The sequence below is a fragment of the Cydia splendana genome, chromosome 17 (genome assembly GCF_910591565.1).
Source record: "Cydia splendana chromosome 17, ilCydSple1.2, whole genome shotgun sequence".
Lineage (NCBI taxonomy): Eukaryota > Metazoa > Arthropoda > Insecta > Lepidoptera > Tortricidae > Cydia > Cydia splendana.
In genome coordinates this window covers 14,959,388-15,026,490 of record NC_085976.1, presented here as the reverse complement: position 1 = coordinate 15,026,490, position 67,103 = coordinate 14,959,388, and the positions used below count along the sequence as shown (strand labels likewise).

The following is a 67,103-nucleotide window of genomic DNA, read 5'->3' as shown; positions in this document are numbered from 1 at the left end:
CGGGCCTCATTAGAGTCCCCTTTTGAGTACGAAGTTCTACAACTCGTATTACGTTATCATTGCCCGGTAGTAACTTAGTTATTCGTCCGCGTCTCCATTGCAAGGGAGGATAGTTATCTTCCTTAATAAGGACTAGGTCTCCGATTTTAACCGAATCTGTCGAATCCGTCCATTTATGCCTTAACTGAAGGGTGTGTAGGTACTCGCTACGCCAGCGTGACCAGAAGTGTTGCGAGAGGCGTTGTAACAATTGAAAACGATTAAGTCGACCGATATTTGTCTCCTCAAAGTCATACTCAGGTAAGGCCGTCAAAGGTTCAGTTATTAAAAAATGTCCGGGGGTAAGGATTTCAAAATCATTCGGATCCGAACTTAAGGGCGTCAAAGGTCTAGAATTCATAACTGCTTCTGCACGGGTGAAAAAAGTACTAAGCTGTTCGAAAGTCAGATTTTGTTCGCCGAGAACTCTACGCATAAGCGTTTTAGCTGTTTTTACTGCTGACTCAAATAGACCTCCCATATTAGGGCTACTCGGAGGGTTGAATAACCATGTTATTTCAGATTTAGCAAGTTCCCGACTAATCTCTGTATTATGATTCCGCAGGTACACATAAACGTCCTTCAAATATTTATCAGTTCCAGTGTAGTTTGTGCCACAATCGGATCTAACGAGAGATGGTAATCCGCGTCTCGAAACAAAGCGTGTAAAGCAGTCTACAAAAGCTTCTATGGAAAGTCCAGAAACTACTTCTAAGTGTACAGCTTTTGTAACCAAGCAGACAAATATGCAAAGATAACATTTTTCTACTCGAGCATTTCTTAAAGTGCTGGTCTTAATGTTAAAAGGTCCTGCAAAGTCCGTGCCTACACCTTGAAATGGACGCAAAGACCTAACACGATCTGGTGGTAAATCGGCCATGAGTGGTTGAGTAAAGCGTGGACGAACTCGGAAACACTGAACGCATTTAAACGTTACACTTCGAGTTATTCGTCTGACTGCCAGAATCCAGTATTTACGTGATAATATTGACTCAAGCGTATTAGCTCCAATATGACAAAATGTGATGTGATAATCTTCAACTAGACGTTTAACAAACGAGCTGTTACCCGGGAGCAATATTGGATGCTTGGCATCATATGGCAAAGTTGAATGTTGGAGGCGACCACCGACCCTGACAATACCTAAACTGTCCAAAAAGAGATTTAGCTTTTTTAAGGGTGATTTTATCCTACTTTTTAAGTTGAGTGAATTTATTTCATCGCTAAACGCATCTCTTTGAACTAGAATAATAAGTTTTCTAATAGCATTTCTACGTTCGTTAACTGTAAGGTAAGTCTTTGAAATTCGCGAATTAGGGTTACGTATATTATGGAGAAAACGCAGTATAAATCCCGTAACACTTACAATTTTTTTAAAGGAGCTATATCGCTCAATAATATCAATTTTGTCGTCTATATTAGTTGCAACATTTGTGACGAATTTAGATTTCAAGCCGGGAAGTAATATTTCAGGAAATTCAGGTCCTTTACTTGGCCAAGTGCTGGGTTTACCGGTTAACCATGTCGGGTTCCACCATAACGAATGGTTCAACAAGCTAGCAGCAGATGTACCACGTGATGCCACGTCTGCACAGTTTTGTTCAGTTGGAACATGTCTCCAGGTAATTTTCACTTCAGATGTTATAATTTTTGATACACGATTCCCTTCGTAAACCTGCAATTTGTGAGGTTGTGTTCGTATCCAAGAAAGTACAATGGTGCTATCGCACCAGCCAATAACGTCATTGATCTCTATAGACAATTCGTTAACCAGAGTGTTATATACATGGTTGATAAGGTTAGTCAAAAGCAAAGTACCGTTCAATTCCGATTGAGGAATAGTCATTCTTTTCCGTAGAGGAGAAACTCGTGATTTTGCTAATAAAAGTCTAATAGTAACTTCACCACTTCCGCTAACTGTGCGCAAGTAAACTACAGCACCATAACCTACAGCAGATCCATCACTGAATCCGTGCAGTGAGTAGGTATTGTTTTTACTATCCGGTAATTTTAAACATCGAGGTATTGAAAGCCTCGTTATGTTAGGTAGATCCGAGAGGAGCTCACGCCATTTTTGTACAAGTTCTTCAGGGGCGGAAGAATCCCAATCGACGGCCTTATTGCCATCTCCATTACTGAGTAGCTCTTGTAATAGCAGTTTAGCCCGAAATATTACTGGACTGATCCACCCGAGTGGGTCGAATAATTTTGCAGTAGATGATAGTATAGTGCGCCGAGTTACTTGTTGTTTTTCATCGGGCACATTGACCTTATACGTAAAACAATCAGTTTTTGGATCCCACTGTATGCCTAAAACTTTGATACATCCGTATTGATCATCTTTATCGAAGTTGTTGGGCATGTCACAATGGTCGCGAGGAAAGTCTTGTATTAACCGAGCATCGTTAGCTGCCCATTTGCGCAGCTTGTAACCCGCAGTGTTCATCAAGGCAATAAGCTCGTCACGCACGCTTAAAGCCTCCTCTAAAGAATCACCTCCACCGTTCAAATCGTCAACAAAACTATTGTAACGTAGAATTTTAGTCGCTCGGGGAAAATCTGCTTCTCCGTCATTTGCTAATTGTTGCAAACAGCGGTTCGAGACATACGGGCTTGACTTCAAGCCGTATGTATTAGTGGTAAGCTCGTATACTGTCAAAGGTAACGAACTATTTTCTCTCCATAATATTAGTTGATATTTTCGATCAACGGGGTGTATCCATGTTTGCCTAAACATCATTTTTACGTCCGTGGTGAACACGAATTTATGGTATCTAAAGTTCAAAATTATATCAACTATATCGTTCTGCAGTTTTTCACCAGCGTATAAACAGTCATTTAGAGAAACACCGTTCGACGTTTTTCCACTTCCATCAAATACCACACGAATTTTTGATTTGTCACCAGATTTAAAAACTCCATGATGAGCTAGGAAATAGTGTTCATCCGTATAGTCACAAAAGTCTGACTTATTCATATGTCCCATTTGTATATATTCCGTCATAAATTCCACATATTTGTCCCGGAATACAGGCTGAACTTTAAACCGACGTTCTAAAGCTTGAAATCTCCGATAAGCCATTTGTCTAGAATCGCCTAATCGAGGATGTGTAGGTATAAGTGGCAGACGTACCGTGTATTTTCCATCAGACCCCCGATTTGTCGTTTCAATAAATAGATTCTCACATTCAATATTCATGGGGTCCTTAATTTTCATCATAGGTGGTTCTTCCGAAGACCAAAACCTTTCAACCGCTTCGACAAGTGCGCTTCCCGAAAACAACATATTATCAGCATCCGTATTATTATTTACAACCGTATTGTACTTATGAATCGAATTTAAACCGAATAAAACCGAATTGTCATTAACAGACGTATTCACTGAGACCGAATCAAATAAAGCCGAATTATCACTAACCGAATCAGAACCGACTAAAACTAAATTTTCTTTAACCGAGTTAAACATATTAACCGAAGCCGAACCGAATGAAACCGAATTTTCATGAACCATGTTATGCGAAACCAGGTTCTGAGCCGAAATACCACTATTTAATGGACCGAAAACCGCATAGTCGAAAATCGTATTTAACGCATATGGCCCACCTGGCCCTAACGTTACAATTTCGCCGGTTAAAATCTCGCCTAAAATATCACATCCGATAATAATATCGATCCTTGATAGATGTAATAAATCCGTGTCTGAAATCGGAACCTTATTTATGGATTTTATTATATTCGCCAACCTGCACACATAGGCTGTAGGAATATTCATAACAATGGCCGTACAAGATAAAACCTTATTATCATTACCTTTAGGTTTCAAATTCAATACTACCATTTGATCATTAAGCCTACCTTTTCCGCCGACACCGTAAACAGAAGTATGACAGTTATGTCGCTTTAATAAAAGTAAATTACTAAATGCGCTTCTAATTATAGTTAATTGCGAGCCAATATCTAACAAGGCGCGTGTAGGTACAAAGTTACCGTAAGCCGATTGTGCATAAACTATTACAGTAGGTAGTAATATGTTATCCGGTAATTTAGGAACGGATGAAGCGACATGACTGTCAATTAATTGCTATGCGTTTCTATTCTGCCCAACAGTGGGCGAAGTCGAGAAATGAATATCGTTATTCTCGCGTACATCTTGTATCGCCGGCGCCGGTGCCGTCAAACGATTGTCATTTGAGTCAAAACGGCACGAGTACTCACGATTCGTCTCAAATCGCCCATAAGCCGAATGCGGGGCGTTATTCTCAAATCTGTCGACCGACCGATTGTCGAAGTGATCGTAATCGTCATTACAATCAGTATTGCGTTCACCATTGTAATCGAACATACCTACGGCTACGTGACGCGTGTTTTTGTTTATTTTGTTATTTTTATTGAACTTGTCGTTTTGGGTCAAGCAAATCAATTTATGATGGCCAACGTTGCCGCAAAAGGAACATGCTACATTACGCGTGCATGAAATAGCCGAATGTCCACCGAAACATCTAAAACAGTATCCCTTTGTCTTAACCCACGTACGCCGTTCATCCGGGGTTGAGCCTAGAAATTTAAAACAATCGAATACCTTGTGGTTCGTATTATTACAGAATAGGCACCCGACGGGTTGTTTACGTTGCTCATAAGTATTTAACTTTCGAGTCCGTTCATCAGATTTTGCTGTAACCGAATTATAATCCGTAGCAGTGTCAATGAAATGACATTCATTTTGAATAAACGTTATAAAAATTTTAAACTCCGGTAATCCATTATTTAACCCACCGTGTTTTTGTTCAAATCTAGTTCTTAACTCTGTGGGTAACTTCCCAAGCATCATAAACACAAGCATGTAATCTTCGATAGATAATCCTAAATTTTTTAGGGACCTGGTACATTCTAATAGGGGATTAAGTAACCCTACGCGAAGATTTCGCGGATTCGTCAAGACGGGCAAATTAATCAAGCGTCCTAGATATCGGTCAATCATCATCCTTTTATTATCATATCTACTCTTTAAAATTTCTAGGGCGGTATCTAGTGAGTCGTCCGTCATAGTCAGGTGTTGTATAAGCGTCCGGGGCTCGTCATAAACATGACTAAACAAATAGTGATATTTTTGCGTCTTGGAGAGATCGTTTCTGGACAATATTAGAGAGTTGAACAAACTAATAAATCCGAACCATTCGAATGGTTCTCCGTGATAGTTCTGTAGATCTATATTAGGCAGACGGCCATGCACTGAACTTTCCGTCGTCATGTGTGAACCATCAGAATTCGGTAATTTTACAGAAAATGCTTCAAGTTCATTGTAACAGAGATTAGCCTTCTTAAATTGCTCATCATATACTGATACGCGTGCCTTGTCTGTTTCCTCATCTAATTTTGTTAACAAATTCTCATAAGAGTCCGATAGATTCTTATAATGGTCTTCGAGTTTACGAATTCGAGCCGACAATACCCCTGATGAGTGATCCTTTGATTTAATCATAGCGACCGTGTCCGTAAACCACTCGCATTCAATTTTAAATTTTACTTCGTAACTTTTAAGCGCCATCTTGAATCATAAAACTTTTCACAACACAACAGACACGCCGCAATAACAATACCAACACCTATAAATTAAGTACGCACCGAAAGGAAAGCTATGTACTTATATATTACCTACGTAATAACAATCTTAAATAATTACCTACAAAAAACCGAATTCACCGCCGATAAATAATGAATATGTACTTAGTACCTTAAATCAAAACGTTCGCCATGTTTGCGCAAGACGCGTCTTCTAGTACCAAAGTTGATTTATAATCCGCGCTCTTAGGACCAATTTTATGTTTGCAACTTATTATAGAAACTTAAACATTACCCCATGTTCAGGCAAAGTACATCTCATCAACTACATAAACAAATAACACAGTAAATAGTTACCTGTTGCTAACCGCTTCGTGATATTATGGAAGCCGGCTCCAATTGTGGTCAGGGGCAGAGCCCCCGCTCTTGTAGTTTCTTCAATTTAATGTTCCGAGGTTCCTGACACCTTATACACACACACAGAACCTTCACATTAAGTATTTTCACAATAAAACAAATTTTACTGCACCGCCATAGCAAAAACGTGCCGTTCGTCCTTTGTTTTCCGTAGCGAATAGTTTCCCTTTCCTGCCACGGAGGGAACTGACCGGCGAGTGGCGTGGCGGTCGCGCGGTTGTCGGAAGCACGGCGATTTCCCGCGCTATTTGAATTATGTAGCCGATAGACATGTTTTTATTATGCCTGAACACAATTATCCATTCAGTTCACGCTTAAGGCGTTTTTCACTTTTGTAGCTGTTTGTGGTTTTTATTAGCAAAAACGCTTCTAAGTTTAGAGTCGGTTTGAAGCAAATAACAGAAAAACGCCTCTTAAAAGTGTTAAAAAAGTAAAAAAGGCGGGATCTCAAAATACTTACTGAATTGGATAGTGTAAATTGTGTTTGACTAAAAAATACAAGAAACACGTATCTACGCTCGCTATAAAAATGAGTTCTTCTAGTGAAGAAAATTATATTCTTACGCTGACGCCTACCGAAATTCAAGAGACAGCACAGGCAGTGGCTAGTAATTTGCTACCAGAGAAATCGCGGGCTAGTACTTATAGTTATGCAAATGTTTTCTTATTTCCTCGCAGTAGTCGTGAAAAGCACTATGTAATGCCTCGGCCGTAAACGCTAAAGATGGACTCGTATTAAATAATACCGACACGTTAGTGGAGGCCCTCAAACGACTCGTCCATCTTTTAGTGGTTTTCCGTCCTCTCCTACAATGTACTATTCCACATCTACCCGGATGGTAGGGCGAATATAGACTAACATAACCCACCCAACCTAACACAATGTAAGGTTAGCGGACTGGAACATAGGAAAAGCTGTATCCAACATAATATCTTATAATATGTCTTATTTACGAAATAAAACCGGTCAAGTGCAAGTCGGACTCGCGTTCCAAGGGCACCGTACATTACCCAATTTTTAACAACGTATTTTTTATGTGGAACGTGAATGAAATGTCTATAAAACCCGTAGGGGTCGGATCAAAAACTAAGTACTTAATTAAGTCCGACTTACGCTTGACTGCATATTTCTAATAGGTTTTCCTGTCATCTATAGGTAAATCACTATTTTAAAAAGGACTAAAACTAAACCTAACTTAAAAATAATATAAATCGTATCACAAAAATAAAAAACTTTTGCCGGCCTCCCCACGGCCCAAATCCTTCTCTCTTTTACGCATGACTTACCATCACAGACTCGTGCTAGATCGGAAATAAAAAAGATTTTCTCAAATTTTGCAACATCTTTAGACTTCACTAACTCATTGTCAGTGAAGTGTAAACCCGAGTGTAACCCTGCTAATAAGATAACGTAATCTAATTACATAATTATTTTTCTAATTTCCTTTACGTACAAAATGAAAGCAAACATTCGTCTCAAAGGAATTGCTAGTCGATTTTTTGCAGGCGTCTTATTTTTTCTCTTTGAACTAGTGAGAAGGCAGCTAAGGCAAGTGCTATGAACTAATTGCTGAAACAACTTTGATAATGAAAAGAAAGTCCGAGTTGCTCGCAGAATTTGCCTTCAAATCACGGCAATTACTTACCTACAAAAAAAGTTGGCATATCTCAACGAGGGTGCGGAGTGTTAGGTCGGCGACGCGCATGTAACAATTCTGGAGTTGCCTGTTGCATGCGTCCATAGGCTCCGAAGACTACTTACCATTAGGCAGACCGTATGCATTGATAAAATACACGATTGACAATACAAGAACAATAAAATATTAGATTCTGAACGTTAAAGCAACTAAGCACTTTGCACGTCACAGTCAAGATCAGTCAATAGATTTAGGCATGTTTACGGAAGCGGTCAGAACAGTTATAGACAGGTAAATCTTATATTATATGCGTTTCAGTAAAGCAAAGTCGTCTGTCAAAATAAAACCCATTTTTAAGGCCGCCATTACCTCCTGTGCTTTGGATATCTATCAATATCCCTAAGAATCCTAAAATGATTGTTACGACTCGTAACTCACTCTCAATGATATCGACTTAGACTCAGGCTCGTAACTTACGAGCCTGAGTCTAAGTCGATATCATTGTGATATTGTGTTGCAGAAATTCATTAACCACCCCGAATGTTTGAACTCAATTGGAGACCGAAAAGTAGATCAAACTTAACATAGTACCAGATATACATGAATTATTCTGCCCTGCTAAGCCAAAGAGCGCTATCTCAAAAGAAAATTCATTGCTAACTTATACTTTAGTTTCTATTACTGAGAATTCCGTTTTCAAGATCATTTGTTTTTGAGATAGCGCTTTTCGGCTTAGGAAGGCAGTATTATAGATATCAAAAGATCTTCTCTTCTTCGTCGTCACACTCTTGTCAGAGTGGTCGTGGTCGTCATGTCAGGGCCGGTGGCAAGCTTCACAATCCGTCGCCATTCCTCCCGTACTGTAGCCCTTCTTGTACATTCATGGAGTGGTTCATTGAATGCACTTTTGACTAGGTCTGACCAACGCATTGGTGACCTACCGCGCCTTGTGCCTTCGACTTTTCCCTGCACTACAAGTCGTTCCACAGATGTATCATCTCGACGCGTAATATGTCAAAAGATAGTTGGCCTTTATACCTCTACCCATACCCATATATACCTACCAATATTATAAATGTACCTATAGTAAAAAGTAGCTAAATTTTGCGACTAAAACTGGTTTGTATTACATTAACTTTTTTAACTAACGTAACATACCTAGATAATACAAATAAGCTTCATACACCCTAGTTAAACAGTGGCCATAAACAATCAGAGATCAGCGTAAAATAAAAACATTTTCCATCCATCAGCAATGTTAATCACAATCTCTAAAGCCACTCCATTTTGACCTTTTCGAGATTCAAATCCTAGCTCGTAATCTCTTACTGTTACCAAATCGGGTACAAACCGACCTAGCCTAACAAAAATAACAGCACTTATAAGTAGGCCTATACATATACATACCCACTTTAAAAATAGAATAGTAGATAACAGTGGCCAATCAAATGCGCGATATCTTTCAAACAGTATTTCAAACTATCGCTGAGGCGAAGGATCGCAAGTGTCAATCAATTATTGGTTACATGCACAACAAATACACTCGGGTGCAAAGAAATCGGACCACCCCAGCATTTTTATCATTTTTTCAATTTCTGTAAAAACTGTATGTGCTACTGTGACATATTATATACCTAATGAAAGGTTGGCTTTTCCTCTATAAATTGATGTGCTTTTCACAGGTTTACTTCCAATATTTTCAGGCTTTCAGGGGTAAGAACTTTGTCACCCTAAAAATGCATACTGGAGTGAAACTTATGCATAATGGGAAAACTGCGATTCTAAAGATATCAAGTAAAAATTAAAACAATTTTCAGCATTTTAATACCGTATATTGCCTCCTCTAGCCCTACGACATGCAGTCATTCGGTTTTTCATTGATCTTATGAATTTTTTTACAGTGTCTTGAGGGATGCCCGCCCATTCTTCTTCGATCGCAGTCTTTAGCTCCAGTAAGGATTCAGGGGCGGGATTTCTGGCCCGGATTCTTCTTTTCAGCTCGTCCCAAATGTGCTCGATCGGGTTTAGGTCAGGACTGCGGGCTGGCCACTCCATGACTCTGATGCCGACCTCCTCCAAGTACTCCTTAGTGATCCGGGCTGTATGCGGCCGAGCGTTATCTTGCATGAGGATGAACTCATCGCCGATATAACCCGCAAATGGGACCACATGATCAGCCAGGATTTCCTCCACGTACCGACGTGCAGTCAAACCGCCTGAATTCGGTCTGGTACCTGGCCCTGTGATGAACACAATGTCCGTCTTCGCTTCCAAAGAAATACCAGCCCAGACCATGATTGACCCCCCACCATAAGCAACACGTTCCTCGATGCAGCATTGAGAGAACCGCTCCCCAGGTCTTCGGTAGACTCGTACCCGTCCGTCATTGCCAGACAAAGTTATCCTGCACTCGTCGGAAAAAAGTACGGAACTCCATTGCTGAAGGGTCCATTCTTCATGTTCGCGAGCGAAGACGCGTCGTTGTCCACGATGTATTGGGGTGAGTTTTGGGCCATTTGCAGCTCTGTGAGCTGTCAATTCCTTCTCCTTCAGTCGTCTTCTAACTGTCCATCGGCTGATAGACACATTCCTGGTCTCTAGGAGCTTCTGCTGAAGCTGAACGGCATTCAGTCGACGATTTCGTAGCGAGGTAAGAACGATGAAACGGTCATCTCTCTCAGAAGTGATGCGAGTTCTGCCAGTTCCGGGTCTTCTGGATAACGTCTGATCTACGCGGAATCTCTGGAAGACACGTTGAACCGATGACTTCGATAGGTTGAGTTGTCGAGCCACTGCACGTTGACTAAGCCCTCCCTGCAATAGGGCAACTGCTTGGCCGGCTTCAGTCGAGGTAGTATCCATTTTTCTCCAGTTTTTCCAGGTTCAGGCGATGAGAGTAGTATTCAGGAAGACGTACCAATCACGAATGATGCATAAACAATGATAATGACTGTTTTTATACCTAATGATAAGTGGTCAATTAGTGCATGCGCTAATGAGGCAGTTGGAGGGGGGTGATTTCCAGGCCCATATTTTGCACAATATCCATCCCCACTCCTGAATATTGATGTCATTTGATAGGGCAGAAAATTATCTACCACGTGGTATTTAAATTATCATGATCGAGGTTACAGTTTTTACACAAATTGAAAAAATTTTGAAAATGCTGGGGTGGTCCGATTTCTTTGCACCCGAGTGTATATAGTAGCAAGGAAGCAAACACAACTTATCAAAGTAAGAACAAAGAAAACTATACTCATTTCTTTTGGGTACAAAGACAGTAGGTATGATTCTCTCTGTCTATGTTTGAAATGAAATCAATTTCAAATTCATTATGAAACAATGCTGGGCCAAACCATATTACGCGAAAGTGCCTTTTCTTAACCCACTGGCAACACTAACCTCTATGATTGTCAGTGGATATAAAAAAGGAGTTTTCACTGGAAAATGAATTGTCACAACACGAAAAGGACGATTCAGTTGAGGTGAGTTTTCTGCAATTTCCCTTCTGTAATGTAATTACTGGTACCTACCTGAAAATATGAAGCCTATCACTCAACGCGAAGGTTATACAGTAAAAATAAGGCAAACACATTCATCTGGGCAGCGGCTTGTCTACCTATGTGGCGCGACTGAGGTAGATATGTGGGATTTGGGCTTCCTGTTAAAACTATTATTTTCTCGTTTTTTTTTTATAACGTTTGACAACTTTGATTGAAGGTAAGTACTTCTCGTTAGTAATTTTCTCGTTCAGACATTGGGAAGTTAGATTTTTTTAAATTAAGGCACCTATCCAACCAACCAACCAACCACTATCCAACCGGGGCACGTTTCCGGGTTTTAACCTACACATATATTATTTTCAATGTGTACAGTTAGCGCAGACCCGACTAAAGAACAAATGTTGTCGGTAAACACAACAGACAGCCGGACCAATCAATCACACACGCCAGCAGCCGGATAAAAACACGGAACGTCCGGATTTGCATGCCGATGAGTACAGATGTGAAGTTGCGGAAATTTACCAAAAAACTGGAAAAGTTCTGGAAAATTTAACACAAAATAAAATCAAAATTTTCGATTCCCATACAAAAATATGAGAAGTTTCCGAAATTATTCCATGCGAAAATATCGCAATTTTGGTAACTTTCCCTCGGCATATTATTGACCGCGCGTTAGCGAAGGTCTACATTACAGTTTGGGCAAAAATGCTTTTGTATGTCGTCGAAATTTTGTGAGCAGGGTCGAAATTTTATTGTCGATTAATTTTTTGGAATTTTTCAAAATGGCGGAGCTATACATTTCTTTTTTAGGGTTCTGTATCTCAAAAGGAAAAAACGGAACCCTTATAGGATCACTCGTGCGTCTGTCTGTCTGTCCGCCCATTCCCCCCCCTTTATTTCTGAAACTACTGGGCCTAAAATTTTGTAAAAAATACACAAAATAGTACTTTACGTATAGATGACAGGAAAACCTATTAGAAATGTGCAGTCAAGCGGGAGTCGGACTTATGTACGGAACCCTTGGAACGCGAGTCCGACTCGCACTTGACCGGTTTTTTTGTTTTACACACACGCGAGGTTTACAGCTCACAGAGCCACTGGTTATTTTAATATGAGTATTTTATTTAGGCGAAGTTGGGTACTAACGGTAAAATTAGGGTTCCTTACGGTAGATAGTTTTGCCAACCCTTATTTTAAATAAACTGCAACATTAATAGCGGGGTTTGGTACCACCATAGACTAGGAATCCTCTAGACGGAGTTTAGAGCAATTAAGTATTTCATGAAACCGATGCTGCCAAAAATACGGGGGTGCGGGGGACGAGGTGAGCGAGATCCCGTGCCGTGATTGGTCCGTTCAAAGACACGGACGTCACACAAAGACACTTTCGACTCGAAAATGGAGTAAAACTACCCTATGCGTGGCAGAGGGGGTAGAGCTACTATGCTCATTCTGGAGGATGTCTTGTCTGTGGGTACCACCATCGGCCACACTGTTAACTGACAGTTCGTAAACCTTATTACAAAAGGCATAAGGTCCACCGTTGGACAGTGAAGAGTATTGCTGTTTGTATGTACAGTCACCACACGGGAATGTTTTAAATCATTTAGGGCCACTTGCACCATCCCACTAACCCGGGGTTAAGCGGTTAAACCGTTAACCCAGTGTCAAATTGTACTGATGGTAACCATGGTGTCTCCAGGTTTAATCGGTTAACCCCGGGTTAGTGAATGGTGCAAGTGGCCCTTAGGGTTATAGCTAAATTGGATATTCCATAGCGTAAGTATTGAACAACCAATTTAGCTAGGGCCCTAGATGGCATAACAATCGCGGAGCGTGATGGTACCTACAGACGGGCCGATTGCTAAACTTGATAAAAACTTCTAGACCTGATATTATGTTTGTACAGATTATGTGTGCACTTTTGTAATAAAGAATATTGCCTGATAAACTTTTTATTATCTGACAGTGTCTGTTTTATGACAATGTAGATTATTATGGAAGGTAAGCCTATGTACCTTCAATAATAATCTAAAGTTAAACTGTAAACAGATAGACGACATAGGTAATTAGGTATCCATAAACTTATATGGGTAGGATATAAACGTATTATTGTTGGATATATGTACTACCTATTTATCTTACATCTATACTTGATGAACTCATAAGAAATTTTTTTAGAACTTTGAATACATAGTCCAGAAATGAGACTTTACTTAGGGAGCACTACATTTACAAAAACTTTTCCAGTCTTTTGGTACCTATTTTTCCATATCTTGAACGTTTGTAGAGTAAGTTTAGTACAGAGTAAACAATATATATGGTACATCAACATCATATGCATTTCATGTTTCTGAACTGGCTCCAATTTCACCACGGTGACAGGTGCGACAATTGTAAAACATCACTGTTGCTGACGTCACAGGCATCCATGGGCTACGGTTACCGCTTACCATCGGGCGGGCCGTATTCCTGTTTGCCACCATCATTGTATTATTAAAAAAAACTTTATTATATCGGAAAAAAAACAGATATTTCTCTTGCTAAGTTTATGACAATTGTCACAAGAAACACTACAATTGTCACGAAATTCCGACATATAACTCATTACCTGTCAAGAATTACCTACAATTCTTCTAAATCTAGACAATTGTCAGAAACTTTGCAAAAGAAATATCTGTTTTTTTTCGATATAATACAGTTTTTTTTAAATAATACAATGATGGTGGCAAACAGGAATACGGCCCGCCCGATGGTAAGTGGTAACCGTAGCCCATGGATGCCTGTGACGTCAGCAACAGTGATTTTACAATTGTCTGGACCTGGGGCCTGGAGGCCTAGACAATCGTACAGCGAAAAACGCCAAACGAAAAGTAAAAATATAAAATGTATGCTACGAAACACAAATGATAAAATTATGTGCACAAGTGTGCGTAGTGCGAGGGCGACGATACACTAATATAGAAAACAAATTGGTATAATATTTTACGTATCTTATACGACTCTATGAACTCCGTTACATCCGCGCTAGACGAGATAGTTTGACATACATTCAGACTGACTCATAAATCCAGTGCATTATGAAACATTAATGATACTAACCTTATCTTCGCCTGTATCTCATACTGTACGGGTCGAATTCTGATAAGGTGCATGGCACACTGCGTCCGATTCGCACGTCGCTTCGACGTGCGAGCGGGACGTCGCTATAATACGCGTTGTCTCGCTCAAACTTCGGAGCGACGTGCGAATCGGACGCAGTGTGCCATACCCCTAAGACGGAGGCGTATTCTAATCATAATAGCAGGTTATGGATATGATCTTCCAGTGTCTAAAGTGACGTTCCTGGTTGAAGTAATGTCAGTTGAAGATACTGACATATCATATCTATTAAAAATTCGTAACAGATTAAGTATAACAATCAGAATACCTCAGAGTTTAATTTTTTTTAATACTTAGGTACATATATGTTATTGAATTATTGACCGAAAAAAATAGATGCATTGACATTGACCTCGTGAAACGAATGTCATTCGTAGGTCATATTTAATTAGGTAATCGATTAAAAGATAACGATATTTAAGCGCTATCATAAATTTTGTATGAAGGCAAATGTAATAAATTAATGAAAAACGTCAGATTTTAGGTTCATTTATAATGTAGTTGCAAGGAAATCGTATTAAACATGATTGTATTAAGGATGATCGACTCACGCTAGTACGGGCGATGCCCTTGCCCGGGCCGTGCCCGGGCCAAAAAGAATAGATAGTATAGAGGGGTCCTGTCATTGTAAATTTTGTAGTCACTGTAAATTTACTGCCATCTATCGACACACGACTAAAACTCAAAATGAAAACGTATAGAGTTATCAAAAAATATATATGGATAAATGATTTTATTATTTTTATATCATTTTGATCCATGTTCATTCACTGATATCTATGTGTTAAAATTGTTAAATATGAAACGGTGTCGTCACGCCATCTAGCTGAGGATAGGCTAAAGGTGTGTGCGCCATCTATTCGAGAATGACTTTTACTTGAATTCCGAGGCACGTTTTTTCCTTAGACTTTATTCGTCTTATACGAAGTTACATATGTCTTTGCCCGGGCCGAGGCGTCCGACATGTCATTTTCTATGACGGCTGATCGGTGATCACGTGCTTTCCATAGAAAAAGAAGCGCCTGAAGCTCCGGCCCGGCCCCGGCCCGGTCTAGCGTGAGTCATCCTTCATCCTTTAAGCTGTCTCTACAATTTCCTTTTTAAGGTATGTTTGACAATAAAACAATAAGTGTCACGTGTTTATTTTTTATAATCTCGTCACCACGGTTATCGCTATCGCTATTGCCATCGATGCAATGCCATCGATCCAATGGTCAATGATCGATAAAATCTAGAGGACACAACAACGCTGCCCGACTGCACAGGGAGCCTAGCCAATGTGTCAATCGTTTACGCTCCGTAGCATACGAAACGCATCTGTCGCACTAATATGGAAGAGTGATAGAAAGAGATTACTACGCTACGCTACGGAGCGTAAACGATTGACACGTTGGCTAGGTACCCAGGGGGCCTAACCAATATGACAATCGTTCGCAGAAAAACGAAACGCTATCTGTCTCTATCGCACTAATTTAGAAGAGTGATAGAGAGACAAAGCCGGCAATGCATTTACAAACCCTCTGGTGTTGTGGGTGTCTATGACCGACGGTAATCGCTTACCATCAGGTGATTCGTCTGCTCGTTTGCCACCTATATCACAAAAAAGGCAATTCATCAAAAATAGCAATAATAATAATTACATACCTGTTTTTTTTATCCCATAGCTCAGTACTAAGTCCATCGCTTTCACCCAATAAGCTAGTTCATTTTAGATCCCATTAACTCTCAATAGTCCTTACACCCTGGCGGGTGCTGCCTCTGTGTGCGTCCCATGACACGGGCAAGAGCAGCATCCGCTCGGTGTACCTCTTACATTTCATTAAAGTGTCAAAAGGGCCTCTACGTGTTGGCTTCGGCTTCGCGCACGACTCCCAAAGGTCTGGAACGCCATTGTCCCGCGATGGAAAAGAATTACACACCTGTAAGAAAAAATCCCATGTAAATAATTTGCGATTTTCAAAATTATCTGTTTGTTAACCCATGGGTTTATTGCAATAAACTATATAAACATTATTATTATTATGTACACTGCAGAGACATGCATGTTAAATAATTATGCAGCTGTCGTCACAACCAAAACGGCAAAAACGTAGTTACCGTGTGAACCTCATTATTATTACTCGGTCTCCTTCATTAGAAAATGTGGTAATTAAGTCAGTGCGAACCTAAGTTACACTGAGAGGTTCCGTATTATAATAATACGTACATACTGATACTGATACCTGATGCTGATACTTACTGATACTTGGGGTAGCTCCAGCCTGCAGATCCTGCAGCAAGGGCTAGGAAGAAGTGACTAAAGCGAGTCGGTGTCACTGTCAGCTATGTCAGCGTCACATCACACCGTCCGTATTACTAGCAAAAAGCAGAGCTTTGTAAGGGCTCGCGGAATTTTTCTACCTAATATATAGTTATAATTACTAAGGTAGTTTTTAATAAGAGATTCATCTCAAAAAACCGGACAAGTGCGAGTCGGACTCGCCCGCCGAGGGTCCCGTACAAATTTAACGTATTTATTAATTTATTTACAAAAAAAAATATTTTTCAAATATTTTCCCAGTACTTGTAGTGACGATATTACTTGCCAAATTTCATAGTTCTAGAAATTCTAGATCAACGGGAATTACCATACTAAAGGGGACCCACAGAATTACCAGTTCGCCGGACGATATCAACCTGTCAGTTGTTCGCGGAGCTGTCAAATTTTGCGTTTTACTGATCGGCTGATATCGTCCGGCGAAGTCCGTCAGTGGGCCCCTTTATAGGTACATTTTGATTCCTTTGAGAGTTTCGAAATATATTTTTTTTGCGGCATAAACGGCCGTATCTTTTTTTCCGATCACTTACAACTCTTAGAAGTTTAAATTTTTCACAGCTTTTAGGACCTAAGTTATGCTTTTAATTTCAACTCGATACATCCATGCGTTCCCGAGATAAAAGGTCTTAGTAGACAGACGGACGGACAACAAAAGTGATCCTATAATGGTTCCGTATTTTTCCTTTTGAGGTACGGAACTCTAAAAATGATATGATATGATATAAGGGCTTCTATAAATAATTAATACCCCAAATCATTTTGTATTATATTATATCAAGAGTGTTTGTATTATATTATATCAATAGGTACTTATATTTAATAGTTTAACTCCGAGCAAGCCTTACAAATGTCCGGAGCACCTATAGCTTCTTGACCGGTAGACATGAATATGGGCGTAGCGATGTGACAACCCCATCGCGTGCTGATGGACCAGTACAATCAGTCAACGCAGGGCAGCTTGTGGAGAGCTGTTGGGAAGAAACGTTCCCACGGCTCCTGGGAAGTGGGAAGTTCTGCCACCCGACAGAAGGGTGGATAAAAAGGGCCCTCTGCCTCTGTCTTGCTTTAGCCGGTCGTCCAGAGTGGAAAGCGACATCGATTTTGACATTTGAAACGATAAGGCAGTAATATCGCGCTGCAATACTGCTGCCGACTGCGATATTAGTGCCGACTATATTACTGCAAATGTCAATAATACTGGCAGCGACATCAATTTTGACATTTGCAACAGTAAGGTAGTAATGTCGCGCTGCAATACTGCTGCCGATTGCAATATTACTGCAGACTGCATTACTACCGCAAATGTCAAAAACCCTGGCAGCGACATCGATTTTGGCATTTGAAACAGTAAGGCAGTACTATCGCCCTGCAATACTGCTGCCAACAGCGATATTACTGCCGACTGCATTACTACCGCAAATATCAAAAATCCTGGCAGCGCCTGTCATTTGCGCACTGCAATACTGCTACCGACTGCAATATTACTGCAGACTACATTACTGTCGCAAATGTCATAAACCCTGGCAGTGACATTGATTTTGTCTTTTGAAACAGTAAGGCAGTAATATCGCGCTGCAATACTGCTGCCGACTGCGACATTACTGCCGACTGCATTACTACCGCAAATGTCAAAAACCCTGGCAGCGACATCGATTTTGGCATTTGAAACAGTAAGGCAGTACTATCGCCCTGCAATACTGCTGTCAACAGCGATATTACTGCCGACTGCATTACTACCGCAAATATCAAAAATCCTGGCAGCGATATTGATTTCGACATTTGCGCGCTACAATACTGCTGCTGACTGCAATATTACTGCCGACTATATTATTGCCTCGAATGTCAAAAACCCTGGCAGCGAAATCGATTTTGGCATTTGAAACAGTAAGACAGTAATATCGCGCTGCAATACTGCTGCCGACTGCATTACTACCGCAAATGTCAAAAACCCTGGCAGCGACATCAATTTTGGCATTTGAAACATTATATAAGGCAGTACTATCGCGCTGCAATACTGCTGCCAACAGCAATATAACTGCCGACTGCATTACTACCGCAAATATCAAAAATCCTGGCAGCGCCTGTCATTTGCGCACTGCAATACTGCTACCGACTGCAATATTACTGCAGACTACATTACTGTCGCAAATGTCATAAACCCTGGCAGTGACATTGATTTTGTCTTTTGAAACAGTAAGGCAGTAATATCGCGCTGCAATACTGCTGCCGACTGCGACATTACTGCCGACTGCATTACTACCGCAAATGTCAAAAACCCTGGCAGCGACATCGATTTTGGCATTTGAAACAGTAAGGCAGTACTATCGCCCTGCAATACTGCTGTCAACAGCGATATTACTGCCGACTGCATTACTACCGCAAATATCAAAAATCCTGGCAGCGATATTGATTTCGACATTTGCGCGCTACAATACTGCTGCTGACTGCAATATTACTGCCGACTACATTATTGCCTCGAATGTCAAAAACCCTGGCAGCGAAATCGATTTTGGCATTTGAAACAGTAAGACAGTAATATCGCGCTGCAATACTGCTGCCGACTGCATTACTACCGCAAATGTCAAAAACCCTGGCAGCGACATCAATTTTGGCATTTGAAACATTATATAAGGCAGTACTATCGCGCTGCAATACTGCTGCCAACAGCAATATAACTGCCGACTGCATTACTACCGCAAATATCAAAAATCTTGGAAGCGATATCGATTTCGACATCTGCGCGCTACAATACTGCTGCTGACTGCAATATTACTGCCGACTACATTATTGCCTCGAATGTCAAAAACCCTGGCAGCGAAATCGATTTTGGCATTTGAAACAGTAAGACAGTAATATCGCGCTGCAATACTGCTGCCGACTGCGATATTACTGCCAACTGCATTACTGCCGCAATTTCGAAATCAATCACGTGTGATTTTAACCGCTATAGTAGTAAAAACGATTATCGATTCAATCAAAAAATATATAGTCACGTATTAAATTTCACCCATAAGGGGTCATCCATTAATTACGTCACACGTTTAGGGGGAGGGAGGGGGTCAAGAAAATGTGACATATTGTGACATGGGGGAGGGGGGAGACACAAACTTTGTGACGTCACTTTAACTTCATCAGTAACCGAAATTTTTTTTTAATTATTTTATTCGCTGTACATTTAAATAACAAGTTTTTAAAACGATAATCGTTTTTATTCTTTTAATTTTCTTTCCTAAGCAGTTTTGGGTTATAAAATTACTAATATTTAAATTATTAATAATACTTAGGTACTTACTTAATTCGATTTGGCGATTTCGTAGAAAAAATGTGACGTCACACTAGGGGGGAGGGGTTTGCCAAATGTGACCAAATGTGACAAGGGGGGGGAGGGGTCAAAAAACCTAGAAATTCGTGTGACGTAATTAATGGATGACCCCTAATTAATTATGATTACCTACTAATAGGGTATTTGACTGTAATACTTAAGATAAATTATTTTACACCATGCAAGAAATAAAGCACCAGAAGATTAATAGAGAAAGGTAGATAGCAGTTATTTTTAGTCACAATTTCTATTTTAAAACCCGATAACAACTATAAAGAGTAGGTAATTTGCTTGTGACGTCACATGCTAGTGTTTCATGTAAATTCCATAGCAGCAAATCGTTTTGACAGTTCGAAAAAAGAAACTCATTTGACTAGTATAGGTAGTCAAATACCCAATTATATTGAGCTGCAAAAACCCAGCGCATTTTAACGGAACAACCTTTAACCTTGTCACTACTAACGCCATCTGTTAGAAAAAGAAATAACTAACATTAGTCCAACAGATGGCGTTAGTAGTAATACACATTATTTACCCTTTTATTTATTTTTTATGTTTATATAATGATATTTTTATGCTTGATAACACATCTAGACATGAATAAAAATTACTATGTTAAATCTCAAACCTAACAGTGCGATGGTTTTTCCGTAAAGTGTACCACAAGAATGCATAGATTGTCGAATAGTGATAGGGCTCGCTTCGCTCGCCCTAATAATAATATGTACAGTAAAGTAACCGAGGTGATTGTTGAGCTATTTAGGGTTTTAACTTTCCATAGCGTAGGTAAGTATTAAGTATCGAACAGCCAATTTAGCTTGGACCCAATGGCTCAACAATCACGAAGCGTGACCGTACATACATATTTAACATACAATTAGTTAATTTATGTTTTATCCCTTATTTATTACAGATAGATTAAAACAAACTATTGATGCTTGTAGTTAGCAGGTTTATGGATAACGCAAATATTATATTATAGTTAGAAATTAAGAATAAACCGGTAAATAACACAATAACTACATAAGTTAGTAGTACCTATAACGTAGAGGAAATACCTAAGCTTCATTATGATATTTTGCGAAAAAATGCAACATAATAAAGTAGATATTTTTTTTAATTTTCAGATAAGCCATAACTGAATACAGAACCCTAAAAAGGGCTTATCAACGCACTTGTTAAGTTTGAAGACCATGTGCTGCATTCCTTTTTCAATCGCAAACTATGCACCGTCCACTGCTGCCTGCGCACAGACGCAAAGAATCCCAGCGTCTGAACAGTAGCATTGTAACGCGAGTAAAGCATAACCTCAATACGTTTGGAAAGCGTGCGCCGGTGGCGTGATAAATATGACATTTCACTGTTTGCATTATTCCAAGTCAAACGCATAGAGGAACCAGTATAAGCGCTTTGCGATTACGCTCTGATCTTTATGAAATAACGGTTGGAGATACGCTGGTACGTCAAATCCGTAAAATCACCCGCGCTCGGTGCGCAAATAGAGTCGCTTGCGCGCCGGCTGGCTTCCATAGCCAATGCGCTGCGCGCGCCGCGGTTATGCCACAGCGCCACACGCAAACGAAGCAGACGCCGGCCGGTCGTGCGCATAAAAACTATTAAATTCGAAATTCAAATTTGCCAAACGCTCCCGAATTCTTGAACAGTGTTTAACAGAAACATCACATACTAACAGTTTGTGAATACGTGTTTAAACTATATTTGTGAAAATCTATGCTACTCTAGTGATTCTGTTCCTAGTTCTCTAGTGTTCTGGGTCACGGAATATTGATGAATTAGTGAAGCATTGTACTGTAAGTATTGTTTTGCTTTTAGTGTTGTATTATTTGCCTTTTACGCTTCATTATTAAATTGGAGATATTTGAGGTTAACTGCTTTATTTAGAATGCCATTATAATTTTGTCCCGAGGAGGAAGACGGTTGAAATCAGTTCAAGTGTGGTTTTTGCTCGAACTCGCACGCAGGTAAAGCAATTCGGGTTGTAAGTCTTCCGTTAAGTCAATTATCTTTCATTTTCATCTTTGTTGCAACATACCTACAGCACATTTCAATTGCAGACTTTAATGATATTCTGCCGATACAGACTCAATGCTAATGAAATAAAAATTATAATTTATTGCGGATGACTTATGATTATGACATTAAAACGTCACATAAGACTGTATAACTGCGAATAGAGCGACAAACTGTTTCGCACAAGGATTTTTTAGAGATCTAATGGATTTTTAGAGAAGTTTGCCATTTATCGATGAGGTGTCAGCTGTTTGTGTCATGTTTGTTTAAAGCTGATCGATCGATCCCTCAAAATATGGCTGAAGTCTCCCGCCATCTCTATAAGACAGCGTTATATTTAATCTGTATTAAAATCGCCTCTTTTGCTAATATGATTGATAAAATTAGAGAATCCACTGCAACTCTACACTAGGTTAATAGACTTAGACTAGCGTTTAACAACTTTGACACGTTATTATGTATATTATCACTTATTTTTGCAATAAGGCATGATAGTCTGGGGCATTCACCTTGAGTCGGCCCTCGATGTTTATAAATCCCCGGTCGCATGTTTCACTTCACTTGACTCTATGTTTGTCAAATACTGCATTATTTTTTAAACCTTCTTTGAAAAAATGGTAAGTCAATCATTGCGTTGGTATGTTTATAATTCACCAAAACTACTCTCCATTTCTGATGCCCATTTTTTGCTTTTTAGAGCACGGGTATTATGGAAAACTGACCTAATGGATCAATAAATACAAATTCTATAATATCAGCTTCAGTAGATGGCGCTGACAATGCCTGACATTTTAGTTGTTGTTAGATTATCAACCCAACGGTTTGAAAGCACAAAATCATATGACGCACGAATTCTTGTCCGACTTTTGATAACTATTATTTCATTTGTCTGTGCAATTATATGACTCACTCCGTCCAACGTTTTACTAATTAAGTACCTAATGACGTTTAATCCAATTAACAGCCTTGTAAAGCTCCCCAAACGGCATATTTGGGATATACGCCGGTGTGGGTTTAGTGGGTAGGCTCCTCCCCGTCATTTCACCTCCCGGCTCTTTTCAATTGGGCGGGGTCAGTACTTGGATGGGTGACCGTTTTTTTTGCCGTTTCTTGCATTATGGTACGGAACCCTTCGTGCGCGAGTCCGACTCGCACTTGCCCGGTTTTCAATTGAAAAGAGCCGGGAGGTGAGAGTCCCACATACCCTCCCTTAATGGGCCCACCTCAAGGGGGACGATGCGTAACAGCATTCCCATATCGAAAAAACAGGGTGTCTAGTGCAAAAATAAAAGCAAATTCATTTAATTGGACATTGCCTTTGACCTCTTACACTTGCCATGCGCCATAGATGCTAAAAACCTGGCAGTCGTATATGTATAATGTCAACTATGTACATCCAAATCCTGCAGGAGCATTGATCACGAAATGAACGTCACGAAAAAATGACAAAATCGGGTACAACCCGACATCACAAATAGTACTTAAGCAATATACCTACTAATAATTGATCGTGACGACCTTATTTAGACATGTATGGTATGTATGAGTCATGTAGGTATTTAAATTTTAAAAAGACCTCTGTTAGGTACTGGCTTATCTTCATATGGCTCGACAAGACAAGACGTCTTATTGTGCAAATAATTGTTTTTTAGGGTTCCGTACCCAAAGGGTAAAACGGGACCCTATTACTAAGACTTCGCTGTCCGTCCGTCCGTCCGTCTGTCACCAGGCTGTATCTCACGAACCGTGATAGCTAGACAGTTGAAATTTTCACAGATGATGTATTTCTGTTGCCGCTATAACAACAAATACTAAAAACAGAATAAAATAAAGATTTAAATGGTGCTCCCATACAACAAACGTGATTTTTGACCAAAGTTAAGCAACGTCGGGAGTGGTCAGTATTTGGATGGGTGACCGTTTTTTTTTTGCTTTTTTTTTTGTTTTTTTTTTGCATTATGGCACGGAACCCTTCGTGCGCGAGTCCGACTCGCACTTGCCCGGTTTTTTAGCATACTTGCACAGATATTTTATTTCGATACTTAGCGCCACTTGCACCATCCCACTAACCCGGGGTTAACCGCGTAAATCGTTAAGCCAGTAACTGTTTAGTATTAACCATATTTTTATTGGGTTCTTATCTTATCTTATTGTTTTCGGGGGCCCGGGGGGGGGGGGGGGATACACTTGGACCCATAGGGATCTTTTGTGCAATTACCTCCTAGTGAAGATCCGTCAACTACTCAAGAGCTTTTCCCGCCATATCCATGAATTTTTATTGGGTTAATAATGTTTTGATATAAGTAGGTAATGCAATAATTCACGTGTGAATTTTGTCCAGGTCATTACACTCTTCTTTCACACGGATCCGATGTTTTTGCAAATTCCTGCATTCGTTTTATTGTAGTTAACAATAGCCATCGTCTATTATTAGACAACGCCTAAAATAACAATGGGATTGTATCCCTTTGTGTCAACATTGCGTAATTCGTATACCGTTTACAAAGCTAGAAAAAAAAATAGTCGGTTATGAGCAGCTGCAGTATTACAGTGGTCACTATAATCATCTTACATTATTATTTCAGCACATAATCAGATATTAGAAGGCTAAATTTACCAGTCAGTAAAATCATCTTTTTGTATTCTTTTCTGATGCAGAATTTTGAGGATTAATCCTCAAAATTCTAATATATATGAAGTGGCAATGAAGCTTGAGTTTAATTTGGTTCATTAAAGAGATAAAAAAATCAGGTACACATACAGTCATGTTATTGCAAAATTACTAGCGGTACCTATTATGTATAACTTCAGAAACTGCAATAAAGTTTCTAACGAAAAACTCTACTTACATTGATGGAGTGCAGTAATTGCCAAATGGCGACAACTGTGACAAAATACACAAAAAGATCGTTTTAGATGGTACGGAAATATAGGTAGGGGAGCTGGGGGCTTAATGTAACAGGGGTAAGTAGTAACGCTCAATTTTGACGGGGAATTACAACATTTTTTTTTTTACTGAATGACTTTATTATAACCCGTGGAATAACGTAAACACCACCATTGCCCCGCCAGACATCGAAGCGAGTGGATGTGCACACGAGCTCTGTTTCGACTAGGTATTATTTAAAACTTACTTACGAAAAGGTTGATTTTGACAATTGAAAATAAATTAATTGTTCATCGTGTTTTCATTGCTACAATGTTCATTTAATTTGTTTCCATTTGCTTTTTTTTAAATATTTCTATAGCTTATAGTTTTTGACATATTTAATTTAATAGACATAATGGGCCCATGGGACAAGTAGTAACACAAAGCAAGGGCACGTTGTAACATGTTAGTGTGCGTGTATATTTTTTTTCTCTCTAATAATAGTGCATGTATTTGTATATATAATATTATTATGACTCGTTGTATAGTGCATTACAAATTACTTGCGGTTAATTGTGCATTTTTTTATTCTTTTTAGGGTTCCGTACCCAAAGGGTAAAACGGGACCCTATTACTAAGACTCCGCTGTCCGTCCGTCCGTCTGTCACCAGGCTGTATCTCACGAACCGTGATAGCTGGACCGTTGAAATTTTCACAGATGATGTATTTCTGTTGCCGCTATAACAACAAATACTAAAAACAGAATAAAATAAATATTTAAGTCCCATACAACAAACGTGATTTTTGACCGAAGTTAAGCAACGTCGGGCGGGGTCAGTACTTGGACGGGTGACCGTTTCTTTTTTGCCGTTTTTTGCATTATGGTACGGAACCCTTCGTGCGCGAGTCCGACTCGCCTTGCCCGGTTTTTTACTCTAGCATTGCCCAAGCGCTGCTGCTTGCTGAAGCGCTGGTGGCCTGGCGGTAAGAGCGTGCGACTTTCAATCCGGAGGTCGCGGGTTCAAACTCCGGCTCGTACCAATGAGTTTTTCGGAACTTATGTATGAAATATCAGTTGATATTTAGCAATCGCTATTCGGTGAAGGAAAACATCGTGAGGAAACCGGGCTAATCCCAATAAGGCCTAGTTTCCCCTCTGGGTTGGAAGGTCAGATGGCAGTCGCTTCCGTAAAAACTAGATGCCTACGTCAATTCTTGGGATTAGTTGTCAAGCGGACCCCAGGCTCCCAAGAGCCGTGTCAAAATGCCGGGATAACGTGAGGAAGAAGAAGACTCTAGCATTGCCCAGAAAAATATGCTAAGTTATTGTATTGTATTTTTTTAAAGAATGAGAGACTACAAGAAAAAAAAAATACTAAGGATTAAAAACTCAAGATGTATATGAGTCGCCAGCAAATGAAGTTCTAGAAAAAAAAGTCAGCATACGAAACGCAGCCAAAACATTCGACTTGTCGTTTCGAGGACGGCGTTGTCCCCGTGGTCTCGGAGAAGACTGGCTCAAGTTGACATCAACATCATGGTATAATAATATACTCCGCCTGGTACTCTATTCCGAGATTCGCGTATGACCTAACTGACACGGGCCTACGTCATCATGCTGTTTACAGGTTCTCAAACTTTAAAATGTGGGAGAATATAACACTTTAAACTCTCGCGTTTTGTACACATATTTAATTACACAAACGGGTCTACCGCGATATAATTTCATTGTTTTTACCTTTAATTCCGACGTTTCAGCTGAGTTGCACCAGCTGTGGTCACGGAAAGACTGACGTCCCAACAAATGTCAACGGAGATATTAATAAAACACCACTAAACTACCCGAAATTAAAGGTAAAAACAATGAAATTATATCGCGGTAGACCCGTTTGTGTAATTAAATATGTGGGAGAATTTTAACCAACGGTGAAAATTATTTTAACGGCATTCATTTTAAGTTATTCATGTAGAAACATAGTAAAATAAAACAAATCTAATGTATTAAATTAAACTTTGTTTATCTATACAAGACAAACGTTTCAAAAACTAATTCACAGTTACACATTAATTACCAAGCTTACGGCGTGAAAAGTTTGGAAAACACTGCGACTGCTGACACTGAGCGAGAAGGAAATAACAATTAACACGCGTTCGACAAGGATGACGGTCAGGGCATGAAGTTATCTAGATCCGAATTGTCAAATGTGACAGCGCTATCCTGTGTTGTCAGTAGTGTAAACAGAATTACCCGAACGTCTGAAATTTCTGTCGTGAATCGGAAGATATTGCTAACGAATAATTAAAAATGACGTGTTATTGTAAAATTTAAGATAAAATACATATAAATGAAAATTATAAAATTATAAAGAAATATTTTAACTTATTAACCATAGGTATAATGTACCCATGTAACATGTTATGTTGAAATAAAGTGGCAATGTTATTGTGACGTAGGCCCGTGTCACTCTGGGAATAGAAGACCATGTTTTATTAGACCATGATCAACATCTTCTAGCCGCGCGAGTTTTTCGAACTGCCCGCACTTGGTCTTGTTTATCAGTTAGAACGTTTTGCGCACTAGGGATGTTACTCTGTCGACACACAACACTAACGATATTCGATTTATCGACTGTAGATATTCGTTTCCGCTTACATTTACTAATGACTGAACTAAGCGGACGATAGCAGAAAGAGTTAAGGAACATATCGCAGCTGTCAAAAAGTAGGTTCATGATTAGGGTCAATTTTGGTGTAGAGCTTATACTATCTAAATAAGGAATAGATCAATTTACCATAATGAAAAACAACAATTATCTTTCTTATTGTCCCTGTGTCGCGCCTCATCGACCTCATAGTCACGTTTTTCCCTTCAACCAGGACAGACAAGGTCTCAGTGTATAAAATCCACAATAAAGCTTCTAACTTTGAAACTAAACTGAGTCATTGAAGTTCTATTTTTAACTAAAGGTGAATAACCCGTCAGCCTTGATACAGATTTGATGGCTTCTACACTTACAGATCCTTTCACAAAGCAGTTTTACTCGACTTTGAAACCTTTATAATTTTCCCCCTATATTCATAAAGTCTATCCGTAAACTGGGAGCAGAATTTACTGGTTCGTTTCTGGCGAAGTAATAAAAAACCAGTATAAAATGATCGCCGGTTATAATATATATGATACACAGGCCAAGGTCAAGTAATACTAGATAATAATGTTTCGTGAATCAAGCTACTAGTAAGGTTATTGTCGTCGAGATAACTGTAACTGAGCATTATAAATATTATAATTGCTAATTAAGTTGCCGCTATGAATTAAACTTTTACTAAACATAATTAATAGTGACTTGAAACAGGCGGTGTTTATGACATAATTAATTATGTTTGTATTCAACAACAATGTATACAACAAAACAATAGACTTAATACGTACTACTCTTAACTTTGTTATAAATAGTTACTTTACTATGTAATCTTAATCATGATTAACAATGAGCTAAATGAGTAATTATTACGCGCTTTAAGAATTAAATCGATTTTTCTTGCATTTTACATTTGCAATGTGGCGTGATAAATTAGAAGTTACGTAATTGCTAGGTTTATATAAAGTACGACAATGGTAATTAATTACTATCGAACAAATCTTTAAAACCGTTAAATTATGATTTGGGACGACTGATATGTAGTATTTCATTTATTTTGACACTGACAAAGTTATAACAACTCTCAAAGCCACTGTCGTAGAGTAGTTTAGTTTGTCGTGAACTCAAATTGGGTTTCTTTTTTTGGTGAATAGATGTGATGTGATGCCTTATATGGCTTATATTATTATAAGTACGTATGTATAGAATTATGGTCAATCATGGTTATTTTACTGGAAATAATTCACAAATGGAACTAATTTAAAAGTAGGTATCTTCTTGTTAAACTCTTTATACCTAAGTATTTTTTTTATTTACCGTCAAACCAGTAATTATGTACAAACAAAGCATGATGAGTTTTTATGCAACGTCTTAAGTTTTTTGTCAAAGTCACCTTCATGGCTTGTTTGTATCAATTGAGCGGGTGTCTCTACACGACCTATGATTTGAAGCTCTAACAATTGCTATTATTTTTAGTTCATTAAAAATATAATAGAAAAAGTTATAGGGTACTGGAGGCAAATACGTCTGTAAAAATTACTTCATCGAGTATGTGTATTTGATATAAAATAAGCCCCTTTAAAAAAATAAAGGTCCCTATTTATGTTTTGATATCTTTATTGAAATAAGTATTTTGTTTCGCCACTGTCACAACGATTAGCCACTATCTGGCCACTATGGAATATAAAAAAAAAACAGAATAAAATAATCAGTAACGTAACCGTCAAGTTAACTCTCTATAGTTAGTTACACATATTCAATTGATTAAATAGACATTGTCGATAATATTGAAACAGTGATAAGTAAGTTTCCTTTGCACACCGTCTAGGTATCTTATTTATTTCTTACATTTACCATCCGAAATTGTTTTTAATACCCTAGGCACAGTAAACCACCAACTAAGTTACTTCCTTTGCCTCGTCAATACCACTATTTGTATGTCCATTGAGAATATCACTTCAAAGAAGAACGTACAAAAAACGTCCCGTGAGAAAATGTCATCTTAGACGAACATCAGAACGAATATATATTCCAAATACCGAACGAGGAGACAGGAGATACGAGCGTTTAGACAACTACTTAAATAGGTACCTACATTTAAACATAAATACATATCATCTAAATGTTTTGTACAATCGAACACACAAAACATTTGGCTGTTATTTTCTTTTTCAGATCGTTTTGACGGGTGCGTAACGGTCCATATAACAACTTTTGATATATTTTTAGTCGATATAACGATTGAGGGACATAATGCACTTTTGCTATAACAATACATGGTATATTCTTAGAGAGTCTAACTATCGTCAAGTATAATGAACTTGTAATATAACAACTTCTAATCTAACATTAACAGCGTATAACGTATATGTGATATAATTATGTTCGATATAACGCTCAGTTGGCATAATGGTATAATTTGTATTATTTACTACTATTAAAACAACCTACGTATTCGAACTTAAGGCAGGTCTCAGTTAGGTACGACGACGAGCGAAGCGAGGAGGAGTGTTAGGTAGAACTGCGACCCTATACAGCGCCAGAACCGACTTTTTTATTATAACCTCAACTTATTTTTATACATTTGAATACATTATACCATAAATACTTATAACAAATATTCATTATATCCAGTAAACGTTATATCGAATAGCTTTTATATCGATTAATTAAACATTATACCCCATGAAAATAGTTATTTTGTTGTTATATCAAAAGTTCATTATACCGCTTAAGTGATTATACGCCATGAAATTATATCAAAAGTTGCTATATCTTTTGAAAATATATCAAAAATTGTTATACGGATCATTACACACCCCGTTTTGACAGTTCGAAAAAAGAAACTGATTTGACTAGTAGTATTCGACTCACTGTGTTTAGCAAGCGATTGAAATAGCGAACGAACAAAGCTTTGTCTCTAAATGCGTGAACTGGATACTTACGTCACTCAAATTTACCTAAATACGAATAAAAAAACCCGAGTTACTTCAGTGCGAGCATTGCCCCTTGTCGTTATTATTTTTATACTAACATAATTATTTTTACATTGTATCGCGACATGTAGTTTGATGGTGACAGTCGGGTAGCAACTGCAATTAGAAGGTTCAATCCGTCACTAATTTTATCAAGGAAAATGACAGTAACAGCGCCGACGTTAACGCCGCAGCAGTAATCATCAATAATGCAGCTGCAGTTGCCATTTATCAACAACATTCGGATAACAACCCCATGAACCGCAGCAGTGTACACCAGTAGACGCAAACCAAACTGACGACCGCATATCACTATCTCTGTTACCCTACCTACGACTACGTGAGCGTGAATGAGAAGTTTTACGACCCCGGTCGTCACCATAGGCTGCGGTGTTACTGTTGCAACGCTACTGCTGCTTGATGACTTGATTTATGTCTTTGCCGCATTGCCGTCGCGATTCTAACGTTCAATCTGTTGCTTATTTCGTCAAGGAGTTTAACGGTGACTTCGCTTCTTCGCGTCTACAGTCGCAATCCATTGCAAAACTTTTCCAAGAAATAAAATAATTAGACAAATTTTATGGCATATTGTGACATGTACAATTGTACACCCAGCCTCGAATTGCATGGTCACTTTATGAGTGAATATCCATACAATTTTGCAGCTCGCTGTATCTACTCATGTATTAAGTATATATTTGTAAGAAAAGTAGCGATTATTCCAGTGATCGAGGCCTTAGAAACATTGTAGCCGTATTGTTATCATTAAATCAATAATAAATCTACAATATATAAGTACGAACTGCTATCTTCCGGTTCAGAATGTTATCTTGGCCTCAGGTCATCGATAAAATCATTGAACTATTGACTTTACTCGCATAATACAGAGTAAGTAGACGGATGAAAGTGCCAATAATTATGTAAACAAGAGCGTAATAATTTAGAACTATTTGTAACTAAGTTCGTTATACGTGGTTATACCCATTATACTTCTACCGTAAAAGATTTTCACAAAATTATATAACAACAGTCATTTACCTACATGTTCGTTGCGAGCAGTGGCGTAGCGTGAACTAATCTAGCCGTAGGCTAAGTCGTATCTGCGAGGCCCTTTTCTTTTAATGTGTATGACTGTATTCCCGAGTTATTAAAAACCGGGCAAGTGCGAGCCGGACTCGCGCACGAAGGGTTCCGTACCATAATGCAAAAAACGGCAAAAAAAAAACGGTCACCCATCCAAGTACTGACCCCGCCCCACGTTGCTTAACTTCGGTCAAAAATCACGTTTGTTGTATGGGAGCCCCACTTAAATCTTTATTTTATTCTGTTTTTAGTATTTGTTGTTATAGCGGCAACAGAAATACATCATCTGTGAAAATTTCAACTGTCCAGCTATCACGGTTCGTGAGATACAGCCTGGTGACAGACGGACGGACGGACGGACGGACAGCGGAGTCTTAGTAATAGGGTCCCGTTTTGCCCTTTGGGTACGGAACCCTAAAAAGGGTTGGCTTCTGCGAGGTCCCCTTAAGTGCGAGGCCGCTTCGCCCACGCCTAGCTGCGCTGTGCCACTAAGTTGCGAGTTAATAAAGCGCAAAAACATGGCTTTCTGTTTTTTCTGTTATTTTCTTAAGTTCATTCCATGACCGCTTTTATACAATTTAATTTATCTAATGGAAACAACCCCAGCCATTATTTAGTCGTAATCTATTTCCACTACATTGTATATCTTATAATGTGCGTTTATTTCCATTAGTACAAGGATGCTTGTCCTCTTTATTGATAAGAACTTTGGATTGAACTTACAACAGTCATTTTATTACCTTCATTAGTTTCTATCATAATTAATATTTATGTGAGTATTTATCTGTTATTTCTTTCACTTTATATAGATGGTAGAACAACAATTTTGAATTATATAGAAGTCGATTCCCAACTGCTTACTTAATTTAAATGGATTCAGCGCCTTATCCTACAGATGTCTTTAGAAGAAATAATGTAATATAGCAAATTAACTTTTCTGACAATACAAATTGTAATTTCGCTAGTAGACGTTTATCTCTGCTTAGTACAATAATAACTCGTTCACATTAATTTGTACGTAATATAATAACCATATACGGTAGATACTATTGGTAGGTAATATTATGTAATATGGGTTTTTCCAAACTGCCAAAATTGCGGAAAATTAGTTGAATCTCAGGATAAATAATTTTATAGTACCTAGGTATTTGATCTGGACTGTTAATCCTATTGTAATATTTTGGTTGAAGTAGAAAGAACACATGAACACTGGGACTGAGTTCCTATTAGTAATATATTTTATTACTCGAAGTGCTCCTCCCTCGCACCAATAGGTACGTAGAAACGAAATTACGAGTGATACCAAAACGCGATCATATTGACATCGATTTGTTAGTTTGCATCGGTCTCCTGCTTGTCATCGCTATAGTATGTTAGTTATTTCGATTTTGTAAACTTTCATTTCACCAAATCGTAACCACCAAGGACGAATGGCATATTCGATAAGTCCATTAGTAAAATTCACATCGATGATGAAACGGCCTTGACTCTGATCAGGCAAGACAAGTATAGTCGTGATCAATTCATTTGATCATTTAAAGTCTGTCATATGAAGTATAGGACTGGATATCATTCGATACCTCTCTATTAATAGAGAGGTATGGGAGGCCGTGCCCGCCTTTCGGCTGCGACGGCTGTGGCGGGTCGCTCCCCACCGCGTGGGGACTGGGGAGGTCAGTGGACGTCAATTTGAGGACGTCAGTGCTGCTGGTGTAGGCCAGCTTTTTCGCCACCGATCGTTTATCCAACCCCGCGACCCCTAGCCCGGTGATACCGTTTGAGCGGGGCCGGGCATCGGGGACGCAGGGAAGGCGACCGGCAGCTTAGGCTGGCGTGTGTGGCGTGGTGCATCCGATGAAAGTTGGGACTTGGCTTGGCTCCGCTACTGGTGTAGCAGGGCTCGGGGCAAGTCCCGGGCCCACCGTTCCGGTGGTCTGGTGGGGTGGTGTGGCGCGATGTTCTTGAGGTGCTCGTGCCCGCTGTTGTCCGCGCGGTCGTACATGGACCGCGCGAGACGCTCGATGAACTCCTCCAGGCCGCGCCACAAAGTATAGGTACCTAGGTAGGTTAGGACCAGTCATGTTTCAAATTAAGAACACGTGCGCTATGTAATTAATACAGTGGACTCCATGACAAACCAATCAACCTACATACCTACAATACCTACATCTACAAATGTTTGGTTGCATTGAGCTATAGGTACGAACCGCCCAAAAACACGTTAACAAAATGTCAGCGAACGGTCTTTTAGCGAAGAGTCTCGACCAACACCTAGAGAGACTCGCTGGATGGTTGGATCAAGGGTCAGATGCAGAAGGCGGTAATTTTGGACACGGCGCGTATAGTACGTCGGTTCCTCACTCTGTGGCCCTGACCACCGGCAGCTTGGGCCCTGCCTCGCTGCTGGCGGCACCCTAGGTTTAGGTTTTTTATAATGTGTATATGTAGTTTTTATTGTTTTTTTGTACATATTTTCATTTTATATTCATGTTATAAACAACCTAACTTAAGAAGAAAAATAAATAAAGAAAAAAATAGGATTTTTTTTCTTACTTAAGTACCTACATGTATTTTACAAATAGAATACCGGTGTCTTTGAGAAAGTAACTAAATTTTAGCTCAGGAAGGCACCCATGAAATTAAAGGAGTTTAAAAAAACGCGGTATATAAAACTACCTAGTAGTTATTTACTTGAAAATTATTTTTAAGAGTTTTCTAACATGCGGTTAAGTTTGGAAACTAGCTATCTCTACAACGGTTTACAATGGCCATGTTACTAGGTATGTTTGAGGCAGCACGCTTCACGGAACACACGGAATAAACTTCAGGTCGCAAATTTTAAATAGCCTTTTTCTGGGGAGGTCAGTATGCCAAGCACATGATTGACGCGACAGTATCTCGCCGCGAGATAGACTACCCGTCTTTTTCTAGCTGTATTATTTAAAGAGGACGGGTAGCCTATCTCGCGGCGAGATACTGCCGCGCCAATCATGTGCTAGCCCGGCAGGTTCTCAGTAGTTAGGAAGCTCCCTAACTAACTGGTATCTGCCAAAATAATTATATATGTTCCTAACTGTCACTAACGTAAACTAATCACTAGGTACGTCGTAATTCACAATGGCAGCTGTGGTTCTCGCGGGACAAACAACGCATTGTCTACGAGATGCTCGGACAATAATTCTCTCGACACCTCTTGTTACCATGTGACGTGAGACGTGACACAAGGTGACGTGAGACGTGACACAAGGTGACGTTCGGATTCATACTGCAACTGCAGTATTGCAGCACAGCATAAAAAAAACAGGAGTAATATCACGCTGCAATAACTGCAGCAGTAATACTGGTGCATAATAAACTATCAAGTTTATAATTGTTTTAAATATCATCAATGATATGTTATGTGATAAGTGATAAGTTGTAGATGCAACTGTTTTGCTATTTTATACTCTGCATCGAATGAGTAGAAACAATGATCTAAATCAGCGCAAGCGGGCCGCGAACCTCTCACTTGCAGCCCGCGAGCCTCCTGGCTATTTTGTATGTAATATTGACAAATGACAATGTCAAAGTCATAAATATTAACAAAGTGCGTTCCGCGTCCACTTCGTTAACTGCTATGTGGCCCTTGGCTGCTAAAAGGTTGCAGACCGCTGATCTAAATCAAATTAAATCATTGAACTTTATCAACAGTCGACGAATTTAACAACAAGGATATTTATATAAGAGCAGATGATAAATAGGTAAATGCTCATAGCAAGTTTCTTGTAAGTTAAGAATGTAGTTTTAAAATGAGAGCGTTTTACAAAATATGTTATACTCGTATGCACTTTTATTGATTACATATTAGCGATTTTCAAATCTACCACGGACTCTTAAGTCAAAACGAATGATATAAACAGCACATACCATTCGTAGGCACAGCAGACAGTAACTCAGGACATTGTGCTGGGGCGGCGATGCGTACTTCCGAGATACGGGCCGAAGGTCGGCTCGGGTGTCAGCGATTGATTTCAATGTGGATTGCGGACGGTGTATGGATTAAGTTAACAAGTTATGAGTATAAAGCCAGCTCCCTAGTAATATCTCATCTTGGAGGATAATAATATAAACAAACGGAGTAGCCATTAACAGGCGTTCCCCTCTATCGAAACTGTATGACCAATGGTGATATACATTGGAGGACTGGCGTTTATCTGGCATGGCTATTTTTACGTTACGTATACATTTGACGTGCCCCTCCCCCGCAAAAATCGGCAGACGGTTTTGTACATAGAAAATTACAGACAAGGGGCCCGATTCGGATTTCGAAATAGACATCTATTAGACATCTTTTTGACATCACCAAGATACGGTAACGATATGTTTAAGATCTAACCTGACAAATTTGACATTTGCGCGATTCGGGAGATACTGTTGAACGATTTCCACAGGATATGACTTAGAGATCCAATTCACATCTAATAGATATCTTACTCTATCTAACGTAAAAGTGACATTGGTTGCCCGAATTGCGTTGCAAAAGAGAACTAGTTGATATCTAAACTATAACGTATCTAGAATGGATCTAGTACGTGTCGTCTCTTGTGAATATCTTGAAGTTCGAATACGGCAGCAAGTATATCCAATACAGTACAGGATGTTAAAGTATAACCCGCTTATTCGTAAAAAATAGCAACCTTACAAACCTGTGTTAAAATTATCTTTCTTACAAACAGAAATGTCAAAATGACGGATAGGGACAAACGGTTTGTTAGATTTGACAAAAGTTTATGAATAACGCCAAGAGCTAAGAGTAACAACAAATTCCATGCTTACAAATTTTTAAAACTTAAACCCCCTCTAAGCATTTGGTCTGAGATCCTCCATGAAAAAAAATTGGGTCCCTACATAATCCATATACTTATAATTTTAACTTCTAGAGAAAGATTATCAAAAACACCCAGATTGATTTAGGTAGGTTTATGAATAGGTAAATACCCCAATGAATTTTGTTTTTCAAACTGCTGTCAATTTAAGGATGACTCACGCTAGAAAGATCACGTGATCACCGATCAGGCGTCATAGAAAATGACAAGTCGGACGCCACGGCCCGGGCTCGGCCCGGTCTAGCGTGAGTTAAGGAATACGAAGCGCCGGAAGCTCCGGCCCGGACCCGGCCCGGTTTAACGTGAGTCATCCTTTATCTCATCAACAAAAACACCCAGATTGATTTAAGTAGGTTGTTGAATAAGTAAATACCCCTGAATCAATTTTGTTTTTCAAACTGCTGTCAATTTAAGAATGACTCACGTTAGAACGATCCGGATTATGGATATCAGTTCAAGTGGTTATGGCATCAAACTAAAGACAATTATTTATATTGTCAATATGACGCAATGGCATACGAGTACTACCAGTCTAGTTACAGTCAGCGTCATATAGTGGGCAGCATCCAAAGTATTCAAATAGTTCGGTACACCATATAATTTGTATAGCGTACCGAACTATTTGAATACTTTGGATGCTACCTACTATGACGCTGACCGTACCACCTACGTGCCTACTGCTGCCAACTTACCAAGTATAGATCGTGTCATTCACGAAGACGCGTGCCTTGACTCGTATTGTCATGTCATTAAAGGTTAGATTTGTCAAATCTGCGCGTCATCGTGATGACACGAACTACGAGTAGGTATAATCAATTGTTTGTCAATTAATTTCGCTCCAACTGCACTATGCATGGACGAAGCGGATTATTTACACATGTTTGTGTTAGTAACCTTTTGACACACATTTCAAGCTTACTTGACAAACATGGATGACGTGATCAAACAATCACGGACACATAAGTGTGTTCACAAATAGCCTCATAGACGGTCGCATTAATGCATTAATCCTTTTTAGGGTTCCGTACCCACTGGGTAAAAACAGGACCCTATTACTAAAGGGGCCCACTGATTAACAGTCCGCCGGATGGTATCTGCCTGTCAGTTGTTCGGAACTGTCAACTTTTTGCTCTAACTGACAGGCCGATTCCGTCCGGCGGACTGTTAATCAGTGGGCCCCGTTTAGTAATAGGGTCCCGTTTTTACCCTTTGGGTACGGAACCCTAAAAAATTAGGTCTGTCATGTTCTCATCAACGGCGTGAACCTCATACATAAGTATAGTCTAAGAAAACCTTATCTCCATGCAATAAAGTTCACGATCGGTCAATGGTCTATACGATGATTCAAAACTACAGCACGGTCATTGAGTAGTCAAAACAGTGAATAAGTAGGTACTACCTTAGACTAGTGGCTCTGTGAGCTGTAGACCTCGCGAGCAGAGCTTGAAATAACATGGTGCTAAGAGCTTTAAATACACCGTGTTTTTTTCATTTCCGTTAATTTCAAGGGTGCATTCCTGAGCTTAAATCAAGTAACTTTCTCAAAGACACCGATGTTCTAATTAAGTCCATTTCGGAGATAATCCATAATTTATTTTTTTACTATAAGGCCTCTACAAGCGTGTACACTTGCCTTAGGGCCGGCTTACATATTGATTAGTGTTTAGAATGAGTTCATACATTTGCTACTAAACTTAAGTACAATCTCGGTCGATTGATGTACGAAATGACATTGATATGTCACAGATTTCAATTGTTTGGTTGAGTTAAATGTAATGCCCGTGTTACAACAACGCTATATGCTACATTTAATTACTTTTTAAACAAAAAACAAAACAAAAAAAAAATTTTTTTTTGAAAATTAACTATGCCATTTAGTTCTTATAAACGTACTTAACTATACCCCGAAGTTAACGGAATTCAATAAAAACACGGCGTATAGTAAATTAAAGAAAAACAATACGAAATTTATGTGTAAAAAAATACAAAAAGTTATAATATCCCAGCATACAATTACTGGGGATCGAACCCAGACCCTCTGTGCAAACAGAAAAAGCGAACGTTTACAAACTGAGCCAAATAGTTCTTAGATGGGTTGACGAAATTTAGCTACTCCTTCTCAAATTAAAATTAGTTAAAATTAAATATCTAAATACCGCCTAAACCAGCGATAATTTTTTTCTGCATTTTTTGCTATTAACTCTGTAAACATGTCTCAAAAAGAAAAAAGTCTTATGATATCGATACGACTATTTGTTTAGGCGCCAGATATCACGACTCCGCCTTTTTAAAAATTTCCAAAAACCGGATTGACAAAAAAAATTTATTTAGTCATAAAATTCGGTCACAAAATTTCACGAGAATCGGTTAAGAATTGCGACCTGTAGAGGAGAACATCCGGACATACGAAAGCAAAATGCCCGAGTCAAAACGTAGACCTTCGCTTCGCTTCGGTCAATTAAGGGGTCAATTAACAAACTGGCAGTCAGTTTATCATCCTATTATGGCCAATTAAACGGATTTTCCTCCTTTAGCAAACGCTCATTATTAAGTACCTGGTGAATTTGTTTTTAGAGATTCTTATAATAAGTACGTAATCTGAGAGACCGAGCTTTGCTCGGAAAACATATAAAAACTCATAAATGCGCATTTTCCCAGAAATAAGACCTAGCTAGATCGATTTTTGCTCCCTAAAACCCCCATATAGCAAATTTCATCGAAATCGTTAGAGGCGTTTCCGAGATCCCCGAAATATATAAATAAATAAATATATACAAGAATTGCTTGTTTAACGGTATTAGATTATATTAGTACAACTTTTATTTTATTATAAGTACATAATATTTGGGTCATCAACATTCAACAGCAATCAAAAGCAAAGATGTAAATATAAGTACACAAAATAAATCTATTAACATATACAATATCCAGATGAAAATTAACTCACAAATCTTACATTAACTATGTATATGGAAATAATTATGTACTTAAATAAAAATAAAAAACACTTTATACAAAAAATACATTATTTTTATTTATCCACTTTATAGGAGGACTATGATAACTAAAGATTACCTTCTTCGTTTCTTCAAGATCATTAAGATATCTAGTTTTCAATTTCAAGTGCATCTTAGGATTTAGACTTGACAGACTTTAGGATTGACAAATAGAAACATACATCTGGGCATTTCCATTTAAAGTTGTACCCTCGAGTTTTTCGCATGTCCCCTTACATTTTTTGCGTTTTACTCTTAAGACGAATTTTTTAACTAGGCAAATGATTTTTTTTTTATTGAAATATATTATATAGACACATCATTTATTAAGTTTAATGCACAATAAGTCACTTTTTTCTTACTTAAAATCAGGTTTTTAGATATGATAAAATCACTCCGTAGTACTGTCCCCTTCACCGACTTCAATTTTTGATGGACTTTTACACATATTTTGTCTATGAAGGCAACACCAAGTAATGCATTCCTGGCATAGTTTAATGTTGAAAAATGTGTTATTGATGAAAAAGAGCTTTAAAAACATCAATAATAGGGTTTAATTTCAATAAAAACGTTGTCCCCGCGAAATCGTGAAACGGACATAGTCCAGGTTGGTTACGCAGTTTTCGCTACTTAGCGAAATACTTTTTACCAACATTTTAGGTTTTTTTTCATCCTGGCAACCCTGTGACCATAGATAAACCTTGTTTAAACGTCAAATTTGATTTAAAACAGTCAATTCGCAACCTCAAAGGTGTGCTGGTGTGTGACCGGTAATTTTACTCAATGTTTTGTCCGTTTTGTTCAACTGTTTATGCAGCTTGAACCTTAAGTAACTAAAACACTGTTAATATTAAATAAAACCATGTTTCATATAGTTATTTATCAAGCACATAAGTTGAACATTGCTGTTAGTTTTGTATTATTTTGAATAGATTTAATTCTGGATCAGACAAATCGTTACGTCCTTTTGGTTACAATTTGAAGCGTAACATATAGCCGGACTAGAAAAATGTAACCAAACGGACACGGTAAAGACGCACGCACATTGAGTATGTATAGTTTTTACCGTGACTTTGTCTATACTTATTTAATTCATGTGCAATTAATAAGTCATATTTTATTAAGTATTATTGAGTTTCTTATGTTTAAAACTCTATCTACTGATTTTGGTACATATTTTGTAGTCCTTTTTTTATTCACTGAGTATTTGTGTAAATTTTTGATGCTTGTGATCTCGTCTTTACTTTGTCAATTAAGTTACATGGGTGTCCATTTGGAAATGTCCCCTTGATTTCAAAAGTATTTATTATTGTTTATTCAAAGTTTATAAGCTAAACTATTTAATTTTTTTGACAATAATCACATGTTTTGTTAATTCTAATGATTGTTACTCGTCACATGGCAGTAATGCCAATAACTATTTAATAAACCTAAAAATATCGTACGATTTGGGGCCACCTCGTAACCAAACCACCTAAAATTCCCTTTTATGAAAAATCTTTGTTCTAAATTGGTCAATGATGATTGTTTTTAGGTTGTTTATTAACATTATTATGCTTTAAACATAAAAACATTTGCTTCAAGTATGTCTTTTATTGACTATTTCAAAAACCATTTGTAACCAAACGGACCGCAAAAAACCTCCCTCATCCTATTAAATATTAATTTTAACTGCTTTATGCTAAAAATATGACGATTCTCTTTTGTGTTTCGTAAACTAGAATATATTTACTCATAGAATCACATAAAAAGTACCAAATAATCCAAATTATATTTTCAACTCGTCAAGTGAGTCATGGTACAACTTTAAATGGAAATGCCCATCTGACTGTCCGCACACACATTACGAAATATAAAGCCACGTATTCACTATAAACAATTGTGTTTATAAACAGTGTTCGTAAACAAAATTTCCCAGAAAATGGTAAATCGTGGACGTTAGCCCACGATGTAGAAATGGCCGTGCAGGAAATGTCAGGATTTTTAGAATTATGTCCAGACTTTTGTCAGGACATTACAAATTGTCATATGACAACCCTACACCACCAACAGCAGGCCTAGCACATGATTGGCGCGACAGAGTCTCGCGGGGAGATAAAATACCCGTATTTTTCTAACTACGTTAATAAAAGAGGGACCGGACGGGACGGGTGGTGGAACTTTAAACAAAAACGTCACTTTTGACACCGACATATCTAATGCATATGGAATCTAGACGTAATATTTGACTAATTTTAAAAATTCGAACCGGGCCGTGTCGAGTCAATCATGTACTAGCCCGGCAGGGCTCTACAATTTCTTGGAACTCGCGCGCAGTCTGCCTAGCTGTACGGTTACCATCAGTTTGTCACTGACATAAACGCCGTCGAGAACGTAATTTACTTTCTATACATCTCGCTCGCACTCGCATATTAGTGCAAACGGGATGTATAGAAAGTAAATTACGTTCTCGACGGCGTTTATGTCAGTGAGAAACTGATGGTAACCGTACTGATCTTTTATCTTCCTTGATGGATAAACGTATTGTTTACTAGCCACGTGAGACAAGGCTCTCGTGTATATGGTAGTGTATGGAATACTTAATTCGTTACGATTCGAGCATAGCAATCATTTATATTTAACTACGCCTCAGTAATAGATACACGTGCCAAGTACGTATGCCGTGTCAGTTTGCATCTCTATCAGACACGTCTCTTCAAGCGCTAGTGAGACAGGGAGATTGCTTATAAATTATATAATAAGAAAATTAGGTACTTAAGTTTCAATCGAATATCGTTCACGTGGTTCAAGTTTTGTTGTCATTGACAATGAAATTATGTTAACCTGGTTCCGATTTGATTGATTATCATCATTAAGCTTAGAATAAATTTAAAAGTAGAAAAATTATTGTCTTGGGTGAGACTTGAACTCACGACCCCTGGATTCAAGTCAAGTCAAGTCTCACCCAAGACAGTAATTTTTCCACTTTTAAATTTATTCTAAGCTTAATAGCATCGTTCGCAGACGGTTCTGCTTGTTAAAAATTAAAATGATTATCATCATAACATGTGATCTGAAGCTTTCATATTCGCTGGCCGAGTTTTGGATACTATTTTTCTGTTCAACGGAGCCAGAAACCGGCAACTTCGTTTAGCACAGCGCGCCGAAAGCTAACGCTTTCCGACTGGTGAACAGAAAAAGTGTTTTAACTACTAGAAAAATAATATTTCAAACATGCAGACGTCGAGACACTAGGTCCGTGGGGTAGGGGGACTCGGGGGCTCCACAAGGCGCTCAGCAAACGCCCAAGGGAAGCCACAGGTGACCCTCGCGCAGGCAACCTTCTCGCGCATGCATATAGCCAATGCAAGCGCGGGAACGCTGCCTGCGTGATGGTCACCCTAACAAGGGCGCAATATTTTGAACTGTTTACCTTGAGTTATTTTAATTGTAGTTAATCTTAGTTTCATATCCATTTTATAACACTTTATAACATTTTATAACACATCATAAATGAGTTTTTTCAAACAGTGTAAAAGTTCCAATTCAATTTTAACATTCGTTATCTTTTCCAGAGCCCTTGACCCCGCTGCCAAGATGGAAGAGAAGAAAGAAATTAATCTAGACTCGGTGCTGGAGAGCCTAGGTCCGTACGGACGCTACAATATACTCAATTTCGTGTTGCTGCTTTTCCCGATTTTGCTAAGCGCTTTCTTCGAGTGTGGATTTATTTTTGAGGCGCAGCAGCAGAATTATAGGTCAGTATTTAACTAAGTAGGTATAGTTAATGAATTGATGAATAAATAAGATTAATTTGTTCCAGAAAATATATTAGAATAGAATAGAATAGTTTTTATTCGTAAACACACAGACAATAGACAGACATAGAAAAAACAGTGAAAAATAAAGTGTCACGAAATGGTCCTATCTCAGCATGTTGATTTGAGATTAAAACTAATTACCTACATAATAAAATATGATTACATTAAATAGGGTATTTGACTAGTAGTTTTTTTTTTTGAACTGTCAAAACGATTTTGCTACTATGGAAATTATATGAAACACTAGCATGTGACGTCACAATCAAATTACCTACACTTTGTCTACTGCTGTCTACGTTTTTCTCTTAATCTTCTGGTGCTTTATTTCATGCATTGTGAAAAATAATTTATTTTAAATACAGTCAAATACCCTATTAAGACGTAAGTATACAAATACAATAATCAAAATTTAAATTTAAAACTATGTCAAATAAGGATCTGCGTCTCGGGTCACCCCGACCCGACCCCGCTACGACAGGATTTTGTATGATAGGACAGACTGTGGTAGGGCTGTGGTAGGTTAAGGTATGGGTTCTTACTAATACCATAGAGAAAAGGGTACATAGAGTGATCACTCCATACATCAGTTTTGGTACCTAAACGACTATTATTTTCGTAGTCGACATCTAGCATCGAGTAGCGGAATTATCAGTAGGTACTGCTACTTGACAATAGATGTTTGCTGCAGCAACCGAAAAGTCTAATGCTCAACAATTTTCAGCTAATATTATAACCGGATTAACCAGAACTCTATTTTCAACTCCTTCTGTTTCTAATATTAGTTGTAAATTGTTGTTCAATACAATTTCGTCAGTCGCCACACGAGAGACATCTAGTATCGAGTAGCGGTACTAATAATTCCGCTACTCGATGCTAGATGTCGACTACAAAAATAATAGTCGTTTTGTACCAAAACTGATGTATGGAGTGAGCACTCTACTCTCACTATATTTCTCTATGCTAATACATAGCCAGGGGTTAGCGGGGTTAAAATGTACCACTGCTAGTGATTAAATATCGACTCAAGTGATTAAATATCGACTCAAGTGTTTTCGATATCAATATCAAGCGTTTTTAAATCGTAATAAGAAATATGACTCAACCTTGAAGTAAACAATACTAATTAAGACTCTTTGATTTATTATTATTGCAACTGCAAATACCTGTAAATAATGATAATTCAGTTTAATTATATTGTTAAAGCGATTATGTTTATTATGAATAACATAGCGGTACTGTCTTACGTCACAAATTTATCGATATCGGCATGTAGATCATGGCATGTTTCTCGGATTTAAACATTTTTCGAAAGAAATTGCAACGAGAATTGCTATCGAGCCTAATGATATCATTGATATCCAAAGGTTATCTCGAAGACATCGCTCATTCGCGATAAGACTGCATGTTCTTTACTTCTACTCGTAATCATATTTTACATATTGTATTCTGTATTTATCGATATACATATGTATAATCGGTAGTCGATAAACGAGAAGTCCCTATGACAGCTCAAAAATGCTACGAGAATTCCGGGCTCTGGATATTAGTAACTAGTTTATACTACAAATCTATTTTTAAGACAAATGTTGCTTTTATTTTATGGTCCTAATTCATCCCGTAATTTAATAAAATTTTGTCATTTTCAGAATAACATTATCTACTTAATTCATTTTGTAATGTTCACAATTTATTTTTCTAATAGCGAATGCATAACACGTGTCAGATCAAATACCAACACGTTTGTATGTCATTTAACATGACATGGCGGTAGTCTTTAGACGTTTGTCACTTTTTTAAATACTTGACACTGTTATTTATTAGAAATTCATTAGGCGTCATCGTCATCACATATAGCGATGTGATTTTATTTAAAACGCGAGTATCAAACCTGTATTTATGTATATGAATATTATGAATGTGATTAAGTATCATAAATTTCGTAATGATTTATCGTATCAAACATCAGTACCTAATAATAAAAGCACCTTTATGCTACCAAAATTAGCAAAAACCTCTCGATAGGTTGATAACTCCTGACGCAAATACATGACGGCATATTACACTGATAAGTACTACCTACGGGCTATAGAAGGTTATATTTGTAGGAAAGTCCCTCGCGTACACTTCATCTCGTCAATTATTTTATATTAACTCTCTCATTTCAAGAACCAATGATAAAATATCGTCCCGATTTCGGAAAATTGCAATCCTTTAAAGTACATAAGCTCCCTAATATCCAAATAGAAAAAGAAAGAACTATAGGGTCAAAAGCTTCTTTAGTAGGTACTATGAGTTAAGGTTATGTGTCTTTCCTATGAAATATAAACGGACTTTAAAGCCTAGAAGTTCATACTTTATCTATATAGGTATGTTAAAACCTACTTCTTATAATTTGTATGATCAAACTTACGAAAGTCTTAGAAAAATCCAAATCATTAGAGTTAAACCAAGAAAATTCTGCAGAAATTTCGACAGCACACGCAATGCTGGTGTTATTTTAAACGACAAACTTCGTGCTGTGTGTGCTGTCAAAATCTCTGCCGACTTTTCTTGGTCTAACTCTATTAACTATTTCAATGTCCATAAAAAAGACGCCGGTTTTCCAAAATGTTTTGACCCAATTACGGGACAATCCGAGTAGGTATTCATCCTGCGTCTAACGCGTGCTCTAAAACAAGCTTCGGCATTGATGGCTAATGACTATCAACAGAGCACAACTATAAACTTTGGGCTGCATGAGTCATAAAGCAATATCACATGCGTTTGACGTAGGTAAAACGCTTTAGGGCACACTGGCGATTTTGCGAGCGAATCTCGAGTGCGTTAAGGTACGCCTGCTGCAATAATTAAAAACAAACTATAAACTAGAGAACACACTAGTGTAGACATACATTCTCGATTTAATCTGCCACAGATGCGAAATACCAGGCTGCGAAGGGCTATACAACGACACCTCATGGCTCGAATACTCGTTCGCAATCCCGACCACACCAGACACGAAACACTTGGAGTCCTGCTTTAGATACGCGCCGAGCGGCTCGGGGTGCACGGCAGATCAGTTCAACACCAGCAAGGTCGTGCCGTGCGAGAGATACGTGTATGAGATTGATCAAAGCTTTATGCAAGAGGTGAGTGACATATACTTAACTTATATATTAATTTTAAAAAGATTAACAAGTTGCAGACTTCTGGCTTAATAGACCTTGAAACGTCTATATTTATAAATTGTTTCACGGCAGTCATGCATGACATTTAGATGCAGACATTTACATTATTAGGAGTATTTAAAATACTAACCCTTTCATCTTTGAACATCGTGAGACATCGTCACATTGAATTCTGAAGCAGTTTTTTGTTGCCTTAAATTTGACGTTGATTGCAATAAATTCAGATTATTATATGGATTTGTATTTAGTATTTATTTATGATTTTTAGTATTTATTTTTTATTATTATAGGTACCTACTTACCATAAATCTGGGTCATATCATTTTGTTGTAAAAGATTTGATTAATTCCGTAAAAACAATAAAATACGATGAGGGGGAGGGTGAGCCCCAAATTACATTAATCTCTGGGCTAAAGATTCAAGTTTATAGACTTTAAGGTATACAAAATGATATTGTTTTTCGAATAGGTACCTACCTTTTAAATATTAATATACCTTTTGTGTTAATTTCTCTATAATTATCTCAAAAGAATAGCTGCAGGAAACCCCTTCAGGGATAAGTTCGTTTTTGTACCTAAATATTCATAGTATATCTTTTATTTTACCGTCTCTTCAGTTCGACTTCGCCTGCCAAGAGTGGAAGCGCGCTCTAGTGGGCACCGTACACAACTGCGGCATGTTCGCTGCCATGCTTTTCACCGGGGCCATCTCGGACCGCTTTGGCCGAAAGATTGCCGTCGGAATCGCGGCGACCGCTTCGCTGGTCTTCGGGATCCTCCGAGGATTCGCACCAGATTACACTACTTATCTTGTTATGCATTTCTTCGAGGCCGGCTTTGGGGGTGGGCTTTACCCGTCGGCGTATGTTTTGAGTAAGTACCTGATGAATTGATGATTGACTCTTTGGTCCGGTCTCTGGTTGACGTCGCTCGCTGCATTGAACGTCTTTTTCTTCGGCAATGTTGATGTCTTTCCATAAAGTATGCTGCGTACGGCATCAACGGGAGACCAAGGTTTTAAGGCCATAAGATTTAATTTCATAAATAAAATGCAAGCAAATACATGTTAATGTCATGAAATCGTGAGAAGTTCCCTCAAATTGGGTTGTAGATGTTCCCAATTAATTGCCATTGGTACATACGTTGGCATTGGCATGGGCCGTTGTACATTTTTAACGAGACAAATGTAAACTCTTCTTTTCTTTATCCTTTGCATCTTGGGAATTTGCGACTTCGACTAAAACGACGAAGTAGTTTCTTTGTCGGTACAGCCGACTTGTTTACTTTTTAATAATTCTATCTTTACCTAATTGCGGACGCTTGAATTCAAACATCATTTTTATCAGACAGAACAAAGTACCCTCTGTTGAACGGTTGGCAATAATATTATGGAGGAATCTGATAACCTGAACCCTCTTTTAGTACTTTGATAAATTATTAAGCATTTGTTGTAAATATATGTTACCAACTATATTAAGGAGTGTAATAGTTATGAGGGGTCTGGTGCCATAGTTAATGTGATGAAGACGGAGAGCTGAAGCAAGAAATATTATTTTATTGGTAACTTTTCATATCGGAAATCTTGTGACATGACACCGCTGCGATATTGATTATAGGTACCTAGCAGTTTCGTTAGTTATATTATTGTATGATAATCATAAAATCTCCAAGTAGCAATTTTACTACGAGTATATCCATTAAAAGACTAAATATAATTAGATACGGTTTAAGAATACATATTTTGCAACTTTACAACCGTGACCTACATAATGTCTATTTCCATCAATAATAATTTCAATGACCATATGGTATCTATTGGTATTCGCATTAATTTCTAAGAAACATTAATCAGGAAAACAAATAACACTTTATATGTCTGGCTCTATAAATAGCCCATCAATGACATTCATGACTCATAATAATTATCTTAATCGTGCACCATCATTATAATCCATCGCGCTTAGCATAACAACCTAATAAGCAATAGTATAAGTATATTTGACTCGTGCCATAAAGTATATTTTCAAACTAGTTTTTAGGGTTCCGTACCCAAAGGGTAAAACGGGACCCTATTACTAAGACTTCGCTGTCCGTCCGTCCGTCCGTCCGTCCGTCCGTCCGTCTGTCACCAGGCTGTATCTCACGAACCGTGATATCTATACAGTTGAAATTTTCACAGATGATGTATTTCTGTTGCCGCTATAACAACAAATACTAAAAACAGAATAAAATAAAGATTTAAATGGGGCTCCCATACAACAAACGTGATTTTTGACCAAAGTTAAGCAACGTCGGGAGTGGTCAGTACTTGGATGGGTGACCGTTTTTTTTTGCTTTTTTTCGTTTTTTTTTTTGCATTATGGTACGGAACCCTTCGTGCGCGAGTCCGACTCGCACTTGCCCGGTTTTATTAAATACATATACGGTTGTTAAGAAAGTTAATAGCAGTAAAATTATACAGTAATGTTTTATGTTATGTTAATTCAGCCTGGTGTTTATTTATTTATTAAAAGAAAGATCGAATGTGATTCTGTGAAAATTACATGCCTTCAGCGAAATAATTATGCGCGTTGTTCTAACAGGCATATTCTGCTGCTGATGTTAATTTTGGCATTTTTATCGAACCTCATGAAACTCTAAGCGAGGTATATCTATTTTAAAGATGACTCACGTTAGACCGGGCCGTGTACGGGCCGGAGCTTCCGGTGCATCGTTTTCTATGGAATGCATCACGTGATCACCTGTCAAGTCATAGAAAAGTAAGCGCCGGAAGCTCCGGCCCGGTCTAACGTGAGTCATTCTTTACTCTCAACGGTGCCATAAGTATTTCTAATTCCATTCAATTCAAATTTGTCCACAGTTGTAGAGCTGGTCGGCCTCAAGCAACGCGTCATAGTATCAGCCATGTGCAACATGGCCTTCGTGATCGGCGTAGTCATTCTCTCCGGCATAGCCTGGTTCGTCAACAACTGGAGAACTTACATCTTCATACTCTACTCTCCTGCCCTCCTGGTCACATTATACGTCTGGTTCATGAATGAAAGCGCACGCTGGCTACTAAGCAAAGGAAGAAAAGACGAAGCGATCAAAATATTGATGTCCGCTGCCAAAATCAATAGACTAGACCCTAGACAACTTGAATTAGACAATCTCGGAGATCCGCTTTTGAAAGCAGAGAATCAAACTGATGATAAGAAATCTCAATTGTCCAAAGCGATTCGCTCTTCTATAATATGGAAGCGTCTATTGATCTGCATGTTTCTGTGGATGACTTGTTCTTTTGTGTACTATGGAATGACGATAAACTCTGTGTCGTTGAGTGACAATAAGTATTTAAGCTTTATGCTGGTGACTCTGGTGGAGATACCGGCGTACGTGGTGGTGGCGTTAGTGCTGGACAGGTACGGGAGGAAGAAGACATTGGTAGTGACGTACACGACATGTGCCGCTACGAGCATGCTGTTTGCTTTCTTGCCAAAGGGTAAGTAGCTAACAATAAGAGTCCAGAGGGAAAACTATGAGAGCCAGTCTTAGCTGTTTTTTTTTCGTTATCTATCGATCCCTTCGATCCCCAGAAGCTTATCGTGTGCGGTGCGTCATCGTAAACATTATCGAAATGCACGAAGGCACAGATCGGGCGCGTTAAGGATGACTCGCGCTAGACCGGGCCGAGGCATCCATGTCATATTCTATGACGGCTGATCAGTGATCACGTGGTGCTTTCCATAGACAACGAAGAGCCGGAAGCTCAGGCCGGGTCTAGCGTGAGTCATCTTTTAGTTGACGTCTTTGGCGGTCAACATTTAAAGGACCATTTTCATTTTTTAAAGATACAGAGTTATCTTTTAGGTACAGTGTCGTAACAGAGATTGTCATAGTTTTCCACTTGGACTCTAGAATTATGTTGGACAATGCTGTAATTATTTTCAACACTTATCAATTTACGATAGAATAGGTAGGTACCCATTGCAATTTTTTTGAAATAATCGTGATAGGGGGCTGTCCATAAATTACGTCATCGATTTTTGACGATTTATGACCCCCCCCCCCCCCTAAAATCATCCAAAAATCATGCTTCGAATGATCCCGTTTCCTCCTACGTCATGCTACCATCATCCGTTGTCCAGACCCCCCCCCCTAATTTGAAATGACGTAATTTATGAATAGCCCCTAGAGAAAATCTACGTTATTTCTTTATTCTCCTTGTATTAATTAATCCGCTATTTATCCAATCTGATAATAGACATAAATTCTTTCGTCATTCCTAGTTCTTGAATAGGTCACAAAATTAAACTAGTGGCTCTGAGAGCCGTAGGCCTCGCGAACCCCAATGGTTTCCCCATTAAAAAAAATCATAAAACCGAATCGACGAAAAAATCTTATTAATCATCGAACCTACTCACAGAATTTCATGAGAATCGGTTGAGGACTGCGACTGCGACCTGTAGATAACATAATCCAAACGAAACGGAGACCTTCGCTGACGCTCGGTCTGCAATAGGTAGTATTCATTTGTGAGCTACGGTTATGTACTTGGAAATTAGATTTCCAAAGAAATATCTTCATATTTGCAATGAAACTCGACGATCAACAACTGTTTTGTCACAATGAACACGTGTCGCTATTACATACACATGACGTGACATATGTAGGTACAAATCATGTGAATACAATCGTATTTGTTGACACGGTTGTGTGCACAATGAGGTGATACTTTAAATTACCGATCATAAAATAACCGTAAACAACTTTTAAAGTACTTTGTTAATGCTGATAGCTCTAGAGCGTAGCGGAACATTTATTATGCTACTATTACATAACATACCTTTAAGCTTTAAGGATGACTCACGTTAGACCGGGCCGTGTCCGGGCCGGAGCTTCAAGCGCATCGTTTTCTATGGAAAGCATCACGTGATCACCTGTCATTTCATAGAAAAGTAAGCGACGGAAGCTCCGGCCCGGACACGGCCCGGTCTAACGTGAGTCATCCTTTACAGGGTGATAAATTCGATAGGCTCTTAATACAAAAAAATGTTTTTAGGGTTCCGTACCCAAAGGGTAAAACGGGACCCTATTACTAAGACTCCGCTGTCCGTCCGTCCGTCCGTCCGTCTGTCACCAGGCTGTATCTCACGAACCGTGATAGCTATGGACAGTTGAAATTTTCACAGATGTATTTCTGTTGCCGCTATAACAACAAATACTAAAAAGTACGGAACCCTCGGTGGGCGAGTCCGACTCGCACTTGTCCGGTTTTTTTTTTAAGATTAGATTAGGTACTTATAGAAAAATCAATTAATACATAGGTACATATACAGATTTAGTGCATAATCTTTTCCTCAAAAATGGACGGCAAAGTCGACTTTGCCGTCTAAAAAATAGGTCGTGAAGCGCGTAGTTTATGGTCAGTCAAAATTTAAAAAGTTAAAAACATTGCAGTCTCGATTTTGGGACTGCAATGTTGCATACAAATTCCATTATTTGTCGAGTTCCAAACTTTTTAAAAGTTGAAATGGCCACATCAAATGAAGGCACAGGCCCATTAAACAGCCAAACAGATGATTAGTACCGCGACTATTTAGCTGTCTCAAATAGGTTGGCGTATTTTCGGCAGAAAAATACACTTCTATTTTTTTATTAAAAAAATAAGAAGGCGGCAAAGCTAATTTTTTCAATTGTTTCTACTTTTTTCTGTGAAAATATATCCGTAAGAACGTTGCTTTTGTAAAATATTTCTATGATGCTAGTGTTTCTATTTGTATATATTTTATATTTCTTGCACCATTTTTGAGAAAAGCACTATATATGACTCGGCTGGAAGGCTACTTGCTGGCTTCGGATTCAATTAAACGGACTCCCAAGGTCGTCCGTTTAAAACGAATCCTCAGCCTGCAAGTACCTACTTCCGAACCTCGACAATAATGTACTATTTCCATCGTATTTTCTTGGAAACGTACGGACGTGTCATGTTATACCTAGCATACCTTACTACCATATAAACACCTACCATATACCTACCATAGATGGAAAAAGATTATGCACTACCTACATCTGATACCAATGTACACGTTAAACTTCACCAAAATGTTTGAGTTATCTTGTCAAACCCTAGTGTTAAACCCAATAATCATACTTCATCGTCAGTTTAGGTAAATAAATATGAGAAGGTTTTGTGTCGTTGGCAACCAAAACTTTAGGTAAGTTTTCGTTGCCAATGATGCAATACCAACTCAAATATGACGTCGGTTTTAGAGCTTAGATATTCAATTCAATTGAATAAAAAAAATAACAGGGAACCTAATAAGATCAGTGTCATCATCACCATCATCATCATATCAGTCAGAGGACGTCCACTGCTGGACATAGGCCTCCCCCGAAGAGTGCCACAATGACCGGTCTTGCGCCACCCGCATCCAGCGGACTCCCGCGACCTTTACCAACATCAGTGTACGACTGTTCAAATAACGATTACAATAAAATAGGTAGTATTAATGTTGGTAATAAGTCACTTCAAGGAGTTCAAGGAAAAAACACCTTGATAAAAATTAATACATCTTATTAAGTAGCATAAAAAACAATGATTTACGTGTTAGTTTTTCTTGTTGTTAATTCCAGTCAAGTTTTTTGCACTTCAAGAACGATCTGTATGAGGAAAACCGTACTTAATATTCATTTGAAAAAAAAACACGATATTGATTTGGCTTCCAGTCGTTAGCTTATTACATATTTGTTTAATCGTACGGCGTTTAAAAAATAATGTAGGTAAGGAACATTTAATACAATTTCATTCAATATATTTGCAAGTAGGTATCAAATGTAGAGTTCATCAGAATTATTACATTATTATCTCTAGTTGCATTGTAATTACAGTCGGGTATTAAAACTTATCTCTCATTGTACAAGTATATACAGGGGGCCAATTTTTGAATTTCGATCGCTCGATTTCGTCACTCGAAAATCGGTGGAAAACGTAGAAATGCTAATTTTTGAAATACGAGTGATCGAAATTTGGAATCTATTGGTATTGACCATTCGATTTCAATTCTATTAGTAGAATTTAAATGCCTGTAGTGGAGATATTATTTAACGAAATCCACGAAATCGAGTGGTCATAATTCAAAAATCGCCCCCCAGATGTACTTAGTGCATAATTATTTTCCATCAAATTTTCTCGGAAACGTATTTGTCATGCTACTTCAGCCAACCTCAGTACTTTTTGTACCGAGACTGACTGAAATAGCAAGACACGTTCGTCGAGTACGTCTCCGTGAAAATACGATGATAAATAATTATGCACTACATCCGTACGAGTATTTAGGGTCTCACCACATTTTTTTCGACGTTGAATCGGCTTAGGCCGGTGAGAAAACGCACTATATCCATGGCAATGGCATAAGAGCGAGAAAAATGTAATTCTTTTCGCTTTGGCTCGACTCGGCCAGTCGACCAGTATAGGTAAAATAAATAGGTAAATAAAGCCCCTCTTGCACCTATTAGAGCAATATTCGTATAGGCATTTCATATTTGACGTTCGTAAAATGGCGTACGGTTTGTAAACTTATTCTTTGTAAACTGTATAGACACTTATACGTATGCAAGACGTTTTGTATATAGTAGAGGGGCTGGAAGCTTTTAAGTTTTTAACAATAACGTATAGAAGTTTGAATAGTAAAACCAGTGGACACTCCTCCTTTTGGCATTCTCGGCTCCGTTCGGCTCAGCATTGCTCCGAGCAATTATTAGGGTTGACACAACTTAACGTCCCTTTGCGTGCACGACCACAGAATAGATAATGACTTGAATTTTGACAACTCTAGTAGCCGGAAGGGATAGTGCCATACATTAGAAAGGGACAGCATGATTCGTCCCTGAATCTCTGTCAGACTTCGGTTTTGCAGGAAGTGTCTTTTCTGTACGGTAATAGTACTATTATTTATTCTGTGGTAAAGCGTCATCGGCACAAGCCGATTCGGCATCGATAGGTCTAATGACACCTTTAACAATAAATTGCAGTCACAAACACAGTCATGCAGTGTGGATTATCATCGTTGTTTAGATTAGTTCAACCTCAAATAGATATAGAGATAGAGTAAAACCACAAGCAATACTGCAAACACATTAACGTTGATTATTTGTGTCATCATTAAACTTTATGATACCAAACTATGAGAGATGATTGTTATATTGTTATGTTGAATATATGCATTGATTGCATGTAGGTAGGTATAGGTATATTAGGTATTGCACCTATAGTCCTTTACCCTACCCTATAGGTAAGTATGTAGTTATATATAAAAATGGTTGACAAATATATTAAAGAATGGATATGTGTTCGCGGTAGATAATCATCTTTAACAATATTAGTATTTTTATACGTTTAAGTACCTACGCATCGATAACAGTTAGGTATGTAATTTTGTCAATAACATAAAAATGGCACGCAATGGTGTCGCAGCACACTTTAAAAAGTTTTATATTTATGAAAAAAAAAACTTACAAAAACCATATCATAAATTATAATATTTTTATGCACTCTCACTAGGTACTCATATTGTTGTGGCGCCTGTAAAATATTGTCTTTAAACTACAGTATTTTGCCCTATTGTGAAACATGCAGTTACGTTTGTCCTTTCGACAAAATAACCATAATTATGTTATTTACAGCATTTAGGGGCCAAATAGAAGGTTATATCAAAAGCGTGAGAACATAATGAAAAAAAAATCTCACGATTGTCAATTGTTTTGTATACTAATACTTCGGTCAATGAGGAATGTTTTTGTATTAAATTATGTTCAACAGTGTTTTAGAATTAGAAGAATATATAGGCAATATTTTTTGTTTAAATATTATTAGGTAGGTAATGTCTACATCCAAAGCGTTATTATTATAAGTAAATTAGGTAAATTGCATATTACTTAAGATTATGTGTGTGATTAAGTGATTTATGAAATTGAAGTTATTTTACTACCTGCTTAATTACTTAATACACATATTTCACATAGATAGAAACTCCACGATGGTAAGGAAGGAAAATATATATCGTGACGAATATTAATCCTGTTTGCACATTAGTTTATTTATGCTATAAACATGTAGTAAGTACCTAACTAAGTAATTTGAAAACGGAAATTGGTAAGAAAGCCTACGTACAAAACTTTATAAAACAGAATATAACCATGAAATATGAGTAATAAATGTAATAAGTACCTAACATATATTGGGGTCAAACAGATCACTGTGTTATGTCTTTCCTGCAGACATACACAAGAGTTAAGGGCTATAAAGGTTAATTTTCTTATTTAACCCTTATCCACGTGAAAAGGTCCTCCTTTTATTTAAAGAACTATGATAAAATCATTGCTTACATGCCCACAAGCTGTTAACTATTGCCCACAGGAGAGAAAACTAGTGTGTTATCGCGAACAGCACATTTTTCTCTCCTGTGGGCAATAGTTAATAGGGAATGCAAATCGGTTATTTTTTGTATGGAAATAACCGCGGTTTCGGTTAATAACCGATTATTTCCATACAAAAAATAACCGAAAATAACCGATTTGCATTCCCTAATAGTTAACAGCTTGTGGGCATGTAAGCAATGATTTTATCATAGTTCTCTAAATAAAAGGAGGACCTTTTCACGTGGATAAGGGTTAAATAAGAAAATTAATCTTTATAGCCCTTAACTCTTGTGTATGTCTACAGGAAAGACATAACACAGTGATCTGTTTGACCCATTGCGACTAAAGGAGGACTCACGCTAGACCGGCCCGAGCCCGGGCTGAGGCGTCCGACAGGTCATTTTCTATGACGGCTCGGTGACGGCCCGATCGACGATCGGTGATCACGTGATGCTTTCCATAGAAAACGAAGCGCCGAAGTTCCGAACCGACCCCGGCCCGGTCTAGCGTGAGTCATCCTTAATAACTATTAATGAGGTAGGTACGTATAAAAGCGGAAGGGAATGATATCCCGCACACTTGCGGAGGCGTACGTGCAGGAGCCGCAGCCAACATGTACCCTTTCAAAAATTTAATGTAATACATATAATAGGGTGGTTCAAAAAACATTTTTTTTTATTTTCCGACGGGGCACCCCCTTATTTTGTTACACTTATTATGCTGATAAAATACACCAAGTTTCGTAATTTTATCTCAACTACAAGGGGGTGCTCAACCTCTTTGAAAATTTTGTATGTTGTATGAAAACCAAAAAAAAACAAGTATTTATTATTCAGAATTTTATTTAAGTATCTGTTTTCACATTATTTGCACATGTAATTTATAAGTTTTTAAGTAGAAAAACATTTTTATTTCTATTTTTTATTATTTTTCAAAAGTAAGATTTTTAGAATTTCATTTAAAAAAATCATAAACAATAGAAATAAAAATGGTTTTTCACCAAATAACTTTTAAATCACACTTTCAAATAATGTGAAAACTACTACTTACATAAAACTCAAAAAAATAATAACTTGTGTTTTTTGGATTTCATACAACTTTGAAAAATTTCAAAGTGTTTGAGCACCCCCTTGTAGTTGAGATAAGATTACAAAACTTGGCATATTTAGTCAACAGAACAAGTGTAACAAAATGAGAGGGTGCCGCTTCTTCTAGCTAGAGTTTGAATTTTTCCCATACAAACGTGAACCACCCTAACATATAAGAAAAACCTACACCGAGCGGATACTGCCTCTACCCGTGTCATGGAACACGCGCAGAGACAGCACCCGATATGGTGAAAACACTATTGAGAGCGGACTTAAAATGCGGCCTGCAATACAAAATTATATTTAGGTATAGGTATCACTTTTAGATTTATAGCCCTAATACTTGTAGCCCTAATAGTTTATGTTTGTTAAGTGATTTTTATACTAGTAAATAATCGTTTATATTCATGAAAAACCGCCCGCAAGGCGCAAACCACATAACCTTAATTTCATAACAGATTCCGTTGTACAGCGGCCTGGTGGTCTACTGCGCTGTACCTCGTCGGCAAATGGAGCGTGACCCTTGCCTACAGCTCCGTGTATATCTACGTGTCTGAGGTCTTCCCGACGAACATGAGACAGACGTTGATCAGCATCTGTTCGACTGCTGGTAAGATCGGGTCTTTGGTCGCGCCGATGACGCCACTATTGGTAAGTTCTACATCACTAACAGTTTTGAATGATTCACGGTTAGTTGCACTAGACATACCGACGGAGATATGGACCGTGATTACCTTTTGTATCGGGAGCTCGAAAACAATACGAAAGGTAATCACGGTCCATATCCCGGTCGATATAAGTCTAAGTTAGCTACATCTTCGTTGCCATCATCACTGTCCATACTTTTCATGCGTGCCAAATCAGTTTGTATTCAGTAGGAAAGTTTGAGGCAAAAACCAATCCCTCTCTCTCTCTCTCTCTCTCTCTCTTAGGTGCCTCTCCAACTAGTGAAGGTTAGCAATCGATACCTCTAAAATATTTATGATCATTGCAATTTCAAAAACTTAATGGCCTTTCTTTTCTGCGATTGATGACTGTAGTATAGTCGTTTTATAGGCTTAATCTAACTATTAAGAATTGGTTCAACTCCCTGGAAGTTTTAACCTCTTGGGGTTCAGTGTCCTCATACTAGTAGGTACAAATTACCAGCAATGAAATTTAAATCTTAATTAAATGGAATAGAATTGCTTTTGTTTTGTTTCGTTCGATTTTAAAACAAAGCAAATTCAACTCTATTTTCTAAAACCATTAATTTAAATTCGTCTGCCAATTTTCTTTGGATGGTGGGCCGCTAGAGGTAACATATCGCAGATTTTAAAAGACTTCAATTTGTTTTGCCTAGACCTTCTACCACAAGTCCATGCCAACGGTCCTGTTCGGCGGCATGTGCATCGTCTCAGGGCTGCTGGTGCTGATACTGCCCGAGACGAGGAACACGCGGCTCCCGGACACGATCGAGGAAGCAGAAGCATTATCCAAAAAACGGAACAAAGTTGACGAATCTTAACATAGGAAGCTGACTTAAATGAGTGTTGATATGTTTGGTAATTGTCATACAGATTTCTACAAATTGTTAAGGATAAGTATCGTTGATCTAAAATTTTCAATATCCACCCGAACTGATAGCTGACTAAGACGCTAAAATATTAAATTTATTTTCAAATCGCTATCTAGGCTAGGCTCTAGAGTCTAGACAATAAGCCAGCCATCAAACCATTCTAAGAAAGCTTTTATTTTATACCCTAAGTATACTTTGATATTACATTCGGCAGCTAAGTTCAACATGCAATTTTATATTTAGTATCCTTTCATTTGAATCCAAAATTAAATTTGCTTTGTGTGGAATCGTTCGGCAGTATTTTACTGCTTTTGGCAGATAGCCCATTCTCTAATGCTGTTAGTGTTTTCTATGTCTGATTACAGAATAGAATACAAATTACCTTAGCCCCACTTGCACCATCCCACTAACCCGGAGTTAACCGGTTAAACCGATAAACCAGTGTCAAATTGTACTGGTTACCATGGTAACTCCAGGTTTAACCGGTTAACCCGGGTTAGTGGGATGGTGCAAGTGGCCCTTACGTTGCCCATGATTTATTCTAGAGGATAAGACTAATGGTGACTGTAGTGAGAATATTATGAAAGTATGACTTGTTTAATGACCAGGTTTTCTAATTATGTATAAGATCACTTGCTTCTCCAATAGATCCAACATAGAAAAAAAATATGGTTGCCTGTAAAGTCGGTTTACGGACGGTAATTTTGCGTGATTAACGTCATAAGAAAACGTGGCCGTAACGTTACCATGGAGATCCGTCCACAACGTTACCATGGAGATATGGCCACAACGTGACACTTTTTCGTGCATGCTACCGGTGTTCATCGACTTATAAGACGTTATCACGTCAAAAGGTAAAATGATTAACTAATTTACCGTAAAAAAACAATGCAGACTTAATTCGGTAACAACTACAATATAAATAAAACAAGAAACGTTCAGTCAATTTGTGTAAATTTGCTATTACTAGAAACAGTTTTCTTGAATCGTAAAATGTAAGACGGTATTGAGAAGTTTTTTACAACTTTAACAGTTCGGCCGGTTGCATCTTCACAATACGCTATTAAAGCTACATTGTACAGTGTCTTATTGTCTGACAATGTCGTATAAGCACCTGTCGTAAAACTGGCTTAGAAAGTTTGAAGTATTTTATAAACAAAGTACTGTCAGATTAAATGTAAACGTTATTAAACCCAAAATGGTCTGCTTTAAAGAATAAGATCAATTTTTCAGTTCCAGTTTCTTATCATTTTTACTAAAATATATAGGTACATACAGTCAAGTGTAAAAATATGGGTGTACTCACCATACTCAAAAATATGTCCCATAGCTCTTATGTCAGCGGATTAAGAACTATGGGACATATTTTTGAGTAAGTTGTATGCACCCATATTTTTACACAGGTTACTTTTGTTTTTGTTCATACCATCACGGCCATTATGTATACAATGTTATAGAAAATTGGTTAGATTTTTTTATTTTGATGATTTGTGTTTATTTATATGTTATGTTTATGTGTTGTTCAAAACGTACGAATGTACTTAGTATCAACTTAAATAATTACCTACTTAAACTTATCTAATAAGAATTAATAATTATTTACCGTCTATTGCTACTTAGCAAAGCTCGAATACCTTAATTTTTAAACCTACAGAATATGTAAGTGATTCTAATGTCATTTTACTATTTATTATATGTAATGTTTATGTAATTATTCACAAAATACATCTGTTGACAAAAACTTTATTGCGGATATAAAAAAGTAATTGTAAGAATGATTACAATACATCTTCAATAATTATGTTTTTTTTTCAAATACATAATACATGAAAGTTTATTAAAACCCCCAAGGTATTTATCTAACAACAATACATTAATTCACGGCATGCGAGTTAAATTATATTTCATTATTTGAATGAAAATAGTAAGTCAGTTCAACTTTATGGATAAATGTGACAATTATACTTAAAAGCTACGTTATAGTATCGATATACGATTGACAGTATTTTAGTTTTGTAAACGCAGGTTTTGTGTAAAAATTTAGAAGTAAGATTTATATGGGACCAATGACACGTCAACGCTATAAATGCATTTTTTTAAATAAAACATATTACAATGTTTATTAACTTATGTAATGTCAGTACAAACGAACGCATTATGGAAACTCACAATTTTTACAATAAACTTTTATAAATACTATGTGTTTTTTAATAGTAAAATTATTAGTGGACCTGTTTTTTTGAAGTTTGAAGTTTAAAAAATGGTATACATGCAAATATCGCCCAGTATGACTAGAGATATTTTCGTCGATAATCGGTCTACTCATTGACTGGACTAACATAACCTAACCCAATTACAAAATAGACAACTTACAGTAGAGAGAGTCCACCCTACTCCTCCGGAGAGGCCTATGCTAGGCAATCGGCGATAAAAAGCTGATATTAAGTACATATTAAAAATGATGATAAATAAATTATGGAGTCTAAGTGTAAAATCTATGTAACTCAACAAAGGATTTATCCTCAACGTTCTCCGGCCGACTATAAATGGTTTAAGAGACAGAAAACTCCCCCACAAAAACTGGTAACAACGCGGCAACTTTGAGAAAAAATAAATAAAGTCCTACAGAGTTGAACGCTCAGTCTTACGCTGCAGCCAGAGACGAGTTGAAAAGACTGCTGATTTTCTGCAAAGTCAGTTTTTTTTTAAATGATGAATGAGCTAACACATCTACGCTGATCGGTAGGTACAGTCGCCATCAGATATATCGGAGCAGCCGAGGTGCTCAAAAATATCTAAACACGCACTGTTACGCCTTGTCAATAGAGGCGTGTTTTTATCTGGTCAGTCCAGCGCATAGGTGACCTGCTGCACGACCTGGTTCCCGCCATTCTTCCTTGTACTACCAGCCTTCCTTATATGGCGAATATATTAGCAGTGTTTATTTCTTCTCGTCTCTGATACAACTATCAGCTAGATAGGCGTTTCTGAGAGATAGTTCAGGACGAGGAAACACACTTTACCCGAGGAAAGTTCCCGGCAATTTTTGTTGTCTTAGACCGTTTGTTTTCTGGTCTTGGCTAGCGAGAAACTTTGAGAGCTATAGCTATTATAAATCTATAGCTCAAAAACTAAGTTTACAAATACGACGAAGAATACTGCGTATAACTACAATCAATGATACAACGACGACTTCTATATAGACGACGGAGCTCATTAACTAAACGCGCGTCTTCAAGGAGGCCTAGAAACGAATAGTTGCGAGTACCCGCGATCTGAACTAACAATGGGCTAACAACGGGGAACGCTAGTGAAAGCTTATTGGGAATGGTGGCGCTCTTCCATAGCTGGAGAACTGGTACATTTAAGAAAAGCTGAAAATTTGTTTCATAAATAGGTACTTCTCCTAGCATAGGTACCCTAACTCAGAACTGCAGTTTTATTATTTGCTTGGTATCTATTGGTAGATGGTCCATTGTGGAAAGAGCATATAACGACCACAAAAATGCATTTTTGTTGATGTAAATAACATAAAATCAGGATTTAAAGAGTGACCGTAACCATGGTAATGAGGTGATTCACTCAGATACATATTTTTGAATCTGAAGAGGTACTTATTCGAGAAGTGTTCGAGGGTAGAAGATACTTTTGGCGCGTTGTTTCGTACGCTATACTCGGCAAGATGCTGACTACATGTACCCTGGGGCCAAATTCGACATGTACAACTGTCAGATTTCGCATCCACATCAAATCAACAGTTGATTTTATTGCTTGTTGCTTCTATCAAGTGTTGATTCGATCACCTGTGGATAATATCATTAGGTACAACCAAAACACAACTCTAAACTCTGGGTTGGTTCGGTTTGGTTTGGTGGTCACCTAACTTTGGATTGCTAATGTCAAATTTTGACATTGTACGTATTCGAGAACTTATGATTTTCCCCACATCAACGGGAGATCAACACGATACGTCAAACGTCGCATGTCGAATAGGGCTCCCGCACAAACAGACTGCATACATCCGCTGCTATCATGCACTCTTAAGATTGTCTGTTGAGGCTATCAGGCTGAGTGACGTTATAGAGCAATCTTTAACCGCTGGCTCCAATCACACAAAGAGCCTTTATGCACCAGTGTCAACTTCTAGTGATGGGACGTTGTCGACATCGTATTTAAAAGAAAAATCTCCAATGTTCAGTACTACTTTTTCAGTCACTACATAGCCGAGCAGTGGAGTAAGGCGGTCATCACACTGCCGCCGCATTTCGTTGCGAAATCCGTAGCGACAAATTCGCGTGCGGTTTGCTTCGTATCTTTGTTCGGAGCTGTGGTGCACGACCAGCACGACGAACCGCGTTTATGTACGAAAATCTATACGGTACTACGGAGCTCGGTGTGGCATACCCTGCGGCGCGCACCGGTTTATTCCCAGTAGTTACCACCAAGTTGTTACCAGTGGTAACTAGTGGAAATTTTTTTCCCACATTTTACCACTGGTAACTACTGGGGAAAAAAATCCCAGTAGTTACCACCAAACCGAATTGGTGATAACCTGATAACTAATAGGGATTATTTTTCCCAGTAGTGACCACCAAAATGTTGTTAGAGTTCAATACTAATAAAAACAGAATAAATAGTATAGTATACTATGATGATGATGATGTCCTCCCAGTCGTATCCGTCAAGGGCGACATCCTGACAAATTAAAAAAAGGGTCTTAACTATTATGTGCATGGGCGCGGGCGTGGCTCACTCCAAATTTGGTTTTGAAAGTGCGACAACACAAAACACAGTACCTAAAGCTGCCCAGATGCGTTGTATGGGGTCATCCATTAATTACGTCACACGCTTAGGAGGAGGGAGGGGGTCAACAAAATGTGACATGTTGTGACATGGGGGAGGGCGGAGGCACAAACATTGTGATGTCACTTTAATTTCATCAGTAACCGAAAATTAATTTATATTTTTTATTCGCTGTACAGTTAAATAATGAGATTTTGGATGTAACTTTCGTTGTGTTATAAAATTACTAATATTTATATATCAAAAATATTTTTTTATTAAAAAAATAATGTCGAGTTAATATTGTCGATTTCGTTAAAAACAAAATTGCCTAAAATGTGACGTCACACCAGGGGGGGAGGGGTTTGCAAAATGTGACCAAGTGTGACAAGGAGGGGGGAGGGGTAAAAAAACCCTAGAAATTCGCGTGACGTAATTAATGGATGATCCCTATGTGTAATTGTAGGAGGGCTTGGACCGAGATTTTCGGAGCTGGCATTTGGCGTCAAGATCTTCAAGTCGGGTGTGTTCGAAGCCCGTATTGACAGCAGTTCGCCAGTATGCTCCAGTATCACTAATGTTCGGAGAAAGAAGTGTCAACTATGTTTTTTTTCTGCATATGTGTACTTAGAAGTGCCCATATTATATTAGAACTTAACTCGTAAGCAATTTGTTTTTACTACACCTTTTCAAAATATATCGATAGTAATAGCGACATCGATATTATTAGGCGCCTCACTATGCCACGTTTTAGAGAAGTGCAATATTTCGGGCGCTCGCGACGGACAAAGGGGACTCCGACTCCGCGATATCTCCGCGAGGATGCGGGAACATCGGATACGTTGCACTGGGAATGACAAACTTGTATTGAAACATTTATTTTTAGGTAAAGATTTTCCTTTATTTGTTTTCAGGAATTGCTGGATTTAAATAAAATTATGTACTTAATCGTTACAACTCCCTTTTTTCAATCACCACCTCCGACGTCCACGTGTAAAAGGCAATAACATCTCAATTTGTCAATTTACTTTATAGCGAAGAGATTTTACTCGTCGTTTTAGATAATGGAGCTGGAGCGCTAAGCCGACTCCACTATTATATTTTAAAATTTTTAAATTAACTAAATAAGTAATGTAATCTCACGGTTCCTAATAGCTCCTGGTGATTTTAGTCACACTCTCGCACTCCAAATTTCTGTTTGAAACACTTAACATTATTATTATCATACCAATATCCGTAGATACCACTGCTAGGCATAGGCCTCCCATTGATGTACAAGAAGGAATGAGCTAATTCTCATTATAAGACTACTGTTCTTATTCGGATTAATCCCTGCCGCTTCTTTCCGCCATCGTTCTAGGCGACAACATTTCCATCTTCCATCTTCACCACTTAGATGATTGGCAGCCCTCAACTGTGCGTTTCTCCGGAAACTTCCTACTTCGCACACCTAAACTGTGAAATAAACTGTTGCCCAGTATTTCCGCATCTTTACGACCTTCAAAGCTTCACGAAAAGACCATAGGTACTCTTAAGTAAAGGCCGCCAACGAGCAACGTACTTACAGCACCTCAGCTGGTGTTGCGGGTGTCCATGGGCTACGGTCATTACTATCAGGCGATTCTTCTGCTCGCTTGAATACCTAGTTCACACACACATTTGAATTTCGACACATAGGTAATAGGTAGGCAGGTTTCCTCGTGATGTTTTCCTTGAAACTTGCAACGGGGAAAACATTATATCAATTGAATCATAATTATCGTTACTTATCGCGCGAAACTTCCGAGGAATTCCTTGGTGAGAACGTCCTCCGGTTTGGAAGATAGCATTCAGATGTCAACCGCAGCTGCATTACTGTTGCAGTGTCGTTGTCATCAAGATCAAGGAATTTGACAGTAACATCACGAGCGTCAATACGTACAGCAGCAACAGCAGACAAGGAAGGTTTCCAACCTAACCTTGTAAAATTGAAAACATGTAGGTACATAAATTCGGGTCAAATCTTGCAAGCTAATAAGACCCAGTTCCCATTATTCGAATGAGCTGAAACATCACATACATAATTATGTACCTAGGTTGGGTGACAATGCAATATGATAAAACCATCGAGCTGATCTGATGATGGACACAGGAGGAGGCCATAGGAACTCTGTGATAAAACAACGCAAACTAATTGTAAATATCTGGGTTTATTAGAATTGTCTCGATGAAAGATAAGTCATCAATAACTTAAGCGTGTATCAAAATGAATTGTTTTGGCAATAAGTTATTTCATCTCTATTTAAAATCTGAGATTAGTATAGATTAGTATCTTCTTACCTCCGCGACACTAAAAGTTCGCAGGGGCCGGTTTCACACTCCAAAAAACATCGCGGTTGCGAACTGAGCAAGACGGCTCAAAGGAGTAATTACAGAGCCGGGGATTAAGCGTACGCTTGTGGTCAAATATGTGGGTGTTTGGGCTAAATATACCTTCAGGCATATTTGAATGAGATGTTTTCGATTTGAGGTTATTTGTAAACTAAGATATTTTATGGAAAATTATATAAAGTCAATTTTTTATCTCAAAACTTACCAATTGAAACATTGCAAATAAATAAGTTTGCACAACTTCTCTAAAGCCCCATTTAGTTGGTTCAGGAACTTGAATGCAATTTTCGATACATGTGTGTACCTACAATAACTTCTGTCGATCAACCAAATACCGCAGTAGTCTGTTCGAGAAACGGGAAACGGTAAAAAATAGAGATAATACTCCTAAAAATAAAAATACGTGTGATACCTCATTAGATTCGTAATGATGTCTAGAAAAATGTGTTCGAAGCGTGTATTAGCACACAAAAAATATCAAAAGTTATAAACAAAAAAAGGGGAAAAAAGTAGATATTTTTTATTTCCCTAATATCCAAGAAGTATTAATATGTAAGAATGATTAATATGAAAAAGATGTATTAAGCATGTATATAAGAAGGGCTCTAGAAGGCGAGGAAATTTTACAATAGTTATTTATAAAATTTTTACCGTTTTCAATAAAGAAGGAATTTCGAGACAATTTTGTTCATTAACAATTGCCTAACTTGTTGAAAAAATAACTTTAAGATAAATTTCTACAAGTATTACATTTGTTGACATGTTCTAAATACACCATATATTTTTTTAATTTTTCAATGAATATTTAATACCTTTAAAATTATATTTAATGTTACGTAATCGCTTTTTCACGCCGCGCGCGTTTTCCGAAAATGAGGCGCGGAGGGCTGTGTTCAGCGTTGAATAAAAAGTATAAATATTGGATATACAGTTCTGGAAGTATGGAATTTTTGATTGGAAATATCCTCCTCTTTTATAATATTAATTTTGGTTTCTTAAATATTAATACTTTTTGAGATATTTGGGAAATAAGTAAAATCTACTTTTATCTCCCTTTTTTTGTTAATAACTTTTGTAATTTTTTGTGTGCTAATACACGTACGCTTCGACTACGTTTTTCTAGACATCATTACGAATCTAATGAGGTATCACACGTATTTTTAGGAGTATTATCTCTATTTTTCACCGTTTTTCGTTTCTCGAACAGACTACAATATGTATAAAGAAAATTGCATGCAACTTCTTGAATCGTCTAAATGGGGCTTAAATAAGCTAAGCTAAGATTTCTAGTGAAAAATACTTATAATAGTTTCCTATAAGTACCTGACTACCATGTAAATTATTTACTAATAAACTTAATAGTTAATACTATGAAATCATGGTATCTGACGTAAAAAAAAAGAGTAATAAATATTCTCGCAAACTCATTTTGTCAGTAGAAAAAGCCGCGAAATTCATTTTTTTTATGTTAGCACGGTTAGCGCGAGTAAATTTTTTTTTAATTTGCCGCCTTTTTTACTGACGGA

At 38.0% G+C, this 67,103-nt stretch overlaps 1 protein-coding gene across 2 annotated transcripts; it reads left to right on the top strand.

Annotated features, from left to right (window-relative positions):
• The first annotated feature begins 21,467 nt into the window (after nt 1-21,467).
• LOC134798878 (solute carrier family 22 member 1-like) lies at nt 21,468-58,811 on the top strand. 2 transcript variants are annotated; one of them, XM_063771268.1, is made up of 7 exons: nt 21,472-21,767; nt 42,969-43,151; nt 46,129-46,342; nt 46,998-47,253; nt 49,241-49,861; nt 57,340-57,518; nt 58,210-58,811. In XM_063771268.1, the coding sequence occupies exons 2-7, from the start codon at nt 42,991-42,993 to the stop codon at nt 58,372-58,374; spliced, it is 1,596 nt and encodes a 531-aa protein (XP_063627338.1). In that variant the 5' UTR covers nt 21,472-21,767; nt 42,969-42,990; the 3' UTR covers nt 58,375-58,811. The 2 variants fall into 2 exon arrangements, with proteins under 2 accessions (XP_063627339.1, XP_063627338.1); XM_063771269.1 differs by lacking the exon at nt 58,210-58,811 and having other exon boundaries at nt 21,468-21,767; nt 57,326-57,512.
• Nucleotides 58,812-67,103: the final 8,292 nt, after the last annotated feature.

Excerpts from the sequence above, each read along its gene's own strand:
- LOC134798878 (XM_063771268.1), top strand. The coding sequence starts at position 42,991 with ATGGAAGAGAAGAAAGAAATTAATCTAGACTCGGTGCTGGAGAGCCTA. Across the intron at positions 43,152-46,128 it reads GCGCAGCAGCAGAATTATAG|ATGCGAAATACCAGGCTGCG; the intron begins GTCAGTATTTAA and ends AATCTGCCACAG. Across the intron at positions 57,519-58,209 it reads CGCCGATGACGCCACTATTG|ACCTTCTACCACAAGTCCAT; the intron begins GTAAGTTCTACA and ends TGTTTTGCCTAG.